Below are 72,089 nucleotides of genomic sequence, written 5' to 3'. Positions count from 1 at the left end.
GTCAGTCAAAAGCCGTCTTTCAATTAACATCGATATTTATACATTAGTTATCAAAATGCAATGACAACAATCGTACAAGAGAAAAATTCAATAGCGTCTTAGTCGATCTCAATCTTTGGTGCGCCCAATCAGGGGCTATTATATCACCTCATAAAAGCAAACACCTACCCTACATATATGTAAAAAAAGAAATTGTCCAACTTTTGACATTTATTTATTATCATTCAAAATTCAGAATGTAAACTCATTAACTATTTTAGGCATTACTTTTGATAATAAATATAGTTTTAAGGATCATTGTTTATCTAATAAGAACAAACTAGCTACCAGACTCAATATAATAAGGTTCTTATAGTCTTATAGCTAAATAAATAGCTTTACACATATTAATACACTTATTCTCGTAACTCGTAGCATTATTCTATCCAAAATTGATTATGGGTAGGCAGTCTATGGGAAATGCGTCAAATCAACATCGTAGGATTTCATCTAGATGGATCAAAATCTGATACTGGAACTGGACTTGCAATCGTTTCGGAAGCAGGAAATATTCTATACAGTGCAAGATTACCTAACTACTTCTCAATTTTTTCCACTGAGGCGTACGCCATCCTGAAAGCGACCGAAATAGCAAATACAATACCGAAAAACATTGTTATTTGCTCTGATAGCCTTTCTACACTGAAGGCAATCAACAGAATCCAAAACTGTTCTTTAACCATTACCAATATCCGTAACAATATTCTCAAGAACAAACACAAAATTATGCTACTTTGGGTTCCAGGACACTCATGAATCAAAGGAAACGAGTTCGCAGACACTGCTTCCAAAACCGCTTGAGAACAATCGCATATTCTTTCTATCCCTCCGACAAAAAATGACTTCCTCAACGTGATTAATACTCACTGGGATAGTATAAGAATTGAAGAATGGAAAACATACGTTCACCACTATTCGTTCATCAACCCAAAGGGTAAGCCTACAGAAACGACAACCATCATGAACTAATGCTTTCTCCGCTTATCTCCTCAAAAAGGAAAATCCTCCAATCTGTCAATCTGCCAATGTCTGTCTGTCTGTCTGCCAATCCAATCACATCCTATCAATAAAACATCTTACATCCGAATGCTGTAAAGTTAATTACCTATATATGTTCATTACTTTTTAATAAATAATTAATAGACCTTCTGGCAACAATTACAATCGAAAACATTAAAAACGTTTATAAACTACTACTTATGTATACTCAATCTAGACTCTATAATCTGAATAAAACTTTGTAAATCCATATGCACAGGGCTATCAAAGACTGGTTACCTTCAATCGTTGGTCTTAGGGCCTTTGACAGCCCTATGCAATAATTTCCAGCCTAAAGTCTCTGGTAGCTAGTGCTGTAAATGCTTATATTATAATGTAAATTTATTTTATATTTTAATAAATAATAATAATTAATTAATAATAATAATTAATTAATAAATAATAATAACAATAATAATAATAATAATAATAATAATAATAATAATAATAATAATAATAATAACAATAATAATAATAATAATAATAATAATAATAATAATAATAATAATAATAATAATAATAATAATAATAATAATAATAATAATAATAATAATAATAATAATAATAATAATAATAATAATAATAATAATAATAATAATAATAATAATAATAATAATAATAATAATAATAATAATAATAATAATAATAATAATAATAATAATAATAATAATAATAATAATAATAATAATAATAATAATAATAATAATAATAATAATAATAATAATAATAATAATAATAATAATAATAATAATGATAATAATAATAATAATAATAATAATAATAATAATAATAATAATAATAATAATAATAATAATAATATTTCTTATAAGATAAAATTAGTTTGAAGCCAATATTTAAAATTTTTGAAAAGATATTTGAGTCGAAAATCAATTTTTACCAACTTTTATAAATTTTTTTTTAGGTTTTTATTTTTTTGTAAAAAAATTTGTCAATTCGATTTTTCTCAAAATTTTACTGAATGTTGACAACAATATTTTTTGAAATATAAAAGTAAATTAAAGCCAATATCTCAAAGTTTTGAAAAGAAATTTGAGTCGAAAATCAATTTTTAACAACTTTTAATAATTTTTTTTTTAGGTTTTTATTTTTTGTAAAAAAAACTGTTAATTCGATTTTTCTCAACATTTTATCAGATGTCAAAAACATTATTCTTCGTTTGGAGATGAAAAAAATATTTTTTATAAGATAAAATAAGTTTGAAGCCTAAATTTCAAGTTTTTGAAAAGATATTTGAATCGATATTCAATTTTTACCAACTTTGAGTAATGTTTTTTTTTATTTTTTGTCAAAAACATTATTCTTCGTTTGGAGATGAGATCATATTTTAATCGTAAAATTTTGGAGGTGACAAATTTTTTTTCAGTTTTTTTTTATTTATAAAAAAACCGCAAATCTTTCTAAAAATCTTTTATTTCAACTCTAGGGACCTTGAAACGTCGAGAAATGTCAAAATTTTTAATTTGACAAATCGGACCCATTACAATAACTTCCTATGGGAAGTTAAAAAACTTTCATACAAAAATAATAGCCAAGTTACTGTAATACTACTAATCAAAACAATGCTTTTATGCATATAATGAAAAGTCGCAAGGTATTCCATCAACACTCGACACATACTCATATCATATTATTATACATTATATCTATGGAGTCTGGTCAAAACGGCATAAGTCCATTTTTGTCAAATTTGAGTTAAGTATACAGAACTGTAAGAAAAAAAGTCTACTTTCGTTTGGTCTTAACAGTGTAAGTCCATCTAAAACGATTGAAAAGATATTCGATGGTCCTAATCGCACTTAAATTTCTTATTTAAAATTGTGTTTGGTCAAAACGGCTTAACTTCACTTATATTGTTTTAACCAAACAAAAATTTTCTGTTTTCTAAATAACAATGTGGTCAAAACAACATAACTCCAACTAAATCTTCTTCGCTTTTTTGTCGTTACATAAAATACTGGCGGTTCTGTAACACACGGTTTATTTTCAAAAATTAATCATAGTAGGTAGGCAGTTTTGCTTCGCGATTTGCGTGGAAAACATGATTAGTTTTGTTTCATTGAAGAGTAGGTAACGTCTTGTGGTGCAGTCAATCATTTTTTTCAGAGTGAAATATTTTATTGTGAAGTGCAATTAAAAAAAATTATAAAAAGAACAAAAATGCATAGCAGAGCCAAAATGCTTGTAGAATTAGCTCGATCGGGTAAGTAATATTTATAAAAATTAATTTTGTAATAACGAATTAATAGAGAGGAGTTATGTATGTATGTATATTTTCTCTAAAAATGTTTCCTTTTTAATAAAATTATAGCACATCGACATCCCCATCAGAACTGGAACAAAACAATAAGGACGTCTTCAGCAGGTAAGGGGTGAAGATTTTAAATTTAAAGGAAGGATTTGTAAAAGGTTTTTTTTTTTTTAAGATTCATCATCAGTGCCAGACATCCAATCGGAATTGATGGAATTACTTGATTTTTCTGATGATAGCGTGGCGGATTCAAATTTTTTACCGCAATCAGAAGCAGTTGGTGAGATTCACAATGAGGAAGATCTTTAATCGCAAAATGATAATGACACAGTAAATCAAGAGGAAACAAGTAACGTGGAACGTAAACCATGGAAACGATCTATTCGACGCCAACGTAAACTAAATCGAAACACAGGTAAATCATATACTACTGCCAAAAATATTGCTAAGCGTGCACGAGTATCAAGAATGTTGGGAGATTGTCGCAACGGTTGTAATAAAATTGTAATACCTAGCATACAACAAAATATTTTCGATGACTATTGGTCCCTTGGCTCTCATGATGCAAGATCATCCTTTGTTGGAAATTTAATTAACCAAGATAGTAAGAAACGCAGTCGCTCAACTCCAACATCAAATCCTAAAAACAGAACATGGTCTTTTTTTTATGCAAAAACTGTTTCAAGGCAACTCTCGATGAAACTGACTCCTTCATAAGAACTGTGCTGCAAAAGAAACTATCATCTGTTACTGGAATTGTGCATGCAGATCAACGCGGTTGCCACACTCCACCGAATAAGACCTCAGATGATGTGATTGAGTCAGTTAAGGATCACATAAAGTCCTTTCCTTCATATGAGAGCCACTACACACGAAGGACAAACGATAATCTTATTTTACCAGCAAATTTATCTCTGGCAAAAATGTTCGCCTTGTATAAAGACACAGAACAAGAAAAATATGTATCAAGGACAATTTACGAGAGAGAATTTCATAAAATGAAATTTACTTTTAAAAGACCCAAACAGGATACATGTAACACCTGTGATACCTTACAAATGAAAATTAAGGTTGCATTGGAAGAAAAGAGTGATGAATTAGACCATCTTAAAATGTTGCTGGAAAGCCATCATGAGGAGGCAGATATGGCATATTAAATGAAAAAAAGAGACAAGATTGAAGCTCAAGAAGACCGAACGAAGGCTTGTTTTGTCTTCGATTTGCAACAATGCCTTCCAACACCAAGCTTGTCTACATCAGTTGCCTTTTATAAACGGCAGCTTTGGACATTTAATCTTACCATACATGACCTGTCAGATGGAACATCGAAAAATTATATGTGGCATGAAGGAATTGCAGGAAGAGGGGCGAATGAAATAGCTTCGTGTCGTTTTCTGCATCTTAAAAATCTTCCAACAACAATCAAATCAGTTAAGTTTTATTCAGACACGTGTGGAGGGCAAAATAAAAACACAATAGTTGTTGCAATGTTTCTACTGTCCATGCAAACATCCACAATTGGAATAGAGATAGCTGAGCATAAATTTTTAGTTCCTGGTCACACGCATATGGAATGCGATATTGATCACGCTATCATCGAAAAAAAAAGAAATATGCTAACTCCGAAATATACCATCCTTATGATTGGTTTCAGCTTGTGAAATCATGTGGGAAAAAGCAAAAATTCTTGGTTCATGAATTGAAGCCGGAAGAAGTTTGGAATTTTTCAAACTTATTGAAAGCTAAAGCGGGGTTTGTTGTCCGCAAAAAAGACGAAGACGGGAATATGTTTGGTTTCCAAACAATCAAATGGATAAGATATTTGAAATCAGATCCAGGAATAATGTTTTTTAAGACAACATTAAATGAAGAAACGGATTTTCGACGTGTTAGTTTCAAACGAAGAGGAAAAAATTCGTCGAACTTTGTTTTGGAAAATGTGGTACCGCCACCGATATCTGAAGAAAAAAAAAAGACATAATTTCCCTTTTACCACTAATTCCAACAATTTTCCATGATTTCTATAAAAAATTGAAGTCAAAGGAGACGGTAGAAGACAAAGACTATGATCTAGTTGATTCATCTGATGAAGGAAATTAGTTGTATCAACAAAAACACTATTATTTACCTTAGAATTCCTATTTTATGTTTTTTAAACTATATTCAAGCTTTGTAATTACTTTGTTGTTGTTTTTGCTATTATTTTTATTGCTGTGAAATAAATTTATTTGTTAAAAAAGTATCTAAGTCTACAAAATTTATTTCAATACAGGAAATTATCTCCACCAATTTAAAATGAAATGAACAATCCGCTTGGTCAAAACAACATATCTCCCTTAAAACATATGTACAAACATAGATTTGAAATAAAAACATTATATTCATATAAATATCATCATTCCTAGATATATTGCATCAAAATATTTCTGAAATAACAACAACGGGATTTAGAAAAAAAATTTGAACTTTTAAACGCGTTTTTCTCAAAACTAAGATTTTGGACTTATGTTGTTTTGACCAGACTCCATAGATATATTGTAAGGTATTTTTAAATGCAGACGTTTTGCTTTTTATTTTTGACTTGTAGGAATGATTTAAATTCATAATCGATAAGGGATACTTTCTAAAAGAAATCATTGGTTTGAAATCAATAATATTAGCTATTTATCACAATACCATGAGTTGTTCTATAAATATATAAATTAGGTTGCGCAACAGTCCATGAAGAAACAGGGCCTAGTGACTTACAACTCTCAACCATTCCTGTGTCGAGTAATGTTGTCAGAGATGGAAGCGACCTACAGTTTGTATGCCGAATCCGAACAGCTAATTTTGAGAAAGCACTTTTCTTGACAAGAATTATTCTTGGAGGATTTTGTCAATTAATCGCAAGAGGCAGTACCCGTGAAAACCTTTTTTTTATTAAGGTGGCACAGGCAGGGAGTTGTTCTATTTCATTATTTTTTTTCATTTATTATTAAACTTACTGTAAATCAAAATTTGTGGGGTACTGTGTTGTCTCCGTGCGTGGGTAACTAATGTAACCTTGTGTATACAAACGCTCAGCTATTGTCATAGCTTGGAATGGCCCAATACCTAAGCCTGAACTAGCTGCCCTCATCAGTTCGACTGTATTTAATGCTTGAGGTCGTCCTTTGAACTGTTCCTTGGACGATACACTTTCTACTCTGGAAAAAAAATTATTAAAATTGTAAATGCAATACACTAGCCTAGGTTTTACTCACAATGCCTCTTTCATTTCCTTTACTTTGCTCAATAACATTGAAGCAACCTCTTTCTTGAATACTCTTCCTCTTGTCCAATCAAGCTCAACTTCAGGAGTTCCAGCGTGTAACTTTAAGTACCAAAAAGCTTCCGGCTTGAATGTTTGAATGTCATCATGTCGCTTAACGCAGAATCCAAGGGTTGGCGTTTGACAAGGCCCATAAGATATAAGCGATGCATCTAAATCACCATATCTTCCTTGAAAAAACTTTGTTTGGAACCTAGTAAAAGCACACCCTATGCGCAAATCCAATTCTTGACGGGCGTCAACCGATTTCGCTTCATTTGCATTGGGGTGGCCTAAAGTTGCCATAGCGTTTTTAATGTCTTTTTCGGTAATGGCAGAAAAGTGTGCTCGGTAAGTAACACTGCGACTATAAACATTTTTAATGGAACGAGAAACAGCATCCATTACTTCGAAGCAAATGTTTTCACCCTCTTTATCACAATCCAGCCATAACACGAGGTAGTCACATCCCTTTGCTTCCTGGGCAAGGAATGCTGGCATTCTAAGTTTAGAATTAGCTTCTTTTTTTTCAGTAGGACAGGAGAATAACTCGACTGGGTCAACTTTATCCCATGAATTGTATTTGCCAACAAAATCTAGGGACATAACGTGTCCGCAAACCGATGTCATCTTGAAACGAACATTTTCCGTGCGAAAGTGCCCATCCCATTCATAAGTTGAACAAGAGTTATAAGAACCTTCACAAAAAATCATGATTCAAATAAATAATTGTAATTATGAAAAAATTGACTTTGTTACAGGCCGGCAATGTGATAAGTAAGTTTGTATTTAAGATGGGAATACCTTTTTTGGATGAAGACTTTCCATTGCTGAGAATAGTGGCTAGCGAAGCAGCTAGAGAGGGTTTTTCTGCAACCATTAAAACACTTTTCATGTTTATTTCGATTATTGTAATCTGTACAATTGTTGATTAATATACTTCTTTTTCGTTTAAAACAGATTGCACTTCATGTGATCAGAATCTGTGTAAACAGAAAACACTTTATTAGCTGTCAACGGTGCCCTGTCATCTTCCACGGCTTGTATGAAACTCGATAAAATCGAGTATCGAAATACAGATGAGGACCAAAAACACTCTAGTAAAGATATAAATCCTCGGTAGCCATATTGGTTTGCGTACAAGCTAAACCGGAAATCTAACTCATAGGGCCATACCAATAATAAATCGCTAAACACACGTTTAGGTATCGTTGAGTTAAATTTTAACAGCGAGTTAATTTTCGTGTATACTAATAACCAAAATAAACACGTCTTTTACTAATTAGCCTTCTATTACAATATCTACTACATTCTCTGTCAACAAGACAGCATTGAATTGACATAAGAAAAATTTGCAAACATAAACAATAACATTTGATTAAAATTAAGTTTGAAATGGATTCGGACGATACAATAATAGAAGATTATTTTTATTTGGAGGGGTGCACCTCCTCTAAGGTTAATGGTAGCATAACTGGTGGGGTGTTTCCCCACCAGTTTCCTTCTGAGACCGACTGAAAGCACTTATTTTGCTCCTTGCTTGCGTTTTCAGCCGATTCCATTGTTCCCTTATTTGCTTTGTTGTAAAGCAATAGCCAGTGGCATTGAACATTTCTTGAATGCTCTGCCAAGCTTCAAATTTGGCTTTGAGAGTCTTCCCATCATTCATTTTACTCTCCACTGTTATTGAAAAGGGCTTTACTGCTTCAACCAGCAACTCCTTCATTGCTGGTGTCCAGTTAAAGGACCGACTTCGCTTCGTTGCCATAACAATTTACTCTGAAATAAATTGAAATGTTACTTACATATATATTTAAATAAAGAAATTAATCTATTTGTTTATTTTAATTACCTTTTTTTAATTTTGTTTATTTTTATGAACACACGGTCACGGCCAAAAATAAATTTGAAACAGATAAAAGAAAAACGAAAAATTTCTTTTGCTACCTGTCGGAATGACAGCACAAACATGACGTTTACACTTAATCACGAAGTTAAACGCGCGTTTCTCTACTCTAAATTTTAGAGTGACGTTTAGCGTTAAGCTGACTATTAAATTGATTATTGGTATGGTTCATTATTTAGAGTCCACTTAAATATTTAAGTCGTCACTAAATTTGATTATTGGTAAGGCCCATAAACTTATTTAAGTATGCGTATGATTTTCCCTATAATTTTATGAAATTATACCTAAAAACTTAGTAGTTGATTGTATTGATGCGTGAAAACACGTACATTTTTCTTCTTGATTTGTGCACATTACATATCTTCATATAGAATGTTTTTGGATGTAAGCATACACAAATTTTATTTTCCCCCTTATTAGACACAATATTAAAACATTTTTGTTTACTTTGACATTTTTTATATAAAAGTGCATTGCTATAAGGAAAAAACAAAAACAAATTCATCGACCTTCATATGAAAGCTTAGTATATGAAAACATGTACAAGGAAATTGTGTAGACTTCTTGGGTGGAAAACTAAATAGCTATCTCGCTACTATTTTTCTCTCGCTCCCGCTGAATTTCTCCACTATCGATACTAACAATGGCCCGGCATTTGGTCGCCCTAAAAGTTGTTGCTCATGATAGTACAACAGCTTTGTATATGAAAAATTTTGGTTAACCCTAAATATCTCACGAACCAATAACGCTAGGGACTTGAATTAAATTTTATATTACATATGGTAACGTGATACCAACTTAGTATATTTTCCGAAAAAATCCAATTAACGGTTTTTTTATAAATCAAAAAAACTGAAAAAAAATATTTGTCACCTCGAATACTTTACCAATAAAAAATGATTTTATATATAAAATAAATTTGCTCAACGAAGAATTACATTTTTGGCATCTAGCTTTGTATATATAATTGAATAGTACTATCATGAAGAAGAAACGCTCGACCTGACATCTTCTTACGACTTCCTAAACAATTTGTTCCACATGTTTTGCATGTGGAATGTATTGGGGTGGGAGTAAAAATGAGCGAGAATTCCAACATAAAATAATAAATTTCCAGATTATTAGAAAAAACAGAAGACAGAGAAGAATGTATACAAATTCAGCGAAAGTTCGAGGGAGTCAATGAAAATATATTTTTGTTATAATTTATTATTTATATTTTGTATAATTTGTTATTTTGATTGGTTGATTGGCAATGATAAATCATTTAAAAAAACACACAAGACAAAAAATTGAAGAAAAATTAGAATACAAACTTTTTGTGGTTGCCAATTAGAAAAATTAAGGTTTTCCCTATTTTTTTCTAATCATTTTCAAATTAGACAAATATTTTTAAACCATGCTAACAATAGTGCGAACATTTTTAACTTAACATAGGAAGTTATTGTAATGAGTCCGATTTGTCAAATTCAAAATTTTGACATTTTTCAAGGTCCCTAAAGTCAAAATAAAATATTTTTAGAGAGTTGTCTGTGCGTGTACGTATATACATACGTTCGTGCATCCGTAAGTTCGGGAACTTTTTTCGTCATCCATTGCTCAAGAATCAGTGGAGATATCGACTTCAAATAAATATTTTTATACCGACAGATAATAATGCAGAAAGATGCAAAAAGGGGTCTCAAGAAAATTGCATGGGTGGTTTTTTTGACGTAGTACCCGTGGCATGATGGTTAGTGCGTTGGACTGTCATGCAAGGGGTCTTGGGTTCAATCCCTGCCTGTGCCACCTTAATTTAAAAAAAATTAATTTTCGCGGGTACTGCCTCTTGCGAGGAATTGACAAATCCTTCAAGAGTAATTCTTGTCATGAAAAAGTGCTTTCTCAAACTAGCCGTTCGGATTCGGCATAAAATTGTAGGTCCCTTCCATTCCTGACAACATTACTCGCACACAGGAATGGTTGAGAGTTGTAAGTCACTAGGCCCTGGTTCACAACGGACTGTTGCGCCACCCCATTTGATTTGATTTGATTTTTGGTTTTTTTGACATAGTAATTTGAAAAAAGGGTAAGTATTTTGATTAACCCTAAATATCTCACGACCAAAGAAATATATTTTTGGAAAAATTCCAATTAACGTTTTTTTTGTAAATCAAAAAATCTGAAAAACAAAATATTGTTCGCCTAGAAAATTATACGAACAAAAAATGATCTCCAAAACAATTGTATGTAACAAAAAATAATGTTTTTGACATCTGGTAAAATTATGAGAAAAATTTAATTGACAGTTTTTGTACAAAATATAAAAAAAAAACAATACTGAAAAAATTAAAAATTAAAAACATTGGCTTCAAATAAGTTTTATCTCACAGAAAATATTATTTTCCACATTTACCTAATTTTTATTAAAATTCAACAGTTAAGTAGTTAATCGGACGCTTCCCAGCATGTTTTTTTAATATGTATTGAAAATATGTTCTTGTTCAAATAATAGCTTTACGGTCACTTATTTAAAAAATCTTTCAAATTGATGTGGTCAGAATTAAAATTAACAAAGATTAAGTTCGATATAAAAAAAAATTAAGTTAATTTTAATTAATAATTAATATCTAAATTAAATTCCTTAACATTAGAATGGCAATTCTTGTAACGTGATTACTTAAATAATTAATTGCACCTAACAAACATACAAACCCATTTTAAAAAAGCCATGAAAATCAATAGTTTAAAATAATGAACAAATTGAAATAAATTAAAATTTTATTTCAATTTTGGAGAAAATCTTAATTTTGAATTTAACTACCATTTTTTCATTAAATCAAGTAAGTCTAGAAGGAGACAATAATTTTAAAATTGTTTACTTAAAACGGATTGTCTGTATAATGCCCTTTTTCCTAAGAATGCAAATATCTCTTACACTATATTTAGCCATTTGTCCGTTTTTTGAAACAACCAAAATGAGGGTGAGGAAGAGTGTACGTTCTAAAATTAATTTTGTTACTTTTTTGGTTTGATACATTAATTTAACAAAATTGTTCCCTAGAAACTGCCTTGCATTTTTATCTACGCAATAACCTACCAACCTAAACAAATATTATCGTACTTATTCATGTACGAGTATGTACCTATATAAACTCTGGACCTATCTATATGTATAGGTAAATAGCATACATTTTCAATTTCAACACAGTTGTTTCGCAATGCAAAATATAAAGGAAAAATGTCTGAAGCTACTATTAGATGGTAAACGAAAACGGTCAACGCGTTGACTCTTTGACGTTATTTCTACCCCTGCCATTTAAAACTACACAATAATCATGTTTTATGCTTACATTGTACCAATTTTAACATTCTTTCACACCCTAATATACAAACAAAAAAATAACGTGGGCTTAAATAAATATTATTTTGTCTAATCGTGTGATAGTCACGTCTTAAGCTTTAACGCTGTGAACGTTGACGGTGCGTTGACACAGAATATTTAGATTTAGAGAGTCAACGCATTGACCCTTTAAGTTTATTGTTTAGTTATAGCTTGAGTCGTGGCTTAATTCCAATCACGAAACGATGTAAGACCTTACAATTCTGCTGAATACACACAAACCTACCCTCCTTTATACCTAGTTTTCTACATACCTACCCAACCCAACCACTACCCATATTACAGTAAAAAATACTTACGCTTTATAAAAAGTGTTACAGTGAATAGATTTAGTTCAAATATGCGCCGTTTTGTTTGATAATATGTCATAATAATAAAAGTTCATAATACCGCTCTCGTAGAAGCCTCCGTCCTTATTTGCGAAAAACTCGGACACCCACTTTTCACAAGCCTCTTTTGAGTTTAACTTTATACTACCAAGGGCATTCGCCATGGACAGAAACAGGTGGTAATCACTTGGCGCCATGTCCGGGCTATACGGTAGATGCAATATAAAATCCCATCCGATATTCCCTAGGTTCTGGCAAGTCATCAACGAGTTGTGTGGTCTGACGTTGTCCTGGTGGAACACTACACCATTCCTATTGGCAAATTCTCAACGCTTCTGGTCGATCAAATGCTTCAAGCGGTCCAATCGTTCGTATTAGATGGTAAATAAGGCACCTAGCCATATGGGAGCACATAAACAGAAACACACAGCAAAACCTATCTGGCCGTCAATCCCGTGCCTATCAAAGTTTTATAGGTTATGTCAAGACCTCTTAATTCATGTATAGCATTGCCAGATACGAGCTTTGTAGCTGTAGGTGGAAGAGAGACATTTGCCCAACTTCTATACTATATAAAGATCGACTAAAGTAAAAGTAAGCCTTTCCTTCGAGGTTTTAGATGACTCAAAATATAAGGTAATACCTTATTTACAAAAATAACTTATAATAAATACATACCTACATACACATTTCACAAGAACTATCAAATCAAAATAATTCTCGAAATGCGTCACTGAATGTCTTTTTTTAACGGTAGGTGCCTACCTTCCTATACTTTATACATAAACTCAAGGCTTTAAATTAATTTTTAAAACAAAAAGTTTTGGAAGTTCCTCATCTCATTTCAAAAATGTTTCTTCCCTAGATAAATGTCAAAATTTAAATTTTCTTGAATCATGAAGTAAGAGGTAGGTTTATTATCTTTTTTAATTGTGTAAAAATTAAACATCCATCAACATCTATATATATAAAAATCAATGCCACTTTTCGTTGTAATTTTATAACTCAACAATGCCTTTACCGATTTGGCTAATTTTGGTCTTAAATTATTCGTGAAAGTCCAGAGAAGGTTTGTACGTAGAGAAAATTAAAAAAAAAATTGAAAAGGTGTAAAATCAACATCTTTCTATACTCCTTTATACAAACAATTTGTTATGAAATTTGAAATCCCGATTTGTTGATTACCTTGGAAATTTATAACGAAGCTTTAATAATAAATTGTAAATATGTGTCTAACAATTGTAAATAAAGCATTAGCAAAATTGGATATGACCGCACCAAATCGTGAGATACATGATTTTTTGATCGCATCGCGAATTACAACGTGAGAAGGAGTTCAAATATAACCAAATTAAATATTCAACGAAAACATGTATGACACAAACATGCAAGCCGTTTTCAATAATACACGTGGATTATATTTCTTGGATGCACCTCCTGGTACAGCAAAACTTTCGTTGTATCATTGATACGGAACAGAAAATTACATTGGCACTTCCATCTTTAGGAATTGCTGCTACATTATTAGAAGGTGGTCGTACCGCACTCTCTGCATTAAAATTGCCATTGAATGTATGGGCGATTGAAACTCCAACCTGCTTTTTCGAGTAATTCTGCTATGGCAGAATGGCGAATAAAAAATCAATAGAAGAATTTGATCAAACAATGCAAGATTTACGCGCTAATTAACAGATGTTTTGGTGGTGCTCTGATATTGTTGTCAGGGAACTTTCGTCAAACATTGCATGTCATTCTTCGATCGACTCCTAGACATGAAATAAACGCCTGTTTGAAGTCATCAGTTCTTTGGAGATATGTATGAAAATTGACACTGAACAATAATATGCGTATTCACCTACATAATGATGCATCTGCCTATGAGTAATTAAAACAATAGTTAGAAATTGGTGGTGGCAAAATACCAATCGACAAAACCAACGGATTGATCACAACCGAACAATTTTTGCACAATTGCGCAAATTGATTGAATGTGTTTTTCCGAATATTCTTAAGAATTAGGCTCAAGATTGTCAGTGAAAAAGTTATTGCCAAATTTGATTGAAGCTACATTCTTAACTGGTAAATCAAAAGGATCCCTATGATTCCAACTGAAATGACATTTGAATTCAAAAGATTACAATATCCTGTGCGTTATCATTTGCGATGTTCATAAATAAGGCCCTAAGGCAAACACTTCACGTTTGTGGTGTCAATTTGGAGGAACCATGTTTTTCACATGGCCAACTTTATGTTGCCTCTTCCAAAATTGGTTCACCCAACTGTTTATTTATTTATGCTCAAAATGGAAAAACTAAAACTATTGTTTATTCAACTGTTTTAGACTAACCCATATAGACAAAACATAGTAATAGTACCTAATTCTTTTTTTTTAGTTTTTAATCTTTGCTGATAAATATAATTTGGGTCATTTTGACTTTCAAATAGCTAGCAATTTAAAATATTTTTTGTTTGAATAAATGAACTTAATAATCATTTTTTTTTATTATTACTATGCCTTATACGTAGCGAAGCACGTACCGAGCAGCTAGTTTTATATAATTATAATTTAGAAATGATTTTGGAAAGTCTGTTTGTTAAAATAATCACATTTCTGTAAGGTAGATAGGTGACTTCATTTTTTAAAATTATGGCATAAAAACTGGAAAACTTACATATTTAATTGTAAAACTAAATTTGCTTAAAATATAAATCTCAGCAAAAAATACATAATTCACCTGCTTTTTTCTTATCATCTTGTATAGGAAGACTACCGTTTTGCGTATTTTACCAAAATATCAAAACAAAGCAAAACTGGCATTTATCAAAGACATTCCATATATACATAAAAAAGAGTGTCTTTGACACTTTGTTATATGAAAAACCAATATGTTTTCCTTATTCACTCAGACTCGTTAATTCAGCATAGTCTTTTTCAATTTTCGTCTGTTTCGAATTATGACATGCGTAAATCTCCGACTGTAAATACATTTCTTTCTGCCATTCTCCCACCATGAGAAGAATATAGTTTTCATAAGTAGGTACTATGATTTTCATATAAACCAATACCTCTATTTGCGTTTTTTTCGAAGTTGCGTCGATGCTGAAATAGTACTAGTTTATATTGTGCGTCGTTAGATTTTCAAATGGGTCGCAGTCTTAATTTTTTTATAAGTACAAATTTTTTTTAAATTTTTTTAAAAGATGGCCGTGACTTTTGATTCAAATTACCCGCCATACCATCAAAACTCGGGGATTCCCTCTCTATTCTAAGCTGTTCAGCAAACATTAGACCGCTATTTTGATTTGATAAAGAAAGTAGATTAACGACAGTAAATGTAGACCCATCAGAATTAGGCAATGGTTTTTTTTATATAAATTGATTGACTATTTTATTTAGCTTCAATTGGATTAACTGTTTTTTGTCGTTTTTATGAATGTAATAGAATTCAAGATTATTTTCGCTTTTAAAATATTTACTTTGTTGAATTTTCTTTTTAAAAAGAATTATTTTCGTAGGTAACTCTGGAACCTATCTTCAATCCTATACAAAATCATAATTCGCTTTGAGTCGTGTTCTTTTGGAACGTAACCACGACGCAAAGTGAGGCCTTGGCAAATATTTCACTCGCATTTTGTACTTAACTAATTAAGTTACGAACTCGTAGAAAGGACTTATCACCTGGATAGTTTTAAGATCTTTGACATGTTCAAACATACATAATTCTTAAGTGAATTAAAATAAAAAGATAATGTAATCTGATAAAAAATTCCATCGTTAACTTATTACTTTTTGTTAATATCACACCTAATCCATTTTACTTTCACAGCAAATACACAGTGACTTTACAATGTGGCTTACAAAAAATCCAATTATTATTTGCAAATTATTTGGTTTGGCTCCCTTCTCTGAAAAAAGAACAGTACAACTAATACTTATCATTTACTCGTACCTCTTATCGTTGACGCTAGTTATTACTTACATATTTACTTTTAGTCTCGAAATTGAAGACAATGGTCGTGTTTTATCGAACGTTGCGAGTTCTATTTTGTTTGCATCACAGGTTCTTGCTCATTTGGTTAACCTTATTGAATCTTCAAATAAACAATTAAGTCAAACACAATTTTTTGTTAAAATAAAAGAATTTGATGATTTATTTCGCCTTGAATTGCATTACAGGGTGAATACTCAAAATATAGAAAAAAAATTGATTCGGAAGTATTTTGTAGTCGCTATTATAATTATTTTCTGCTATTTGGTTAACATGTATTCAGTTTCAACACATTTATATTTCTATGGAGGTTTTGCGTCAGTTGCAACTCTTAGAATACGTTTTGTTCAAGAAGAAGTTTACTTAGAATTGTTAAATGCTCGCTTTGACATCCTTTCAACAAAACTTCAACAAATTATCATCTCAAAAGATGGCAAAAATTGTGGTTTTCTCGATATGAATTATGAATTAATTGGGCACCCAAAGAAGTTAATGTTATTGAAAGAATCTTTCACAAAGTTATACGAAGCTGTGGAGTATTTTAACAATAGTTTCGGACTATCTTTGCTTTTCTCCATCAGCAGTTATTTTCTTGATTTTACCTGCAACAGTTATTGGCTTCTTTTGACTATGGATAATAAGCGACCGTATTACATGCTTTGTGATTATTCGACAACATTGATTCAACTCTGGTTGCAGTTGAGTATGATATGCCGGACTTGTGATAAATGCTCTGAATATGTGAGTATACTGTATTGTTATATATAGTATAATATAATATGGCGAGAGTACGATAAATCAGGCGACAAAGTTTAATGACGGATTTGTATAGAACAGTTAAAAACAATCATTTTTTATTATGGGAGGGAGGATCTATCTAAGTATGTACGTTAAATGGAAAAAAAATATTAAATAATATTGTTAAGACTTACAACTAAGTTATATACATTTTTTAAAGCCAACACTTTTGTCTTTTAGCTTGTTTTTTAATCAATTCATCTTCTATTCATAGTTTTTGAAAAAAAATTGTTTTAAACTCAAAATGTATGCGTAATTTTTAGAAACTTTAAGATTATCTACTATTGTTTTTGTAGAATTTATTGCACTTATTTGTTTTTGATCAAAAACTAAAAAATAGATGATTTTATGTCTTCTATTTCTTGAGAAAAATGAAAATTACAAACAAAATATTTTAATGTAATGTAATGTAATGTAATGTAATGTAATGTAATGTAATGTAATGTAATGTAATGTAATGTAATGTAATGTAATGTAATGTAATGTAATGTAATGTAATGTAATGTAATGTAATGTAATGTAATGTAATGTAATGTAATGTAATGTAATGTAATGTAATGTAATGTAATGTAATGTAATGTAATGTAATGTAATGTAATGTAATGTAATGTAATGTAATGTAATGTAATGTAATGTAATGTAATGTAATGTAATGTAATGTAATGTAATGTAATGTAATGTAATGTAATGTAATGTAATGTAATGTAATGTAATGTAATGTAATGTAATGTAATGTAATGTAATGTAATGTTATAATGTAATGTAATTGTTTTGGAACCAAAATTGCAAGACCAACTGCAGCAAACAACACCCTATGTATAAAACAAATTTTTTTGTCATTATAAGAATAACTTTGTAAAACAGTGAAGATTTACATATTTTCTCATTTTACATTCACTCAATTGTCATTTATAATTTGCACTCAAGAGTCTAACGCTAATTTTTATTATTTCATACAAGTCATTCGTGATTCAAAGCTTGAGCATTAAGCATGTAACCTTTTTTCCAATTCCTCACCTTAAAACATATACACAGTAAAGTACAGTTAAACAATTACACAGTTAAATTAAATTAAAATCAAACACCTTATTATACACATTTATACACTAATTAAATACACATTACAATTAAATAAAAAGTTTAAATTTGTATTAAAATCAAAGGACACCACCAATCCTTCCTACTTCCTTCTATTCCCTAACATAATGGTCCTTCGTCGTCAGATGCGTGAATCAGCGTGCACATAATTTCATTAATGGGTTCAGGAGGTTGTTACCAGGATCGAATATTGGCCTGTGACTTGTATAAAAAACATTCAGGTGATATAATTACCTTTGATTTGTGAGTATCACTTATTAAGAAAAGTGTATTTATTCAAGCATAATATGAAAGGGTGCTTGATTCTTATTATGCATATATGTATGTACATGTTATAAAATGATAGATTTGGCATTGTCTTATAATTGAAAAGAGATAACCGGTTTAAAAGAACAGTTGAACATCTGATTACGTAATTACGGTACAAACGGTCTAACGGAACGAGTGAACAGTAATTCTTTCTCTAAGCCAATCTTTAAATTTCTTTCTGCATTGCGACTCACTATATAAGGAAATCTGTAAATATTTTACAAAAATGAACAAAATTATCGCTAAACGTGGTAGGGCTAAAGGGTGCATTACGAATGCATCATCGTATATAGACAATATCGATACTACAACGACCCTTTCCACGTTAGAATTTCGCCTGAATAAACTCGAAGAATCGTGGCAAGAATTCGTTAGCTTACAAAACGATTTGTTAGACCATATAGACACGGAAGGGTACGTAGATCGCGAATCAGAGTATGCTGAGTATGAGGAAAAATATTTTCGTACACATGTGGCTGTTGCAAACGCTATTTTTGAACTTAAGAAAGAACATAACAAGTTGACCCCCTCACAAAGTACAGCTCAAGAAAACAATCGCGGGGCTCCTATAAACGCGGCTTCTATATCTACTCAATACACACCACAGGATGTCCCTGAGGAACATACAGATTTTCCAATTCGACGTGCATTGAATCTGATTCAGCTACCTAAAATCACAATTGAACCGTTTTCTGGTGATTATAAAGACTGGCCAACTTTCCGCGACATGGAACCGTTGATTCAAATATTACTTTATCACCTGTTCAAAAGCTACATTTTCAGAAATCATTCCTTCGTGGACGCGCCGCGGATTTAATCAGTCATGTTAAATGTTCTGAAGCAAATTACGTTGAGACATGGGATAGGTTGGAAAGACGTTATGACCAAAGACATTTAATCATTAAATCTTTCATTGATTCATTTATCTCACTTCCGAACTGTTTCAACGGAAATATCGAATCGCTTAATAAAATCGCAGACGGAGCGGAAGAAGTTGTAAGAGGTCTTAACGCACTTGATTGTAACAATAGGGACCCTTGGCTCATTTATATGTTGCATGAAAAGTTAGACTTTGAAACCAAAAAGGCATGGGCTGCAGAAACAGGTTCAAGGGATGATAAAACGATAAATGAATTTTTGGAGTTTCTGCAATTTCGATGTCGATGTTTAGAAACTAGCCAACCAACTACACGTCCCAGCCAAACTCGTAGTGTAAAGTCATCTAAGGCAGTTTTATCACATGTCGTTGAAAATCGTTCAGTATGTCTTAAGTGTAAAAAGGATCATTTACTTTCACAATGCCCAGAGTTTAAAGCTTTGACAGTAGCTGCACGTCGTGAATTTACTAAAAATTCTTCTTTATGTTTTAATTGTTTGAGACAAGGGCATTCGTCTAGGAGATGTCGTTCTAACTTCCGTTGTAATTTGTGCAATGCTAGGCATCATAATTTAGTACGTTCTTCCGAAAATACACCTTAGAGGCCTTCAGATCAATCTGTTCCGAATTCTACTGAATCGAATCAGAATTCTGACCAAACTGTCATTGCAAATCATTCTATTGCGTCTTCACATCGTACCACAACTATTTTACCTACAGCTGTTGCTTGGGTTAAGGACAAATCTGGGAATTATTACAATGTTCGTATGCTTCTCGATTCGGGATCGCAAGCATCATTTGTAACCGAAGGAGCAGTTCATCGGTTAGGGCTTCCTCGTAAACGGTCTTGCATTCCAATAATTGGAATAGGTTCTGCCTCTGCAGGTCAGACAAACGGACTGGTATCTCTTAATTTGCTCTCGCATTATAGTGCTGAATGTATCAACGTTGATTGTTTTGTGTTGCCAAAATTGACTTCAAACTTACTTGTCGTTTCAATGAATCATATTCCTCAAAATTTCGTAGGCATTGAGCTGGCTGATCCAACCTACTATAAACCAGGCCCTATCGACATTTTAATAGGTGCTGATAAATTTTTTGATGTGATTAAGAGAGGATCAAAGCATATTTTGAATTCGAACTTGGTGTCGATTCCAACCATTTTTGGTTGTGTCATAGCTGGAGGAATACTGAAATTATCTGATGATAGCGTACAAGTTAATTCGCTTTGCACCAGGATAGACCATGAAAAGGTATTTGACCTGGAACGTTTTTGGAAAGTTGAGGAAATCTCAGTTGAAACTCCTTTGTCTGTGGAAGAACAATTGGCTGAAGATTTGTTCGTTAAGAACACAACTCGTCGTTTGGACGTTAGATACGAAGTTTTTCTACCCTTTAAGACTTCGATGGCTCTCGAGTTTGGTAATTCACTTGGAACTGCAATAAGTCGATTTTATTCGGTTGAGAAAAGGTTCCAAAATAATGATGATTTAAAATCACAGTACTGTGGTTTAATAAATGAGTACTTAGCTCTAGGCCATATGGAAGAAATTCCATCTAACGAACTGAAAACAGATAAAAATGCGTATTATATTCCACATGCTATTTTCAAAGATGAAAGCACAACAACGAAAATTAGAATCGTCTTCGATGCATCCGCTAGATCAAATAATTCTATTTCATTAAATGATTCTCTTCTCGTTGGACCCACCATACAGCGTGACCTATTTTCGATTTGTCTTCGCTATCGGCTGCATCTATACGTTGTATCCGGAGATATAGAGAAAATGTATAGGCAGATTTGGATTACAAAAGACCACACAGATTTTCAACGGATTGTTTGGTGGAATAGTCCCACGGAACCGTTGAAACATTATCGCTTACTCACTGTAACCTACGGTACAGCCTCAGCTCCATTTTCCGCTGTTCGTGTTTTGAAGCAATTCACCCTGGATTCCGCTACAACTTATCCTGTTGCATCGAAATCCTTGCAAAATGATTTTTATGTTGACGACGTTGTAACAGGAACTGATAATATCGATGATATATTTGCTCTGCAATCTGAGTTGGTAGCGTTATTGGGCTCCGCAGGATTTAACCTTCGCAAATGGACAACCAACTGTCAACCTCTTCTTTTAAGGTTACCGGAAGATCAACGCGAGCTCTCTCCAGTGGATTTTGAGAACTCGACCTCGGTGAAAATTCTTGGTTTGCAGTGGTGCCCATCAAGAGATTGCTTCTCTTATAAAGTAAAGCTGAGTGATAGTACTGCCTGTACGAAACGTCGTATACTTTCGGACGCATCGTGTTTGTTTGATCCACTCGGTTTTTTAGCGCCTGTTATCGTTGGAGTTAAGATTATTTTCCAAGAGTTGTGGAGAAGAAAATTGGCATGGGATGACGAGGTACCCCAGGACTTGGCTCTTCAATGGACTACCATACGAGATGAACTTCCCACTCTTGAATCATTGTCTATTCCAAGGTTGATGGTAAAAAATAAATTGAATTGGGAGCTGCACGGCTTTTGCGATGCGTCATTGGATGCATACGCTGCGAGTGTTTACTGTCGAAGTATTTCGTCAGATGGTATGATTTCTGTAGAACTTGTAGCTGCCAAATCAAAGGTTGCTCCAATCAAGGTTTTATCTTTACCTCGGCTCGAGTTATGTGGGGCTGTATTACTGACTCGTCTTATAAACAAAATAAAGTTATCTTTGCAGGAACCTAATATTAAGACATTCGCGTGGAATATCCCCATCATCTCTGGCTTCAGCCAACCTATGGTGGAATGGACCTGTCTGGCTGAGTAAGGAAGTAGATCAGTGGCCCGTATCAAACTTGAAGGAAAATATAAATAATGAACTACTAGAAGAAAGAAAAGTATCTCTGACACAGGTATTTGTATCTAATATCTATCAATCTAACTTTGTAGAATCACTAATACAAAACGCATCGAATTGGTTTCGTTTGATCCGCGTTGTTGCCTATGCCATTCGTTTCATAGATAACTATCCATTAAAAATCGAAGAAGATCGTAATTTAAATCCCTTGTCAACCGAAGAATTGAACCACGTTAAAACTAAATTGATCAAGTGCGCGCAGATGACATTATTTCGCAAAGAAATTGAACTTTTAAAAGCAGGGAAAGATCTTCCTCCCAAAAATAGACTTCGTTCTTTGAGCCCATTTATTGACGGTTGCGGCGTACTTCGAGTCGGTGGTCGCTTAGAAAACTCGGAACTTTCATACGCGGAAAAACACCCCATTATATTGTCCAATTCACATCACATTTCGAAACTTATAGTGAATTTTCTCCATGAAAAACATTTGCATCCTGGCGTATCGCTCTTATTTGCACTAACTAAACAAAATTACTACATACTAAGATGTAGAAATCTCGCGCGTAAAATTGTACATGATTGCATAAGATGTTTCCGCGAACGTTTGGCTACAACCCGGCAACTTATGGGAGATCTTCCGGTCGAGCGTATTCGGTATTCGAGGCCGTTTAGCAAAGTTGGATGTGACTACGAAGGTCCAATGACGGTGCGTTCAAATCGAGGAAGAAACCCCAAGTTTACGAAGTGCTTCATAGCTCTGTTCGTGTGTTTTGTAACCAAAGCTATTCACATTGAGCTTGTGGGAGATTTGTCGTCAACTGCATTTTTACTCGCATTGGATCGTTTTGTCGCGCGTCGTGGTAAGCCTTATGAAATTTGGAGCGACAACGGCACAAATTTTCGTGGTGCTAAACGCCTGCTAGACGAAATGCATAAATTACTTTGGGACCAACATCACAATACTATTGTCGCTGATCATCTTGCTAACGACGGCATAAATTGGAAATTTATACCACCATCCGCACCTCATTTTGGAGGTTTGTGGGAAGCTGGTGTTAAATCAGTCAAACTGCATTTAAAACGGGTCATAGGTGAATCAAAACTCACTTTTGAAGAGTTGTATACTCTATTATCCAAAATAGAGTCATTACTTAACTCACGCCCTATGTGGGCAACAGCTGATTCCGATACAATAGCTCTTAGTCCTGCACATTTTTTGATAGGAGAACGCTATACAAGTGTTCCTCAACCATCTGTTCCTAATTCCATTATTCCTATGACAACTAATTGGTCTCTCTTACAGACAATGCTACAAGGTTTTTGGAGTCGCTGGCATCGGGAATATTTAACTTCACTGCAGCAGCAACCAAAATGGCAAACAACAAGGCCTAATCTTCTAATTGATGAAGGAACCAAATTTACCACCATCCAAATGGGTCATCGGGAGAATAATAAAAACACACCCTGGAGACGACGAAAGGATCAGAGTTGTGACCGTGAAAACCAAATTTGGAGAATACCTCAGACCAGTCGTTAAGGTGTCACCACTGCCTTTTTCTGAAAGACTCTAATCTTTCAGGGGGGGCTGTATGTTTTGGAACCAAAATTGCAAGACCAACTGCAGCAAACAACACCCTATGTATAAAACATATGTTTTTGTCATTATAAGAATAACTTTGTAAAACAGATAAGATTTACATATTTACTCATTTTACATTCACTCAATTGTCATTTATAATTTGCACTCAAGAGTCTAACGCTAGTTTTTATTATTTCATACAAGTCATTCGTGATTCAAAGCTTGAGCATTAAGCATGTAACCTTTTTTCCATTTCCTCACCTTAAAACATATACACAGTAAAGTACAGTTAAACAATTACACAGTTAAATTAAATTAAAATCAAACACCTTATTATACACATTTATACACTAATTAAATACACATTACAATTAAATAAAAAGTTTAAATTTGTATTAAAATCAAAGGACACCAATCCTTCCTACTTCCTTCTATTCCCTAACAGTAATGTATTGTAATATAATGTAATGTAATGTAATGTAATTTAATGTAATGTAATGTAATGTAATGTAATGTAATGTAATGTAATGTAATGTAATGTAATGTAATGTAATGTAATGTAATGTAATGTAATGTAATGTAATGTAATGTAATGTAATGTAATGTAATGTAATGTAATGTAATGTAATGTAATGTAATGTAATGTAATGTAATGTAATGTAATGTAATGTAATGTAATGTAATGTAATGTAATGTAATGTAATGTAATGTAATGTAATGTAATGTAATGTAATGTAATGTAATGTAATGTAATGTAATGTAATGTAATGTAATGTAATGTAATGTAATGTAATGTAATGTAATGTAATGTAATGTAATGTAATGTAATGTAATGTAATGTAATGTAATGTAATGTAATGTAATGTAATGTAATGTAATGTAATGTAATGTAATGTAATGTAATGTAATGTAATGTAATGTAATGTAATGTAATGTAATGTAATGTAATGTAATGTAATGTAACGTAATGTAATGTAATGTAATGTAATGTAATATAATCAGCTTTTTTTATTTCGATATGCAGGTTGACGGTGCTAGTTCCAATAATATTCACTATTTTTGTTGTGACCTGTTTCTCGCTTTAGTCAGGAAAATTAAACATTAACCTAGAAAATGTTCTGCAAAGCTTTAATATTCACTCTATACATAAATGTAAGGCCATTTTTAAATCTTATTTTCCTGAACTAATTACGTAATTAAAACGAACTATTTGCTATTAATGCTTTTATCAGTTTTATTTAAATCTTGAACAATGTATGTTTCAAAAATATTTCTTTTAAAAGTATAAAAATGTATCTTAATAAAATATGTACGGAAATCTTAACTAAGCCTTAATCATTTCTATTAATTAATAAATATTTTAAGTTATAAACAATAAAAAAAAGTATATAGGGGTTCTAAATTAAAATGTAGTGTATTATCTAAGTTATTTTTTTAAAAATCTTATATGTATGTAATATTTCTGCAAGCTAAAAACTACTATCAATTATTTTACATTTTCAGGGCATCCGGACAAAGAACCTTTTACAAAAATTGTTTAGAGTCTTAAAACATGGCAAGGCAAAGGCGTCCTTAGAACAATTTTTTCTACATGTATATCTAAGACCGATATCAATTCATGCTACTTACTTTTTTAAAATAAATTTGGTTCTATTGGGAGCGGTTTGATATTACTTAATATTTTTGTTATCTGCATTTAATTTCGAGCTAATCATTTTTTTACAGATTTTGTCATCGATAATTTCCAGTTTAGTTATACTTATACAATTTTTGGTTATAGAGGATGAAATGTTTAAGATTCAAGTCAATTAATGTCTGCATTATAATAAAGAAATTATTTTTACAATAAACTCTTGAGTCTTGATGTTGCACATTTTTTGTTGGGTTTTCAGCAAAGAAATAAGTGCACTTTCAAAGAAAAACAGGACCATTAAAAGAAATTAGAAAATTAATACGTAATAAAGACATTTTGTAATTTGGATTTTTTGAATAAGAGGTTTAAGAATGATTTGGTAATTAAAATTAAGTTCAGATTTAAATAACTTGGCAATTGTTTTTTCTCCCGAAAAATTTTGAATAAAAAATCTCGATTCCCAAACTTTTTGGTTTGATTTTATATTTGCTTCTTTAATTTGTAAAAGAATTCTTTCATTCTTTTTTTTTAGTATTTTATATAAAGGGTTTTTCAATATGAGCGGGTATTGGTTGTATTTTGATGTCGTCGCGTTTGCTGTGTGGCACGTCCTGCTGAAACCACATGTCACCTATGTAGATCCACATGGTTCAATTTGTGCCATAAGAAATTAGTCACCATTGTTATATGTAGCGCCCGCTGTTGACGGTGACCACCTTAACAACATCGTTTTCAAAATCCACAAAATCCGACCCAAAATCCACACCAAACTGTAACTTTTTGATAATGCTTTATACGGCAATTTTGCTTGTTAACACAGCAATTCATCCAAAATGTGCGTCGTCACTAAAGATGATTTTTCGGCCAAAAGAGTCCTCCCCTAAACGATTCGAAGCCCAGACAGCGAACAAACAGCGTTGTCTACGGTCATGAACTTTGAGTTCCTGGGTAAGTTGGATCTTGTACGGGTGTATGCTCAAGTCCCAATACAAAATTCGCCAAGTTGAAGTCTGCGAAAGCCCGAGTTCTTGTGCACGGCGAGGAATAGACTGCCTTGGGTTCTGCTGTACACTTTCATTTACCACGACGATGTTCTCGGCCGATCTAGCGTACAAACGGGTGCTGGCTGATTATTCACTGGATCGGTCGTCTCAAATTTGGCCACCAAAAGTTGAAGAGTCGGCTGTGGAAGGCCACCACGCTACATTATGTATAGAAAATTTTACGTGAAAATTGTATGCACTTAATGTGCATCAAAAATGTGACAGTAATAAGGTTAAGGTTAAGTAAGGAGCTGAATCTCAGATATAACACAATATGTGTTTATGCTATAAAATAAATAAAGTGGGGCAACAGTCCATTTGGTGCTAGGGTCTTACTTACTTACTTACTTAAAGTGGCGCCACAATCCTGTGTGAACTATGGCCTCACTCAACAAACTTCTCCATCTAGCTCGGTCTCTAGCTGTCTACAGTTTCGCGCTCCAAGTTGGGTGAGGTCACTTTCCACTTGTGCGCCCCACCTGATGCCTCTTCCTCAATACTCACAAAAGCCCTATAGACATCACGCTGAGGTCTTCCCATTATGTGAATGTCAATAACATATGCTGGTAATTAGACAGACTTTTGAAAGATAGTGCCTTTAGTGTGAACGTGGGAGCTATGTACTATTCTTTCAAGAACGATGTTAAAGAAATCACATGATAACGCATGTTTAAAGCCTTTTTTGACATCGAAATGTTCTGTTAAGTTGTTTTCTTTAGGGAGCAGTGTGAATTCTTCATGTTCATCCTGCACAAATGGACACTTTTGACAAGGATGCCAAACTAGACTTAACTCTCTACAGCTTGTCCCTGTAAATGCTGTCATATGCGGCCTTGAAATCGATGAAAAGATGGTGGGTGTCAATTTTATGTTCTTGGGTTTTTTCCAGAATTTGCCGTATTGTGAATATTTGATCGACTGCGGACTTTGCTGGTCTAAAACCACACTGATAAGAATCTATCAGATTGTTGACGATGTGCTTTAGACGATTCAAATATTACGGCACAGAAGATTTTGTAAGCAATGTGTTGCGTGGCAGGAGGAGGTGTGGAGGTGGGTGAAGTGGAAGGGTAGGATAAGGATAAGGTTGGAAAAAGAGATAGGAAGATTTGGAATAGGTTAGGTGGGATTGTTGAGCTCCGGGGGACGCGGCCTGCTTGCGGTGCACGGCGTCAGCTCGTCAGACGGGGGGGATCTTGCCCCGAAACTCAACCTCGCCTGCCATTGAGGCCATTACCCACTCTACCTTTAGGTTTCCGCGGCCAGTTTTGGATACCCCGAACCAACATCATCACACTCAAATAGTGGGAAACCACGTAAGTATTAGTACACTTCCAACAGAATAGGGGTATCAGTGTCCCAAGAACTAAGGGTGTGTTCCACGGTCGAAATCGGAGAGACCTGTAACACCGAACCACATGAAACCAGAACATTTAAAAAAATCCATACACATAATGACAAAGTAACCACAAAACGTATGGATACGAATCACCTAACCACTGCAATGACATGCATTAACCGTCAGTACTGAAAACTAAACACGGACATAAAACAAAGTTTCATTCACATGCAACTTAACAATTCAACCAACTTAAACGACAATACACCAAACCCAGATCTCCTCAGGAACGCACCCATTGCTTTCCCATGGAATTTTTCTCCACTGAGGAATGGAGAGTTTCCATGGAGACTAACAATGAGGCAAGTGACAGCTGCATCACTTGACAGCTGCATCACTTAGCATTACACTTATAAAACATAAACAACATTTGGGTAAGTACGAAATTTATGTGATTATTATTTAACTATTCTTTTTTATATTATTATTTTAGAATTGAGGATGCGGTTCCTGAAAAGGCGTCCGCAACAAACGTTAAGTAGACTGATGCCTCTATAATTGGTGCAGTTTAGAGGGTCTCCTTTTTTTAGGAGAGGTGTTTCCACTAAGGCACCTTTACTTTCATCCAGACGGCAGCGGATGAATTCCCAAGATAAAATCAGGTGTGGAGTCTACAGTTCCAGTTAGGTTAAACTACTTAGTGAACACCTTTTAGGGCTACTACTGCATATTCGAAGCCCAGACATGTAAGGAGCGAATTAAGGACAACGAACTTCGGATATGCACTTGGAAAGCTAGGTCTCTTTATAGACCACGTGCAGCCAAAGGATTAGCGGGGGATAGATTGCTACATAGCACTCATCACCGCCGTCCAGGAAAAACGATGGGATGGGCCGGACATCAAGGCTAAATTCGGCAACATCAGACTAATATGCGCAAATGCCCACACAGAAGAGAAGGATGATAACACTAAGAATATGTTGTTCGAGCTCTTGCACAAAATATATGAGCAGGATCCTAGCTACGATAGTAAAATTGTCCTAGGCGTATTTAATGACAAGCTAGGAAATAAAGACATCTTTGGTGGAATAATTGGAAAAAATAGCCTACACGAAACACTTACGACAGCCAGGTTGACCATATTGTTACGGTAAATTGTACCGCAACAAAAACAGCATTTGGCTGTTTTATTTTAATAGTATAACAACATTAACATATCAATTTTATTTAATTTTATTTAACGTCACGTTTGTAATTTAATTTACCTAATGTTTGGTACAAAATTCACACTTCGATCCTCGCGCGTAATATTAGTAGTAATAGGAAAATGTTTAGAAGAGACTTCTTCTCAATTTTTGTTTTTCTTTTATTTTTCTCGAAAAAAGAGAATTGTTGAGAAGGGGTCTAAACTCCTCCATTACGTTTCGGCAAGTTTTGGAAACTCATCCAACAACTTGTCAAAACCATGGCTGTGTGTGTGAAAATGGAGTTTCGCTGAGAATCAACAACGGCGGCTTTATAGCTTTATGGCTTTTTAATTTCAATCCAAATAAATGTTTGAAATGTATATTTAATAAAATAAAATTGACCAAACACATACCAAAGATTTACTAGTGCTGAATTTGGTTTACCTAAACTATTTGCGAACGCAACATGCGCTGCAACTGGTTAAGTATAACTCAACTCAATATTTTGTAAAACAACAAAACAGAAAATTTTTTCTGCTGCTGCAGTTTGCTAAGAGCATCTCCGTATTTTTTGTATAGACAATGCTACGAGAAGCATACTTGTGAAGTTCCATTGTCAACTTTAGCTAGTTCAGATTCCTCAATAAATTAGGATTATCATAATTTAAGCAGTTCAATAATTGCAAGACAAAATTTTAGTTTTATTTGTTGCAGAAATATTCCTGAAAATTTCTTTTTGAGGGACTATGTTAGAGTGAGAATTTTGTTTGTAGTTAAATTTTGAATTGCAAATTTGAGGGAACCATGTTTTTTATAAAATAAGTTGCTTTGTATACAGCATCTTTAAGGAATAGTAATAGCCAATATGATTACTAACAATACCAACTAAATGTTTAAGTAACTTTTTTCATTCCAGTATGGGGCAACCGAACACCAAATAGAAATAAAATCGATGAACGCGCCAAAATGCATACTTCTTGACAAAATAATTTTCTTCTATGCTTACGCACAAAATTACGAATTTCGAAGCATTTGAACATTTCTAGACATTTTGCAATGTTAACAATTAAATATGCTATGAAATAATTGGCTGATAGTATTGCTATTTTTTTCTAAGTTGATGAAGGTTAGCTGAAGCGGAAATTTCTTTAAAGAACATACCTAAAATATTATTGGTTTTCTCAAAAATATTTTTCTACACAAACCTCTGCTTTATATCTGAAAACTATTGTTTATGTTCTGTATTTATAAAATTCAATCGATAAAAGTATTTATTAGATCAAGAAAAATAAAAACGTGCGTAAAACTCATTAATTTTTTTCATTATTAGCAGCACTTTTACTAAACATGTCCTTCAAACAATAATAAGTAAACTTGAACTTTGGTAACTAAACATTTTTAATGAATGAATGAAAATTATATTTTGAGTTAAAGTGTGGGAATTCACTAAAAAAAAACTTCTCTACGTCAACATTTAACATTCATGTCGATTACATGATCTATTGAATGAGTTGTACATGAATTCAGAACGATTTTAAGACGTTTTTATTTTGTGACATATGTCAACATTTGCATTTTATTTGCACTACATTTATATAATCGTTCTGATTATTTTTTCAAACATTGGTGTTCCTTTGATGCAAAGTTTTTTTTAATAGCAAATACATGTATGCTTCCATCAATCAAGAATGTTATGGATAAGGTATTTTTCGATTATAACTCTTTTTTTTAATTTTACTATTTACTAATTAAAATGGAATTGAAAGATAGTTGCAAGCTGAAATCATATATAATAAGTATACTTGGATTAATTAAATTGATACAGATTTTCATTACTTGCAAAAAATATATTTAATTAGAATTCAATAAATTGCGCTCGCACCCTTAACTTGATGTTTCTTCGAACGCATCTTTGATACAATAATCAAAGGTGAATTCTGAAATTTTAAGAATTTCGTGGTGATTATTGTAAGTTAATGAATTAATTATAATAAACTGATATTAATCATTTTGGATTTCACATTTCAAAATGGACGTTATGTCAAAATTACAAATAGAAGAGTGTTAACAAATGGGTTTGGAGGGTAAAAGGTACGAAAGATTCCCATCTTTATATGGTCTATGGCATAATGCATTGTCTGGTGTCTGCTACCAAATAAAATACTTTTTTCTATTTGTTTTCACTTGCAATTCCAATGCAAAGTTTAATTATTGTTTAAAGTTCGATAGAGTTACATATATAAAATCTTGCAATGAATGAAAATGATTAAGTTTGTTGATATCTAATCAAAGATTTACTTAATAGCTCTTAATTGAGTACAAACTTAAAGAAAAACATATTGTGCTACAACGGCGGAATTGTTTATATTATATATTTTTGAATTACAGGTACCGATTGTAGATTGTGTGCATTGCCAAATGACTGCTCTTACACAGCCTAAGCGTTTAGCAGCATTTGACTTCGACAACACTGTGATTTTTGGCAATACCGACACAGTTGTTCGTGATTTAATCAAATGCAAAATACCACCTGAAGTGCAAGAGCTCATAAAAACAGAAGGTTGGACTCGTTATATGGAAGAGATTTTTCGGATTTTGCATACAAACAAAATTACAAAAGAGAAAATACTACAAACAATACGAGAGATTCCTGAGGTTCCAGGTTTTGTTAAGCTTATAAAAACTCTTCATAAAGCCAATTTTGATTTGATAATAATAAGTGACTCCAATAGTGAGTTTATAAGAGAATGGACACAAAGTCATGGCATTAGTGAGATATTTACCCAAATCTTTACCAACCCAGCTAATTTTGTAGATAATGATTTATTGACCATTAAGCCCTTTCACCACCAAACAACATGTAAACTCAGTGCTGAGAACCTATGCAAAGGAAAAATTCTTTCAAATTTTATTGCTAAGCGAGAAGTTGCTGATTTTATTAAGTACGAGAATGTTATTTATGTCGGAGATGGTACAAACGATATTTGTCCGGTAATGAGACTTAGAGAAAAAGATGTTGGATGTGCCAGAAAAGGCTATGGAATGAAACGTATATTAGAAAAGAATAAGAACTCTAAACTGAGTCCAAAATCCCGCATAATATATTGGGAAAATGGATTTGACTTAATGGAACAGTTGCGAGAATACTTAAATCAGTAAAATGTATATTGTTAAAGCTAAGTTTACTTAATAGTTTAAAACATTTATATTGTTTATAATAAATATATATGCTTAAATACTTTGTTTGTTTAAAAAAAAAAAACTCGTCGGTAGATCATTTCGTTAGCGTGGAATAATGCACACTAAAAATTGTATTTGTGAAACTGTTTCACAACATACAATTTATACAATAGGCAATTTTTAACCTCACGCTCACCACACGTGAGAGCGCAAAATTTGTGTTCCTTTTTTCAATCATCGCCAGCTCGGGGTACATTTATGAGCTAAGAATAAAATGACTGTGGTATCGGAATTAAAAGATGAGAGCGGATATATTTTACTTATACTTTTCGTGTAAAATAAATAAATACAAAAATTAATATCAACGCCCAAGGTTCTCTCTTTGCAGATAATAAACAAATATTTGTTGTTTATTTTGTAACAAATTTTATATTTCAGTTAAATATGCCAAGTGTCTAAAGTTTGCTCAGAAATAGTTGTAAATTGGAAGACCTATTCAGTTTGAAATAGTTTTTGATCTAATAAGAATTTTTATAACTTAACAGTTTTTTTTGCTTCAATAAAAGGCAGAATCAAACAAATTAAAGATCGTGTCTTAACACTTACTTAGGGTGGTGCTACAGTCCTGTGTGAACTAGGACCTTAACAACTATTGTTTTTATTTAAAAGCTATACTAATTCTTTCGATTTGTATGACTTTGCTAACGCTAGAGTTCAAACAAATTAAAATTAAAAGTAATATATTGCGTACCAATAGTACCACAGGGACAGGCCTTGTTAACGTAAGAGATAAAGCAATATGATTGAATGAATTTCAAAATCTTAAATGTGTATATTAATTGAAAAATTTTGAAACGAAATTAACTCATTTTCAAAAATAATAATAATAAAAAAATATATGTATTCAATGTAAGGTAATGTAGTGAAAAGAAAACTAAGTCTTATAATATTTTTTATTCATTTACAGATTTTTTCTTTTTGATAAAAGATTTATTACTTTTGTTAACTTGGTAGATATTAGAGTGCTTAATAATAAGTACAAAATCATACTTCATTAGAATCGTCGGCAAAAAATGTTTGTAACAAAACAATCAACCAATTAATAAATGGGTAGATTACTTTTCTTTTAAACATGAATTATTATACAGTTCATGTGTCTGATCGATCGTGTAAGCCTCTGTATTGTGCAATTCATTTCTTGTATTAAATCGTTAGATTTGATGTTTTTCATATTCACTTTATTTGTTTTTTTTTTTTATTTGTATTTACATACGCCATCGTCAATGCAAGTCTCTGTTTTTGCAAACTTTACTATGCCCATCTTCCCAATGAGCTTTCTGACACTCTTCCGAGCAGTACGAAGCTTTGAAACAGCAAAGAAGTATTGCCTCATTGAAACACCAATAGCACTATGAACAAACAATATTTACTTTAATCTATAAATTTGGTGTAACATTTTTACTTACCCATTGTTTTCTTTTAATAGTTTCCATGTTGCGTTCCATTCTAGCGATATCTTCTTTAAAGCTCTTTATTTGACTGCAAAGGTCTGCCTGCTTCTTTTTTTTCTCTTTTATAATTTTGAGAGCTTCATCGAGCTCTTTTTGTAGCTAGGAAAGAAAAATTAAACAATCTGTTTAATGTATATGTTCGAACTACCTTCTGCACTTCCAAAGATGTAAGGATTTCTTCATTAGATAATGTTTGGGTAGAACTTTTTGAAGTTGACGAATTTTCGTGTCTTCTAAAATAATAAGAATAATATAATTATTAGTTGTTTTAATATTTTGCACGAAAACTGCGCGGTAAAGAAATTAAGTTAAAATAATGAATTACTTGTAATATTTGTTTTAATAAAATCCTTATTATTATTATTAACTTACACTAAACTATAGTACATTTTTAGTTCCCTAACTATTTACTTTTTTGGGGGCTGAATTGTTTTCATTCTTATCAAAAACCCATTTGCTTCTTAACGAAGAAAGTAAACAAACACCTATACTTGATAACGGATGTTAAAATAAAGGCATGTCCCTTTTCGTCTCAATGCTTTAAGCTCTTAGATTATTAGTTTTAATTATTTGTAATGCACTCATAAGAGATGCAGTGACGAGCAAAAATTGTCAAATGTATAGAAATGGGCGATAGTATTTTTTTGGTCGTGCTAATTATTAACTTATTTCCCTAACTACATATAAGAGAAAGATGAATATTTTAAATTAACAAACCAATTAAAATTCAATTTCTTTTTTAAGTTTTGTATTTATTTCATAAATGATACATTTTTATAAAAAGAATGTATTTAAACATACATTAAAATTAAGGATAAATGTACATTTAAGATGCAATTTTAAACAAACAATTAACAACTTTTGTTCGTCACTGTATAACCACAGTTATACGACTTACATTTATGAGATGCATATAGGACTGATTCATACATTTTAAAAGCCTATAACTTGTAAAACTAGGTATCTTTATAATTGGAATTTATTAAAAACGATTAGTTTTAATATTTCAGCTTTTAAGATTAATGTTTAGAGATCGTTTGTCTCTTCTTCTCTCTTTTTAATAGGTAGAAATTGTAAAGAAATTTTTAATGGATTTCCGTCTTTATTCTCTAATTTTGAAACATCTTATTAAATCATGATTGAGTTCCTTTTGTAAAGCTAATTTAAAAGCTATATCTAGGTCTTTTCTAAGCTCATCATAAAAAAACTGGCTAAGTCTAGACTATAACATATATACATACATATACAAACAACGTACAGATGTACATTATTATTATATACATACGTATAAACGATTGTTCCCTAAAAAATAAGGTACAAATTTTGAATACATACATATTTAATTAAGAAACACATTTTAAAAAATCATCTTAAAATTAAATCTTTATAATTATGTTGTACGAAATCTTTTCTTTTTTTACTAAGATTATTGAACACTGGATTTAAAACGTTCAAGGTGCTTGCTCTCTCTAAGCAGATCGCATATAAGATCGATAATAGGTGTCATAACCGGATACTGTCTAATAGGAAAGCGCGCCACGAGACTAGGCGTATTCTCAAATGACTTTTGCAGAAGCTGTATGGACGAGGAAGAGGAAGAAACGGTTGTTCATCTTCTCTGCACAGGCCCTGCTCTAGCTCGAAAACGCAAGAATTACCTAGGAGAATTCTTCTTTAACGATCTAAACGAATCATATCGGTATAATCAGCCTCTTACGTTTCGTAAGGGACTCAAGCTGGTTCCATTGAGCTTAGGAGGAAGCCTCAAGATTCATGTGGTATCACAATGGGGCATCAAACTGGTCTAAGTGTGTCCGTTTCCATCTTGGACAGCCACTATAAGCTAACCTAAGATTATTGAATTGGTCACTTGGGTAAGAATGGAGATGTAACAATTAAAAGTGATCGGAAAATCAATATGTATTAACAAAAATTACGTTAGTCTATTTACTCAGTGAAGAGCTTTTCTTGGCGTCTTCGAAAGTGTAATTACGATTTATTCTTTACTCTCACAAACCTACAAAACATTTATCAGCATACTTTTCAGGTTGTTCCCAACCCTGATTAAAAGGAAACATTTTTGTGAATTGTCTGAAACAATATGCCCTTAAAGTCTTTTCATATACACACAAATCTTTAAACTCGGAATTGAAATTTGTATCTCTTTCTAAAAGTTTTTTGAAAGATTATATGTCTTGCCTTAAAAAAAATTTTAACATCAACTCACCTTTTTCTAGACGTACTTTGGGTAACTATCATTGATTGTTTATCAATATCTTGTTCCGCCTGCGTTGAAGTTTGTGCAAAATCTAAACGACGTTGTCTTTGTGGATTGGCTCCCAATAAGACACTCTCCAAAATCGCCTGCACTTGTGCTCTATCTGCTCGAAAAGAGAATTGACTTGGCGGATAGTGCAATAGTAGTTGATGATGTTTAAGTTCTTCCATAGCTGTTTTCAATGCATGTCCTTTATGGAGTTTCAGTTGTTTAGGATCAGTATCAATTGATCGAATGTTTTTAACATCCACTAAAGCTCGTGAATGATCTCCACCAAAAAATCTTACATCATACTTATTATTTGGTAAAACCCGAATTACTTTTGCTGGCCAAAATGGGAAACCAGGATGTTTTGCAAAAACCAATTCATGACGTTGCACACATGGCTTGCAAAACCAACCTTTTGATTTTTTTTGGTTAGAGTAGCGGTAACAATCAGGACATCGACCGATCTCTGCTAAATCATGAGTTATATCACGAACTAGCCATTTAGTTGAATCCATTTCAGTTGAATCTTAAAAAATTATTTGTGTAAAAAAATGTAAGTACATTTCTTAAAAAATTTAAACATAATCTTGACAGGTTAAAAAATCACTTTGAACAGTCGGAAATGTTTAAAAATTTGAAAATCAAAACAAAAAACGCTGAATAAAAAAAAAATATATCAAAACAAAAAACGCTGATTAAAAAAAAATATCTGCGTCATGAAAAATATTACGGGATCAATTAAAAAAATGAGTCCAATACTCAAGATGGTCAGTATTTACAGTTTTCATTAAAAGTGACAATTTTTTTTAAATTTATTAAAAATAATAGATTAGGTGGCGAAACAGTCCGTTGAGAACTAGGGCCTAGTGACTTACAACGCTCAACCATTCCTGTGTGCGAGTAATATTGTCGGGGATGGAGAGAACCTACAATTTAAAGCCGAATTCGAACGGCTAATTTAAGAAAGCACTTTTCATGACAAGAATTACTCTCGGAGGATTTGTCAAATCCTCCCATGAAAAAGCTTTTTTTAGATGGCACAGACAGAGGTCGAACCCAAAACCTTTGGCATGACAGTCCAACGCACTAACCATCATACCAAGGGATCACATTTATCTTATGTTTTTATTTAAAAACAAAAAGTATTTCATAAGGTTTAATTAAAGAGAGAAGATGAATTACTCAAATTACTTATTTTTGTGGCAAAAATTATTGAAAGTGAAATTAATATCCCATTTGTTTTTCAAAATTTCTTTGTTTAGACTTTATATAAATATATAAATGAATAGCGCTAAATTACTTACCGCCGAATAAAACACCTATATTGTGCTGCAGATCAAGTATGTCGATAAGAATTTCCATTAAGTACTTGTATTGACGGGATTCAATTTTTTGAGAAATGTTTTTAGGAGCAGTTGGTATCCGGAGTAAGACTTTTTGAAGAACTTCAAGTTCGCTGTCTTTCGAAACCAATAAATCAAGATAAGCAATTGTTTCTGGTGTTATCTTAAAAGCCAACATAATAAATAGATAAAAAATAATAGTAAATATATTTGTTTAGTAGTATGAATGCATTGATTATGTAATAGTTCTTTATATAAACCCAAAAATTCGTTACAGAAGTAAGGCATTTACACAGAGAAGTCTAATTCTATTCAGAGTAACCGCCATATCTACCACTTTGTTTAATACCATTTCAGTACAATTAATTGGATAATAACAGCAGCCGATGTACATATTGACTACTAAAATTAATGTTTGAAAATCTTGTGTTATTGCTTTTGTTTAAACACAATACAGCAAAAAGATGTATTATTTCTTTGAATTATTTGTCTTTGTAATAAAAAAGATTCTGTGTAAAAACAACAATTTTACGCCACGCGATACAACGGTTTATATTTTTAGTGTAGAAACAATGTTAGTTGGTACTGGATTAGATGCGGAGAGCAAGCCAAAAAGTCATTTAACGCTTTTTTATCGTGAACATGTCTTCCTTGTTTTTAATGCTAAGTATTTTTTACGGATCGACTGGTTCAAGAGTTACGTCTCAAAAATATTTACTAAACATTGTGGAAGAAAGTTGACATTCATGCTACCCAAAATGGGTAGCATGAGTAAAAGAAACGATTTGGTTTTAGAGTGCTTCTGTACTTTTTTTACAATAAGCACACACTTAAGGGGATTTTACTACCCTTATTATGCAGAGGTAGTGTGAGCACTAGGAAGAGGAGAGAGGATTTAAAAGGAGATGTCGGTGCACATTTGTTTTTAATTCCTGAATATTGCAATGACTAGGAAAGACAGAGTGTGGTGAGGTATTCCACATTCGTGTAGTACGTCTAAGTAACGAATCTCTGTATTTGACAGTACGGCCGATGTTGGACTCGAGGGTATAGTGTTGAGCATCCTTAGAAGCGCGAGTATTACGATTGAACTGTTTAAGGGGAGGAATGCAGCTGGCTATTTCACTAGAGTATAAACCGTTACACTATCGGTAAAAGAGGGTGAGACAAGAAACCAAGCCAAGAGGCTTAAGTAAGTTGCAGGAGCACCAGCCCAGAGATGGGAGTTATAATCAACAGATAACAGCCAGATTAGAAGGTGTGAAACATTTCGTGCATCGCCTAAGTAAACCTAAACACCTTGCGGCATTTTTGGCGTCATCGCGTATGTGATCGTTCCACAAGAGGTGGTTGGTAATACACATACCGAGAATATCGCGATGTTCAGTCTTCTCGATGCAAGTGCTATCCATGAATAATGGCAAGGGGTGTATATCTCGCTTTAACGATACAAGAGAACATTGGGTTTTCGAAGCATTAAATTCCACGCGGTTTTTTAATCCCCATTGTAGAATGCTGTTTAAGTCGGAATTTATTGAGTTTATCATATTTTGTCGTTGCAGTTCTACATCCGAAGAAGAGGGATGTGAGTCTGAAAACAAATATGAAAAGCTAAGAGTACTATCGTCAGCGAAACAATGTATTGGATTAGAAGTTGCAGACAAGAGATCATTAGTAAAAATGAGAAAAGTGTTGGAGATACTTGTATCGAACGATCCGAAAAGTAATTACTAATCCAATGAAGCAGGGATTCATGAAAACCGAAAGCACGCATTTTCGATAAGAGAGCCTGATACCAAACCCTATCAAATACTTTTGAAATATCTAGTGCAATAATCTTACTTTCACCAAAGTGATGTAAAGATTTGCCCCACTGTTCGATGAGATAAACCATGAGATCATCAGTGGACCTATTGCTTCGAAAGCCGTACTGACGGTCATTAAGAAGCTTTCGATCTTCAAGATATTTCTTGAGGTGATAATTAATCAGCGTTTCCATGACCTTGGAATGAACATTGTCAGAGACCTGAAAGTCATTTGAATAATCGAATGAAACAACTCAAAAACTGTAAACTGAAAGGAAAAACTTTTAAATTTCTTGGAAGAGCGCAAAATCTTACAGATAAAAAAAAACTTGTGCTGTTTTTATGTTCATTGAGAACACTATGAAACTGTAGCCGTAACAAAAATATAGAAATAGAAAAAACAGTTGAAATATACACATATGTATATACAATAAAATTGCATGGAAGATAGTAATTACGTATTGACATAATAGCGACCCTAACACTCCAAAGAAGAAATAAATTAAGGTACCCCAACGAAAAAAACCTCGGAAACATCATGAGTTATAGAACCTTTTTAAAAAGCATAACTAAGCTGACATCATAGATTGTTGCGACAACTTTTTCAAATGAAGACCTGGAGATTGTCTCTTGGAATTGTACCTGTACTCTAAAAAGTATTTACCTAAACATAAGAATTCGATAATAAAATGAGCATTGGAAAAATGAATGAATAAATTTGTCAAAACCCATGATTTGCAAAATCTTGCGATCATCATTTATTTTAAGTTTCTGTCTAATAAACTACAACGGTATTTCAAATATTTCATACATGTAAAGGAATTTTAAACAAACTTGTTAACATAGAGGAACCCGAAAAACACTAAATAACAAGAGAGAACAGTTGAATATATTGGCTAGCATTTGAATAGAATTTGACTACAAAAGATACACCAATCTAATATGTATTGTGCTGCCTTTGAGAAATCATTTTATTATTTTATGTGTAAATACTTACCCATGTGATATTTCGTTGGTAAGTGAAATTGAGCAAATAGCAAAGTTCATCTGATTCTAGATTGGGCGGATTTCGCAATGCTGCACATTTTGACAACCGGCAACAAGTACAAAGTCCAAGCTCCGGATCATCATCCTCCTCGGTTGTGATCACTTCATTTTTTGTATATAAACTCGACCCGTATAATCGCCTACTTCGATTTGGTGGTCGAGTTTCACCCAAACACATAACATCAACCTTAGATTTCATTTCCTCTTTCAAATCAAAATTTCCTTTATTTTCTTCTAATGGAGCGCTCTGTGGGCTGATTAAGTCAATTATTACATTAACATCATTGACTGCAAGATCATTTGTCAAGGACTTAAATTCCGGTTCGGAATAAGAACAATTTGTATCTTGTTCGCAATCAGGACTGAACTCAGGCAGAGGATTTTTTTGCACTTTTGCCGATGGAATTTCGTAGTTAGGTTTCTCAGGATCTTTCCGATAACATTCACCATGAAATGCTCTGGGACACTTTGAACACTGTTCCAAGTTTCCAGGTAAGTGACATTCGAAGCAGTAATGATCGTGTTGAGGTACCTGCAAACGAAACATCAGATGTGAACCAAAGGCAATACCGTTAGAATTTACCGGGATTTCAATCGGTGTCGGCAGACTAAGTGGTCTTCCCTCGACAACTTTAAGACGGGGAGAGCCTCGCCCTTGGTCCACCACAACCGGAATGAGAACTTTATCATTGATACATTGAGTGATCATCCTCGTAGCCGTTTCTGTAAACATGAGCAAGACCCATAATCCAAAGCTAATTGAGTATATAGGAATGACCAATTTTCTTACCATCGTTTACTAAAGCATCGTTTTTCAAGATTTTTACTAATTGATCAAGAGTTAACTGTTCAAATTTTGCAGCCGATATGGCTCTGTACATATACCGAATGCAATAAGGTGGTGCTTTCCTTGTACGACTCATGCCTGGCGCTTAGGTGAAATCTAAATTTACAAAAATCGTCCCAAACGTTTAAACAGTAAACAATGCTTAACTTAAGTTTTGACCTCCATATATACTTAAAAGATAAACGTGTAGAATGATTATTCTTTTTTAATATTTACGACTTTTTTCAGTGGAAAACATAAAATGTTAATCACACGACCGCGACGCGATTTCAGGGAAGTGACAGTTTTGTTTTGTTTTTGATTTTGTGTTGATGCAAATGACAACTGCTGTCAAAAGTACTCTATACATGAAAAAACTCAAAAATACACTATAAATGAATTTATATTGTTTTTGGTATAAATCCTTCGTACGTATCGCCTAAGGCCAAAACCCATTTGTTTATATTGTTGCATTTGTAATGTCGATAAAAACATGTTACATGTGTATTCCAACACCAATTTTTGGCTTGTTTCCACGCATACATAAAATTAATTAAGATTTGTTCGATTTGGCTTGTAGGCAAACCAAGTCAGGCACCATGGATATATATCTTCATATGGAGTTTTTTTATAAAAATCAGTGATTTTGATTTTCATCTTTGGATTTTAGAGAGTGTACACAAGCAAAAACACTCTATATAATATCTATATTAGAGTGTTTTTGTACACAAGGATCTTCATACAAAAACACTGTATGTGGATTGAGTGCTGTACAAGAGCATGAAACGAAGCAAATCCAAAAACACTATCCCTATCAAAAACACTCTAGAGAATTGTATTTTGATTCTATTATTCTTAGACCACGTACCCACTGAGAAACTAAGTTGCCAATAACCTAAGTTGCTCCAAATTCCTGCCTACTGCAACTAACAACTACATTTTCTAGTAGTTGTTGAGTTTGGAATTCTTTACTTTTTTTACATCAGAAAAACCATATTTATCCACTAAATGGCTCAACTTTCCATTACCGCAGCACGAATTTTGACTTGTGGTTTTTTTATTAGATAGATATGTGCAAATAAATAATAACTATAGCAATTCTAGAACGAGGGCACATTTATTTCTATTTTTAATTAATTTTCAAAGTTCACTATTTTACATACAAAACACAAAAAATGTTTAATTTTGACATTTCTTCCCTGTTTTTGGTTCAGTGTTGCAATACTTGTTTTTTTTTGATTTCTTTGATTTAGTGCTCAAATGCAAAAAGTACTTTGCATATACCCAAACTCGCACCCAACCCAAATACTATAGTGAGCCCAAGCAGGGGGTTTGTTTACATAACTAGATGTTAGTACGCCGTGCTATCAATTAAAAAAAAACTTGTTTTAGGCTCGAAAAATGCAATACAAAAAAGTAAGATTGAGTCCGAAAAAGAAAATATTTGTTTCTATGACTTAAAGGTGTTTCTTCTCCTTAATATTAAAAATATGTTCTATTGAGACCCCTACCTAACTGTACAAAATCTGAAAGAAATTCGTGCTGCGGTAATGGAAAGTTGCCCCTCCAATTTTGACATTTTTATCATTCAACTCAATCAACAGATTCTGTAATCGGCATTTATTGTTGTAAACCGGAAATCCTTTGATGCATATAATAACAAAATAGAGTTTTTTTAAAACTAATCGATCGGGAATGCTTTTCTCAAATTTGGATTTGATTTGACAGTTTCATAAACAATTAACGCACATACATCTGTTATAAACATAATATATACATTGTAAACACTATTCTCAATTCGTTCTCACAATCAAGTAAGCTTTGCATTTCTTTTCATAATTTCTGGAATTATGCGATTGAGAATTCTCTAGAAATCGAATCATACAAGTTCAGTTCTCAGAAGTGCTTATTTTTCTAAGAATATGGAAATTCAGTATTCACATGAGCGCGACCAATGAATGACGAATGAATTACAAAATGTGAGTTTATATACGATTGAAGACATATTTCCACACAAATTCTTAACAAAAAGATAGCAATATAGTTTCTATTTGATTTATGATACATACTTTTACTTTTCAATATCATATATTAATACATAAACAAATTTATTCGTAGCGAAAAAAATTGTAGTTATACGAACTGTCAAACTTTATTCGCGTTCCACATTATCCATACTTGCAACGAATAAAATAATCGCGAGTACTTACCTAAAAAAATCATTGTTGTTTTGGTTTCGGTGGTGAATGGTGTTCGGCTGTGGCTCCTTGAAAAAATATGGATAAAAAGGTAATGTAGTATAAAATTAAGGCAACTATCATTAATAATGTGTAATTCCCCTTATGTTTAGGTTTCAGAGTTTCGTAGCTAGATGTCGCACGCTGAGCGCGAAACTCTGAAACCTGAGACATAGAAGCGAGACAAAAGGTTGTTTGGCTCGCTCTCATAAAAATTTGTATTCTAACGTCTTTTTTTCGATTCAACGGACGCGCCCAAGCCAGTCGAATTAGATTTGTAGTCTTTAAATAAGAGTTATATTTTAATAAAGAAATTATATACCACAACGTCAGATGTGGGGTAATACACCAAAAGAAAACTAAATTATTGTGTATATTACCTCTTTTTGCGGATTTAAAGCCAGCTATGACAAAACTCAACAAAGCACAATTGGTTGAAGCACTTCAGAGCGCTGGAGTAGATGTGCCAGACACGGCTTCTCTAGCTCAACTTCGGGCATTGTATGAAAGTACAGTTACAGTGGCACCCCAACAACCTTCTGGTGAGTTAACTGAGAAAACTCCACCTTCTGCTGAGCTAACCGAGGAAACTCCACCTTCTGCATCTCCGAATGGAGAGAATACTTCCGAAACACTGGCCGCTTCTGATAACAGGCACAGTAATACAGCTTCTGATGTCCAAGACTTGGAAGAAGAACAAGAGCTGGCCAGACTTGAGCGTCGGAAAAAAATCCTTGAGCTAAGGAAAGAATTGGACCAGATGGAAGCGCCCACAACATCTTCGGTTGCACCATGGCGTGCAGTGGACTTCTCAGACATCGAAAATGCTGTTCCTGCATTCAACGGTGACGATCCATACAGCATCACTAAATGGATAGTTGACTACGAAGATGTGACCGACTCGCTGGGATGCGATGACCGATGCAAGTACTTGTCTGCACGCCGTCTCATGCAGGGAACTGCGAAAATGCTGTTACGCACGGTCTACGTTGACAACTGGGATTCTTTGAAGCAAATACTTATCAAAGAATTCGACCATAAGATGAGCAGACAGCAGGTCTATCGTCAACTGAGTGAGAGAGTACGTCGTCAGGGCGAGCCACTTCTTCGATATGTCATATGTATGCAAGAACTTGGGTCACATGCTGAAATCGATGAGGCAGAGTTGATCGAATTCATTATCGATGGTTTGAGGGATTCACCAGCAAATGTCTCTATTCTTTTTGCCGCCAAAACTATAGTAGAGCTCAAAAACCTCTTGCCACGATACGAAAAAAGAAGAGTTCCGAGGACTATGGTTGCTAGGGCAACAACTTCTGGAGGAAATATGGTTCCCTCAACTTCAGCATCAAACAACGAGCAGTCCAAGAGATGTTTTAATTGCTCAAAGTATGGGCACATCGCAGCAAAATGTCCAAAGGAGCAACGACCAGCTGGATCCTGTTTCAAATGTGCTGACGAGGGGCACACTTACAAAAACTGCCCTTATATTGTGAAGACCAGAGTTGGAGCCGTGAACCGGGATGCCCTACATGATGACACCAAGGAGCTGACTCAGAGTTTGGATGCTGTTCAGATGGTGAGTGTCGCCTTTATGACAAATAAGAATAAGTGCACAAAATTTATCGATTGTTGTTCTCTTTTGGATACCGGTAGTCCGATTAGTTTCATACGAAAGTCTGTTCTGCCTGAAGAAATTAACGTTCAAGAATCATTAACGTATTCAAGATTTAAAGGATTAGGAAACATTAAACTCTTTACGTACGGTACGATTAATTGTTATATTAATATAAAAGATAATTTAAATCTTGTTTCCCTTATGGTTATTCCAGATGAAGTAACTCCTATACCTTTACTTATTGGTCGTGATCTCCTTGAAATCTTTAATATAAAACTTAACATGAACTGTAATAAAGTTAATATAACTTCTGAGCAGTGTCAAAATGAAATTTGTTCGAATAAAGTTTTTCTTTCTAACCAATTGTATATGTGCACTTATTCTGATGAAAAAACCGAACCTTCAGAGTGTAGTCATTATAAGAACAACATAAATGATGTTTTTGGGAGCAGCGTATTAGCCGGTGAATTAAAGATACAACCTAAAGAACTTAGTGATTGCTTCAAAGACAAGTTGAATACATTTGATCATGATCGGATTAAGCTTAAAGACGATCTTGATGTGAAGAGAGAATACAATAATGTTGAGGTAGATAGTGATTTATTTGGCTGCCATGCTTTTGAGATTATATGGGATAGAAAAGATTATATAGATATTGATTCAAATCTTAGTTTAGACATTTCAAAAACTATTAAAAATATAGTATCTCAAAATTATTTGAATTTTGATAAAACTATGGTTTCACCAAAGGATTTTGAGATGCACATTAGACTTACATCTGATATTCCTGTTTGTTTTGCTCCGCGAAGGCTATCAGTCTCAGAAAAAGGTACTGTGAGTGAAATAATAAAAGACCTATTGGAAAAACGAATTATTCAGCCAAGTAGTTCTCCGTATGCTGCACCAATAGTTTTAGTTAAGAAAAAATCTGGTGAAACCAGAATGTGTATAGACTATCGAGCATTGAACAAACGTACAGTAAGAGATCCTCATCCAATACCATTGATAGACGATTGCATTGAATACCTGGAGGGGAAGAAGGTTATGACCTTATTAGACCTTAAGAGTGGGTTTTACCAGGTAAAGGTAGCAGCAGATTCAACACAATTAACATCTTTCGTAACCCCGAACGGTCAATGGGAATTTCTTAAAATGCCTTTCGGCCTTAAGAATGCGCCCAGTGTTTTTCAGAGATTCATAATTCAAATTTTTCGTGAATTTATAGACAGAGGAGATATAGTTGTCTACCTAGATGATATATTAATTGCTAGTAAAACTATTACTGAACATTTTGAGATACTTACTAAAATTTTATGTTGTGTAGCGAAGAATGGGTTGGAGCTCAACTTGTCAAAATGTCGCTTTGCATATTCGAAACTTGATTACTTAGGGTTTAAAGTAACGGAACATGGCATCCAACCTAGTGATTCCCATATTCGAGCGATTGCTCAATATCCTGTGCCTAAAGACAGAAAGAAATTGCATTCATTTTTAGGACTTTGTTCATACTTTCGCAGGTTTGTCGAATCCTTTTCAAGAATAGCAAGACCTCTTTATAATTTATTAAAAGCTGAAACTCCTTTTAGATTTACTTCCGAATGCGAAGATGTTTTTCAGACTTTAAAGGAACGGTTAACATCTCCACCTGTATTGGCAATCTATAGTCCAAGGAAAGAAACAGAACTGCATTGCGATGCAAGTTCATTAGGGTATGGTGCAGTTCTACTCCAACGACAAGAAGATGATAAATTACATCCGGTAGCATTCTTCTCTAAAAGCACCACTGATCAAGAGGCCAAATACCATAGTTTTGAATTGGAAACTTTAGCCATAATTTCAGCTTTACGTCGGTTCCGTGTTTATTTGCAAGGTATTCCTTTTACAATCGTAACTGATTGCAGTTCTTTAACAATGACACTGAACAAAAAGAATGTTAATCATAGAATTGCTCGATGGGCCTTAGAGCTGGAGGATTATGATTATAAGGTCAAACATCGTAGTGGTGCCAATATGAATCATGTTGATGCCTTAAGCAGATGTAATGTTATATCCGTTATTGACTCTGAGGATGTTGATTTCCAACTCAGAGCAGCCCAAAATCGAGATGTAAAGATTTTGGAAATGAAAAACAAACTATATTTAAAAGATAATAATTCGTTTTTAGTTCAGGATGGTATTGTCTTCAAAAAAAATAAAAATGGTAAACTTCGATTCTATGTCCCATCTGAAATGGAAACTAATGTTATAAGAATGATCCATGAGAAAATTGGGCATTTAGGTGTAACAAAAAGCTCTGATCAAATTGGCCGTCACTATTGGTTTCCGAATGTTCAGGAAAAAGTTGAAAAATACATTAAAAATTGTATCCGTTGCATAATGCACTCAGCACCAGTTCGATCTAATATACGCAATTTGTTCAATATTCCTAAGGAGCCCATTCCATTCCATACAATACACTTGGATCATCTTGGTCCTCTCCCTTCAATAAAGTCAAAGAGAAAACATATATTAGTGGTAATAGATGCATTTACAAAGTTCACTAAATTATACCCAGTTGTATCTACAAGCTCAAAAGAAGTATGTGCAGCACTAAGAAAATATTTTGAGTATTACAGTAGGCCATCAAGAGTAATTACTGATAGGGGAACCTGCTTTACATCACTAGAGTTTAGTTCATTTGTTATAGACCAGAATATAGATCATGTTAAGGTGGCAGTTCATTCGCCACAGGCCAATGGTCAAGTAGAGCGAGTCAATAGGGTATTAACTGGCATGCTTGCTAAGCTTTCGGAACCAATCGAGCACTCAGATTGGGTTGTTACTTTAACACAAATAGAATTCGGACTAAATAACACTATACATCGCGCTATTCAAAATACACCAAGTCAATTGTTATTTGGTATTAACCAAAGGGGAGTAGTAATCGACAAATTAACAGAATTTCTTGATGATAAACAATTAAGTCAACTGGAAAGAAATCTTGAATTGTCAAGAGAAAAGGCTTCAGAAGCAATCACTAAGATTCAGGAATATAATATTAAATATTTTAATGAGCATAATAACCCGGCACGTATATACGATGAGGGTGATTATGTAGTAATAAAAAATGTAGATACAACAACCGGTGTAAATAAGAAATTGGTTCCAAAGTTCAGAGGCCCATACGTTGTTTACAAAATTCTACCTAATGATAGATACGTAATACGCGATATCGAAGGTTGTCAAATCACACAGCTGCCATATGATGGCATTGTCGAGTCTCGAAATATTCGACTTTGGAAGAATCGAGACTCTGAAGGTTCGGTTGATTAAGGGCGACACCTACCATCTCATGATTATAACTTAAGACTTGTTTGTTTAATTTAATCGTGGGCGATCAAATTGTCAGATTGGCCGAGTTGTAGTATAAAATTAAGGCAACTATCATTAATAATGTGTAATTCCCCTTATGTTTAGGTTTCAGAGTTTCGTAGCTAGATGTCGCACGCTGAGCGCGAAACTCTGAAACCTGAGACATAGAAGCGAGACAAAAGGTTGTTTGGCTCGCTCTCATAAAAATTTGTATTCTAACGTCTTTTTTTCGATTCAACGGACGCGCCCAAGCCAGTCGAATTAGATTTGTAGTCTTTAAATAAGAGTTATATTTTAATAAAGAAATTATATACCACAGTAAAGAAAATTTGATTGATAATAAAATTCAAATTAGTATCATATATATATAAAATTATTCCAGGAAACATATTCTCTCTCAATTTTCCGATTTCCATTAAATGGATGCACATGAAATTTATTTTTTGTTTTGTTTATTAACAAGGACACCAATAACTTTTTTAAACAAATATAGCTTCGACCGCATTTTCTCAATTGTTGGTTTCAAAACAAAACACAATAATGATAAACACAAACAAAATAAAACAGTGTCAAAGTCAAAGTTCATTCGCAACGAATTAAAAACTCTCATACGAAAGAAATGTTAAAATCTACGAATGTGAATAGTGCTTTAGATCTGAGAAATATAAACTGGCCAATTATCAAATCGAACATTCCTTATTTGACATTACCCTGTTTGATAGTGAGTGGCGTGCGGCTACCAGCTTGGAATTGATTGTTTTTATTTTTGTTTTGAACGGTTATTAAAATTGAGATAAACCAATTGTCCTGAGTTCCTTTTTTTAACAATGGAAAAACTACAAATAGCATTGTCAGAATTAAAACTTAATTGTAAATGCATCTCTCCTGAAATTCAAGAAACCGAGTGTTTGAGCATTAAGGTTTCAAAATCTATAGAAACTTATCAAGCAAGTATTGTTGAGATACAGAAAAAGACTCAGGAGATTTCGAATTTAAAGCAAGAAGAACAAGATTTGATTACAAAAATTAAAGGCCAAGAAAACGAATTTCATCTTAGTATGGATAAATTAGAAAACTTATACAATGAATATGAAGGACTGTCGGGATTTGGTATGTGGCCCAATAAAATATCAGTTACTATTATTAATTTTTTTTTTTCAGATGAATACAAATTTGGATTCTTTAAAAATATTGATTTCCAAAACCAATTAAAAGTATTTGGAATAACTGTTGACACTGAATTCGTAGAACCAGCTCTTGTTCAAATCAAAGTAGATTTACAATTTTTTCAATTTGTCTACATCTTCTAACTTTGTTTCTTTCGTTACAGATCTTATTTTCGGAAGATAAATTCGTTGTTTTAAACTACAATTTTATTGAAAATAGTTTTGATTTACAGAGATTTGAACCAAAGCACGATCGTTTCGACAAAATGCGAATATTTCTATTGGAGTCTAGAGATATTGGAGGATTTTTGTATAGTGTAAGAAGTATGTTCAGATCCAGAGATTTGTTTAAATAAAAAGTTTTCCCAATATATCTAATCATTTTTAAGTTGGCACAGGCAGGAGCTGATTGAACCCAAGACCTCTAGTGTGACAGTCCTACGCGCTTACCATCATGCCACGGGTACTACCACTTACATTATTATTTTATTTTTATAAAGGTGCAAATGCATCATATAAATTAGGAAAGTCCCTTTTTGTTTGGGAATAAAGCTATTGATTATAAGAAGTAGGATTATACCAAGAGCGGAGCGCGACTTTTTGACGTAAAAGAAAACAAATAGGTAGACTTAGTAATGTTAATAATAAAAAGATTTGTCTGTCGGCACGTAGTAACCACCACTCGCTGATTTCATATATGGTTTCAAATGGTCATTGGGCCTGCAGAAGTCGCGCCCAAAAACGCGTTTTATTTGAAGTTCTTGAACTATAAATTGTACTCATTGGTAAATTCGAATATGTACGTGATAGACTTGTTGGTGGCCGCATTCCCTACTAATTTTAATAATTTATTCAATTTCCTCAAAAACTAAAATGTTTATTGTTATAAATTAACTTGACCGTTTTTTTCTTAAAGCTCACAATCTCAGTGCCAGCAAATTCTAAAAAACCTTGTTTATACTTATATAAATGTAGGATCAAATCATATTGAAAATACAAACGGTTTGTCAAGCATTTGTACACGATTTGGACTTAATTTAGAATTTAAAACTACGTGCCAGGTTTCATGTATTTTATTTTTCTCCAAATCATTACGTAGCTACAATTTTTGAAAATATGAAAGTGGAAACGCAAATCATAAAAGCAAATTTAACTTCATTTTAACTACATATTAAGTTTAATTGATTTGTCTCAAAAAAAAAATTGACGGATTTTAGGTATTCATTGATTCTTTATTGGAATCGATGACTTAGCTGCCTAAATTTGATAATAGTATTTTGTAGAGATATCTAAAACAAGCAATTCTTAATATAGGAGGGGGTCTAAACTTAAATTTTACATTTTTTAATCAAAATTGTGTGTTTGTTTGTTTGTGTGATTGATTGTGTGATTTCAAGTGACTTGAATTCGACAAGAGGAAATCTTAAAAAAAAAGAGGCTGGGATGCGACCCACACTGATAACTTCCCATCCAGTCTGTCGATTTGTCTTGCTTAAAAGTTTGTCTATATGTACTAGTATCAATTTTACAAAATTTGCGTTTTTTTTTTATTTTTTATGAAAAAACGGACTGTTGGATTTTTATATAAAAATGATTGAATATTGAAAACAATATTTTCTGTAAAATAAATAAGTTTGAAGTCAATATCTAAAATTTTTGAAAAGATATTTGAGTCGAAAATCAATTTTTACCAACTTTTGTTAAATTTGTGTAGGTTTTTAATTTTTTGTACAAAAACTATCAAAACTATCGTTTTTTTTTTTCAAAATTTTACTGAATGTTAACAACAATATTTTTTGAAAGATAAAAGTAAATTAAAGCCAATATCTCAAAGTTTTGAAACGATATTTGAGTCGAAAATCAATTTTTAAAAACTTTTATGCATTTTTTTAGGTTTTTTATTTTTTGTAAAAAAACTGTCAATTCGATTTTTCTCAAAATTTTACCGAATGTTGAAAACAATATTTATTATAAGATAAAATTAGTTTGAAGCCAATATTTCAAAGTTTTGAACAGATATTTTAGTCGAAAATCAATTTTTACCAACTCTTAATTTTTTTTTTCGGTTTTTAATTTTTTGTAAAAATACTGTCAATTCGATTTTATTCAAAATTTTACTGAATGATGACAACAATATTTTTTGAAAGATAAAAGTAAATTAAAGCCAATATCTCAAAGTTTTGAAAAGATATATGAGTCGATATTCAATTTTTACCAACTTTTGTTATTTTTTTTTTCGGTTTTTAATTTTTTGTAAAAAAAACTATCAATTAGATTTTTTTTCAAAATCTTATTGCACGTTCAAAACAATAGTTTTTGAAAGATAAAAGTGAATATAAGCCAATATCTCAAAGTTTTGAAAAGATATTTGAGTCGAAAATGAATTTTTACCAACTTTTAATTTTTTTTTTAGGTTTTTATTTTTTGTAAAAAAACTGTCAATTCGACTTTTTTCAAAATTTTATCGAATGTTGAAAACAATATTTGTTATAAGATAAAATAAGTTTTAAGCTTAAATTTCAAGTTTTTGAAAAGATAATTGAATCGATATTCAATTTTTACCAACTTTGAGTAATGTTTTCTTTAGATTTTTATTTTTTATAAAAAAAACTGTCAATTCGATTTTTTTCAAAATTTTATCAGATTTCAAAAACATTATTTTCCGTTGCTCAAAATTGTTTTGGAGATGAAATTATATTTTAGTCGTTAAATTTTGGAGGTGACACATTTTTTTTTTCAGTTTTTTTTGATTTATAAAAAAAACCGTTAGATATATTTTTTTCAAAAAATATACTTCTTTGAGATCACGTTACAGTTTATTATATAAAATTTAATTTAAATCTCTAACGTTTTTGGTTCGTAAGATATTTAGGGTTAACCAAAATGTTCACCTTTTTTTTAAACTGCTATGGTAAAAAAACCACCCACGCAATTTTCTTGAGAGCCCTTTCTGCATCTTTCTGCCTTATTATCTGTACAACAAAATTCATTTGGAGTCGATATCTCTTCTTGTTCTTGAGCTATGGACAACGAAAAAAACGTCGCGAACGTACGTACACAGGCACGCACAGACATCTTTCTAAAAATCTTTTATTTCGACTCTATTGACCTTGAAACATCGAGAAATGTCAAAATTTTCAATTTGAAAAATCGGACCCATTACAATAACTTCCTATGGGAAGTTAAAAAAGTTAATTTTGTAATACATTTGTATTTAAAGAAACGAACACAGCATTTTAAATGATTTTTCAGCACACCAACTGTCATTTTCAAGACAATGCAAATAATAAACACTATTTAATATTTATTATATTAAAAATAAAAAAATTAGAAATTATACAAATTTTGACGATCAACAGAATTGTTTATTGACTAATGCAATATACACATGAATGTCAGCTGATTTATTTTCGAAATTTTAGGAACCTAGCTGATTAAATTTGGGATGTGAAATAGTTTGTTCTTAATTTGTTACTCATGGAGAATTAGAAATATAGTAAGAACGTTTAAAAATCACTTGAAAACTTTACAGGTCGAGGATTGAGAACGGATCTCCAGTTTTTTGTTATATTGGAAAATTTACTAAAACCTTATAAAACATAACCCCTATCGAGGTAACCGATCGTAGAGGAATTATCTGCACCATTTTATCCGTTCCAATTCACACATCGGAGAAAGCTCTGAAACAAATTTGACGGTATGAGTTTACAAATATTTGTTCCCTTATTCGGTCATCAAGAATCGCTTATATCGATGTGAATGCTTGAACATATTTAAAGATGAACATCAGTAGATGGTTTCATAGTGTGTTACATAAATTTGTCAGTGGTCTGTGCTTTTTTTAAAAATATATATAATATTGTCCGGCATCGGCTCTCTTATCGAAAATGTTAGCATTCGGTTGTCATGAATTCCTCCTTCATTGGATTAGTTATTACATTTCAAATTTTTCAATACAAGCATTTATAAATGCAAGAGCTCAAAATAGTTTGATATATGTATAAAGGATTTAAACTTTTCAATGATTTACCAAATAATGTTAAAAAATTAACTAATAAGTTCGAATTTAAAAAAGAAATAATAAGTTTTGTTAAACAATATATTTAAATGTTAAATAATCTATTAAAATGCCAATGCCATTTTAAATAGCATATATCTTTTATATGTACCTATTTATCAAAAATTTATTGTAATTATTAATAGCAAATTTAGCTCAATAAATTGAGAGAAATCTCTCTCTCTCTCTCTCTGTTTCTTTGAGTTGTATTGCATGGATTCAAGTCTGAAAACCACAAAATAAACGCTGGTGTACCCAGGGCTCGGTTCAATCTCCAACACTCTATTTAATTTTTATTAATGATCTCTTGTCTGCAACTTCTAATCTAATGCATTGTTTCGCTGACGATAGTACTCTTAGCTTTTCATATTTGTTTTCAGATTTACATCCCTCTCCTTCGGATGAGGAACAGCAACGGCATAATACGATAAGCTCATAAAACAGCGTAGAATTTAATGCTGTGAAAACAAAATGCTGTCTTGTATCGTTAAAGCGAGATATACTCCCCCTGCCATTATTCATAGATGGCACTTGCATCGAAGAGACTGAACATCTCCACCTTTTGTGAAACGATCACATACGCGATGTCGCCAAAAATGCCGCAAGATGTTTGGATTTTCTAAGGCGATGCAAGAAGTGTTTTATCCCTTCTGACCTGTCTATAGTTTATAAAGCCTATATTCGTCCAAACTTGAGAACGATTCCCATATTTGGGCAGGTGCTCCTATAACCCACTTGAGTCTCTTGGACAGAATTCAAAAGAGAGAAAATGATTGGTGATCATTGTCTTACTGAAACGTTTGCATCTCTCAAGCACCGTCGTAAGTTTTCATGTCTCTCATTATTTAATCGCTACTTTCCCTCGAACAGTTCAACCGTAATACACGTTCTTTCAGGAAAGCTCATCAGTTTACCCTTTATCCCAATTTCAGTCGTACTGTAAAGTACAAAGATTCTTTTTCTAGACGCACTACACGAATGTGAAATGGTTTACCATTTTAGAGTCAATATTTCCCACTCATTATGTCACAATGTGCAACGGTATCTCCTTTCAAATCCTATCCTCCCTTCCTAATTACTCACACTGTGTATAATCATTATATGGTTATTCATATCCCCAAGAGTGCGCGTACAATAAAAAATCTGTTTTTACCAATTTTTTGTAGCATATTTTCTTGATTCTTATTTTTTCTGTATTCCTTACTTCTCGCTAGATATTCGAAAATCAATTTTAAGTAACTCTCTTTAGTATTTTTTTAGGCAAAAAATATGTTTGTTAAAACAAACAGCCACTTCGATTTTTTCAGAAAAAAACTTTCATTAACGTTATTCTCTAATGCATACAATTATTTTAGATATTATATTATTTTTTGTTCGCAAAATATTATAAGTTACAAATATTTTCTTGCAGTATTTTTGATCTATAAAAAACCGTTGATTGAATGTTTGTTGAATTTATACCAATTTGATTTAATTTATTTATTGCCAACAACAGTGAGAGAGATGTAACGTACGGTCGTTCAACGTACGTACATACACACGCATACACAGACATCTCTGAAAACCTCTTATTTAGGTTCTAGGGACTTTGAAACGTCGAGAATTGTTAAAATTTTCAATTCGATAAACACTCTTATTTCCTATTCAGTCCACATTCATAGGACATACCATTTTATAGACGAAATAGGAATTCTTTTATTTGATATCTACACCTACATGTATGGTGTAAAATGTGTGTACAAATGGTTCTTTGCCAAGTAGTTATTTTAATATAATTTTTTTATAAAAGAAGATATAATCTTTAATCTTAACTCAAAGCTGATATTTACTCGTAATAGCATTCGTATTTAATATCATTAGGAAGTCAGAAATAGTTTCTTGCAATATAAGGCTGATATATTTGAATCATCCTTTGGTTTTTTGTAATTGATGTTTAATTTTATTACAATTTAGTTGAGTGTCATGTTTCCACAGAACAAGTTCATTTTACTCTGCAAGTTGTTCTGTTTAGCTCCAATATCAAATAGTTCAAATGTTCAACGTATTTTAAGTGCTTATTGTTTAATTACAGTAATTTGTTTAATTGTAGTAACCGCGTTTAGTTTTTCAATAGACATCTTTGGTGAAGGATTTGTTGTATCTAGTTTAGCAACATCAGCGGTATTCGTTTCAGGAATCGTTGGGCATATCACTGTTGTCTTAGAGTCATTGTTGAAAAAAAAGGAACATGAATATTTCTTTGCCAAACTTTATGAGCTCGAATACATTTTTCGATTTAAACTGGGGCATAGGATTCAAGTTCGGAGCGATCGAAAACATATTTTAAGAAAATATTCCAAATTGTCAGTTGTTATTATCATTTGTTTTGGGGCTTATATAACCATCATCTCTACTCATGATTATCTTGGGTACTTTTGGCTTGCAAGTGTTTCAGTAGTTGTTAACAGGATGAGATTAATACAAGCCTGCGTCTATGTTGACTTTATTAATTTTCGATTTGACAGTATGAATTTGCTTTTAAAACAAGTTTCAAACAGCATCGTCCAACACAATCTGAGAATTCCTGACATAGATTATGAAATAATAGACAACACGGAAAGAATATTTGTATTGAAAACTATCTACACTAGACTGAATAAATTAGTGCTTTGTTTGAATGAAGCTTTTGGTTGGTCAATTGTAACATTAACCGTTTATTATAGCTTGGACATAACGTGCAATTTGTACTGGTTATTTTTGGGATTTGAAGACATTTTAGACAACTTCCATATCTACGAATGTTGCGTTACAATATTCCCGATAGCACTTTTACTCTTTGCCTTAAGCCATACTTGCTGTAAGTGCGAGAAAAAGGTTGTTTAATAATTACTTGAAATCAAATTAAACATATCGATTTTACTATTGTAAGATTTTATGTTTTCAGGGTGATGTTGCTAGGCAACTTGTTCAACAAATATTGGTCTCTTCAACTTTCGATCACACCAACTATTTATTGGATGCATTTTTGCTTCAAATTAATAATCAGCCTATTGTGTTTCATGCTAAACATTTTTTTAATGTAAACGCAAAACTTTTGCCAAACGTAAATAATTATTAACAATGTTTATATTTATGTATATTTTTTATTTAATTTAACGAGTTGTTACAGATTTTATCATCAATGCTGGCGTTCTTGGTTATATTGATACAATTTCAGTTGACCAAAAATGAACTATAATTTGTGTTTTGTCCACTGATTTTTGATAATAAAAACAAATCTCAATAAATCTGCATATTTTTCTTAAAAAATAACGTAAGTATTTTTTTTATTAGAGTAAGAGCTAATTCTGTTTTTTTTTTTTACAAAATACGTCCTTACATCACACCAGCTAAATAATCAAATTTCAGCAGGTACACATGTATATCAATTAACGTCATATACAATCAGAGATAATTTCAATTGATTAATAAAGAATTAATGTATGTACATACATATGTATGCATGTATGTAATAAATTATATTGCTTCAAAACACATTTTTAGGTTATATAATGTTTGTGAAAAGGAAGTAATTCAAAGAAAAATATTGTGGGTGGATTTTGACAATAATTGTTATTTACCTCCTATCTTTTATTAAGTATACATAAATCAAATTTAAAACGACATGCTTGCTATTCTATTATTGAAATGATATCGACAGCGCGATATATGAAGAAAAATCATAGTTCTGCAATAACTTAGTACCTAACGGTTATTTAAGAACCTGAAGGTTAGTTTGTTAAAATGTTTTCTCACAGCAAGTTGAAGTTGATTTTGAAGATACTTGCTTTGGCTCCCAGCTCACAGAAAGAGAGTACACAAAGGGTTCTTAATTCGTTTTCGTTAATAACAATTATAAGCGTTGTTTTAAGTGCCATTTTTGGATTTACTCTTGATGTGTTTGGTGACGGATATATTGTATCAAGCCTTGCCACTTCGGTAGTATTTATTGGCCTGATAGTTGGGCACCTTGCCGCTGTACTTGAGTCGTTGGTAAAACGAGAAAAGCATGATGAATTTTTTGAAAAGCTTTATGAGTTGGATGATTTCTTTCGAGTTAAAGTTGGGTATACAATTCCTGTTGCAAGTCAATCCAAGAAACTTAATGGAAAGTATTCTATAATTACTTTAGTCGTATTTGTGAGTCTGTTAATCTATATTGGCTCAATTCTCACTCATACGTATGAGGGCTTTTTCTGGCATGGAAGCATTTCCGTGATTGTTTCACGAATCAGGTGTATTCAAGCAAGTGTATATGTTGATTTATTCAATCTTCGTTTCCGACACCTCAACAAAGTTTTGAAGCAATTGGCTAGTAGTCTATTGAAACCAAGCAATCAAATACTGGATATTAATTTGTGTGATATTGACAATCCAAAAAGGATTATTGTAATAAAATCGATTTACAGAAAGTTGTACGATTTAGTTACCTATCTAAATGACGCTTTCGGGTGGTCAATTTTAACGTTCACTGTCTACTTTTGCTTGGATTTTACTTGCAACTGTTATTGGCTTATTTTGGCATGGGATGATTACTTACCATCATATCACAACCATGAGTGTTTCTTCACTGTCTGCCCCATTGTATTGCTGATGACTTCTTATTGTTACATTTGTTCCGAGTGCATGCGAATGGTATAATATTTAAACCTAATTTTGATATTTATATTTTCAATCAATACTTCCAGAGTGATAATACAAAGCTGTTGGTTCAAAAGATGCTGGTTACAAGTAATAATGATCACACAAACGACTTATTGAATGCTTTTTTAATGCAAATTAACAATCAGCCAATTTTTATCCATGCCAAGATGTTTTTTCGAGTAAATTTGAAATTGTTGACGAGTGTTAGTTAAAGTTTTTGGATGCTTTAAAAAATCTATTGAAATATAACTCATTAAAATATTTTCATTTTAGATCTCTACATCAGTTCTTGGATATTTAGTTATTTTAATACAATTCCGATTTACAGAAAATGAACTTTGATGGATAGGTACTTATACACTTTTCTGATAAAATATTGTTTTTAATCTGTATACCTATTTTATTAATATTCCATGCACGTTACTTAAAAATAAAGAATTTTTTAAAAAAAATCTATTTTGTTTGCAGTATAGACAGTTGCAGAAAATTATGCGAATCTGCAGGTGTACTGCATTGAATTTATAATTTTCGTATAAATACAATATAATATAAAACTAAATTGAAAAATTAACCTTACAAGTGTCAATGCCTAAATTGGAAAGGTATAAGCCTAATATGTGAGGTATCATGATTAAATGGTAGTAATTTGGACAGAATGGAAGTGTTTCTTGTGTGGAGAATTATTAACATTAATTGCTTCTGTACGACTTTTCGATTCATATATGTACATATATTGTAGTCCAGACCATTTTACTTTTTTCGGTTTTAATCTTCCACATAAGTTTGATATCGGAGGGCATTTTAATTAGCATGTCTCGGAATTTAGCAACAAAAAAAGTCTCAAAAATTGATATCTTATTAGAACATAGGTATAGCCCATTTGATTCTAGTACACGACAACTTACCAATGGAATTCGTAGATAGTGTGAGGTTTAGTTGCAAATACTGAGGCAATCAAAATTATTAACGAATAGCTAATCAAGAAAAAAATCCCTTTAAAAACAAAAGAGTCCCTTTTAAAGTGAAGGGAATTTTTTTAGCTATTATCTTTTTGGCAACACTGGTTTAAAAAGCTGAAGCAAGTTTCGTGTTTTGTTTTACTGTCAAAAATCTTCAGTTTGGTCTATAATTGAACCATGAATCGTCTTACAAACAAACAATGCTTGCAAATTATTGAATTAAAATATTGAAAATTGGACTAAGCGAATGGACCACTTGAGGCGCAGTCAACATTTGCATGAAATAATCTTCAAAAATTAAATTCTTTAGACCGTACTATTGATTCAAATAAGGATTTCATGCATTTTTCTCAATTGTATGTGTTTTTTTTTTAACTTTCCTATAGCTTTTAAAAATTTACCCTTTATAAATATATACATATACATATAAAACGGACAAACTAAAGGAATTATATCAAACTAAATTTTTAGTATTAAAATGATAAAATATATTTTTTTTTAATTTACGAGTAATATCAAATATAAAGACAATTTTCAGGAACACCCTATTGAATTGAAAAACAAATATACTAAAAAATATATTATATTCACTACCTACCGTAAAAAATACTCTTGCAGTACTTTTTTGTGTTGTTATTGTTTCTCTTATACTTTTTGTATTTTTTGCAAAGCATCACCGTAAAAGCTTTCCTCTTCAAGTTTAGTATACATACACACATAGGTATAATGTCAAAACGTTTTTGCTACTGTCTCCCTCGATCTCCTACTACATTTGCATATGTTTTTCTCTATTTCTACACCTTAAGGTTCATGTTTGAACAAGCGTCAGTTGTGGAAGAATTAAAGAGAAATAGGCATTGGTACACTTAAAGGTGACGTGGTTGACAATATCGATGGCAACGTCTTAAATCGTAAATTTGTTTCGTTACCATCCATACCCGTTTCCATCAACGTTGAAAACTCAAACGATGTAAGACTGGGCGAGAGGGCCATAACCTCAACATTAAGTTTTGGTTTCACCACCATAAACGACTCAAATATAGTAGAGAGCCTTTTATCATCCCATATTTTTAAAAGTTATTTTGCCGATTCTCTTAGGTACATTTTTACAACAAGTGAATATCCTCCTCAATGGAAACTTGCAAAAGTCATCCCTATCCCAAAAAATTCACAAATGGATGATTTTAGGCCCATATCCATTTTGTCTTACATCTCAAAAGTTTTTGAAAAATTGGTACAAAGACAAATGAATGCGTATTTAAGTCGTACGACTTAACCAATCTGGTTTCCGTAAGAGGCATAGCTGTATTACCTCGCTCATAAATGTGACAGAAGATTTGCGACAATCGATGGATGAAGACAAAATCTCGTTTCTAGTTTTACTAGACTTTTCCAATGCATTCGATTCCGTAGACTTCTCTGTTCTGTGCAACAAACTTCAAAATGAGTTTAGTTTCTCATCCAATGCTGTAGATTTAATCAAATCTTACTTGAGTGAAAGAAAACAAGCAGTTGATATAAATAACAATTTATCTGAGTTTTTGTCAACTACTAGGGGAGTTCCACAAGGGTGAATTTTGGGTCCACTCTTGTTTTCATTGTACATTAACGCACTTCCTAGTATTGTAAAGTACTGTAAAATCTGTATGTACGCCGACAATGTGCAGTTGTACCTAAGTTAAAGAGTCGGTCTCATTGAACATCATGTTGTAGCTTATATAAACTAAGATCTGGAGAGTATTTCACGTTGGTCTCAATCTCATGGTTTCCTATTAAACCCTTTGAAATCAAACTGTCTCATTATTTCACGGAAACCATTAGACTTATCCTACTTTCCATTGGTATTCCTTAACAATACTCCAATTATATACTCTGAGACAGCTAGAAATCTGGGTCTTGTTTTTAATCGCTGCTTGACGTGGGATAATCATATAAACTCAGTAATAGGAAAAAATAATGGTGCTTTACGTTCCCTTAAAGCCTCTCAATCTTTTACCCCTATCAAAACTCGAATCAGCGTTACCGCCAAAAAATAAATTTTCGTGCCTCGGTTTTTGAAAAAACGTGCCATTTATGCAATTTTCGTGCCATACGAAAATTAAACTCAAGTTGTTCTTTAAAAATAAATATTAATTGAATACTATTACTATTTAAAAAAAATCACTTCCTCGATTCGTGCATGAGTAGGTATTATTATTTAAAATATGTATAAATAATATAAAAATATAAGGACGTAATAAAGCTTTGTTATAATAAGTTAAATAAATATATTATATGAAGGTTAATATTTTGACAATTATTAGGCCTAATAATTTCATTTTATGACATTATAGCATTAATTGTTTTCTATGACAATATGTTTTCGTTGTTTGTTTTAATATTATTTAGCCTTAAAAACACTCGTTTTGCTGATGCACTTCCGTGAGGCAAACATAAATTTGGAAATATTAATTATATTTTTTAATTTATACAACTTAAGCCTAAACGTGTTTGAATCTTCAAGAAAAACGCGAGCCCAAACATTTTTCTTATAACCTCTTTCTCGCACTATAGTAGATGAGAAAATTCTGATATCAAAATATTGAAGTGTGGCAAAATACTTTTTATGTTTGAATTATTTTTTAAACGCATTTATAACATTAACATTAAATTATGTTTTCTTTCAAATTCTCGTAAAAGTTTTTTATAGAATATTTGACAATCTTTTAAAACATTGAATTTTTCGTTAGCTTCTAAAATCCCAAAAAACTATCATCTATTGGCTTACAGATTTCGGTTTCATAGCAAATATCATCTTTGTTTTTTGAAGAATTAACATAATCTTCTTTTAAAAAATTTTTTTAGGAAAAATTGGTGAAAAATAGTTATATCTGAAATTAATAAATTAATAAATAAGTTTGTCTGTAGAAGGTAGAACTTAATCCAAAAACTTGAAATATGATTTTATTATGTTATCATTTAGTAGGTCAGGAGTCTTTTTGACTTTTCACTGTTTTCTTCTTTTGCAGCAAGTAGAAAAAAATGAGAAAAAACCATCCAATTTTTTAACAAAAATTTAATGCCACAAATGAAAACCAGAGAGTTGAAATCATTTTTGGAATTTTGCTTTGTTTAATATTGAAATATTCTTTAAAAACTGCCATTTTACTTTGCCGTTTAGGACTGTTTTTAAAAAAACTATATACACATTTGGCTAATTCATGTATTTCTTTCGGAAGAGTAGAGCACGCATTTGAAATACGTATTTGCAACAAATGTGAAGTGCAACTGCTTGAGCAAATATTAAACTCCCCCTTTTTTACCAATTAAGTTTGATATGGGAATATTATAAGTTTCTAAAAAATTAAGTATGGTTCTTGATAAAGTGTTCTTTTAATGAATATTGACACTGCATTTGCACTATGATGTATGTAAAAAGATTGACATAATAAAACGTGCCATATTTAAACTTTTCGTGTCACCGTGCCACGAGAAAATTTCCGTGTCAAAATGGCACGATCGTGCCACATTGGCAACGCTGACTCGAATTATGCTGGTGAAAACATTAATAGTGCCAATTCTTATTTATGGGTGTGAAATATATAGTTCTTGCAGTTTTGAAAGCAAGCGTAAATTAAATGTAGCTTTCAACAGCGCAGTTCGTTATATCTATGGTTTACGAAGATATGAGCATGTTTCAGCGTTTTCAGTTAAGCTTTTCAACATGACATTTAACAGTTTAATGGAGCACTCTATTTTTGTTTTCTGACATTTTATTAACGAAATTAGAAATCATCTATCGTCTTTAAATGTTTGAGCATTAATTATGATTAAATTTAAAGTAATTAGTTTTCTTCTTATTTTTCTTTGTTTGTCTTTGTTATAGAATAAATTGAAACTACTTTGAATTATCTTTTATAGTACTAATAAAAATACTTATTTGTAATAATAGCTTTTCACTAGCTTATAAGATAATTGTATCTTACTGTTTAAGCAAACGTCGCAGATGTCGCTTCGATCGTTCTTCTTAATGAGAGTACTATAGTAAATATATATACAATGTCAGTTTTCAGTTTTTGTTCAGGTTTTATTTTTATCGATGATTAAGTCAGTTTTAAGCTTTAATTTTGCAGTCAGTTTGTTGATAGAGAACCAATGTACATTTTTGTCTTGAAAAAAGCATATTGAACATCAGTTTATTATAATTAATTCACTAATTTACAGTAATCACTACGAAATTCTGTAAATTTCATAATTAATTCAAACCTGTATCAATTGAATTAATCCAAGCATATTTATAGTTTGATTTAAGCTTGCAACTATTTTTCAATTCCATTTTTATTAACAAATATTAAATTTAAAATAAAGAGTTATAATAGAAAAATACCTCATCCATAAAATTCTTGATTGATGGAAGCATACATGTATTTGCTATCAAAAAAAATTATGCATCAAAGGAACACCAATATTAAAAAAAAACATCATAACTATTATAGCGAACTTGTTGAATAAATGCAGAGCAAATGAAATTGAAATTTTGACGTTTATCACAAAATGAAAACGTCAAAAAATCGTTCTGAACTCATGCATAACTCATTCAATAGATCATGTAATCGACATGATTGTTTATTGTTGACGTTAAGAACTTTCTTTTAGTGAATTCCCACAGTTTAACGCAAAAAAAAAATTTCATTAATTTCTTAAAAATTATAAGTAACCAAAGTTCAAGTTTAGTTGTTATTGTTTGAAGGGTATATTTAGTAAAAATGCTGCTTATAATGAAAACAAATTAATGAGTTTTACGTTTATGTTTTTGTTTTTCTTAATAAAATAAATATGACCGTAGATTACATTTTATAAATGCAGAACATAAAAGAAAATATAAATAAACAATAGTTTTCAGATATAAAGCATAGGTAAGTGCAGAAAAATATTTTTCAGAAAGCCAATAATGTTTTAGGTATGTTCTTTAATGAAATTTCCGCTTCGGATAACCTTAATAAACTTTTTAGAAAACAATTTGGCTTTAATAGCAACCAATTATTTTATAGCATATTTAATTGTTCACATTGCAAAATGTCTAAAAATCTTCATATGCGACAAAATTCGTAATTTTATGCGTAAACATGGAAGATAACATATACTGGAATAAAAAAAGTTACTTAAATCTATTTATTGCACTCATTTAGTTGGTATTGTGTGTAACCTTATTGCCTATTTCTATTCATTAAAGATGCTTTACACAAAGCAACTTATTTTTAAAACATGGTTCCCTCAAATCTGTATTCTAAAATCTAACTACAAACAAAATTCTAACTCTAACATAGTCCCTTAAAAAGAAATTTTCAGGAATATTTCTGCAACAAATAAAACTAAAATTTGGTCTTACAATTTTCGAACTGCTTAAATGATGAAAATACTAATCTAATTGAGGAATCTGAACTAGCTAAAGTTGGCAAAGGAACTTCACAAGTACGTTTCTCGTAGCATTGTCTATACAAAAAAATACGGAGATAGCCGCCTATTGTTTCCACCGCAAAAAAAAGCTCAAGTTATAGCTGAAAGAAGTGTCTGTTTTGTTGTTTTACAAAGTGTTGAGTTACACTTTTGTCCATTTCCAATTTTACTTAACCAGTTGCAGCGCATATTGAATAATTTAAGTAAACAAAATACAGCACTAATAAATCATTAAATATGTATTTGGTTAATTCTATTTTATTTAATATGCATTTACAACATTTATTTGGATTGAAATTAAAAAGCTATACAAATCTTCCAAATTAAGACCATGTCAGCACTTCAGATTCTGTTGGTTAGGAAACATTCAAAATGAAGCATTTAGATGGGCCTGAGGTCTGAAATTAAGCATTTTGATGGGCCTGAAGACTAAATGTGTGAATGGGTTTGGTTTTTGCATCATTTCATGGACACTTTCTCACATTTAGTCCTCAGTAGCTTATAGGCAAACCGAAATGTCAGTCTAACATTCATATCTTGTTGAATGAAGTATTTTTGATCATCACCACTCTACCCACAATTTGATGGCATGGTCGAACAATTTAACGGAACCCTGAAGGAACATCTTTCCAATTGATTGGAATTGACACATTCCACTGTTTTTGATGGTGTATCGAAGTGCAAGACATAGATCAACTGGCAATACACCATTGTTGCCTGGCAAGAGGAGGTGTGGAGGTGGGTGAAGTGGAAGGGTAGGATAAGGATGAGGTAGGAAAAAGAGTGTTGCGAGCCCCTGACTGCTAAAATTCCCTATATGATATCGATCGAGGTTAAAGAGCTGGCATGCTTGCGACGCTCGGCTAAGCTCGCCGCTATAGGGGGATCTTGCTCTCACCTCGAACAGAGCCAGCAACAAAAACATAAAACGTGCCTACAAAAATGACAACACAAATACCACCACCACACAATTATATACCCGCTTATTTAGTATCACTGGTCTTCACTCACTTGACTTGACCGCAGATGTCATGCGGCTCGTCCACGCCCTCCCTTCCGTGGGTCTGTTTAAACATCCTCATCGGACCACCCTGTGACTATATCCTTCTATTTAGTCATCAGCCCATGTCTCCTCTTGGTTCAGGCTCACCTCTTCCCACCCCCTGAAACTTTTACCTTACCACATCATGTCTTCAGGCCGACTCAAGAAAAGACATAAATTGGCGTGATGCACATTTGTTTATTAAATAAAAATTTAATAATGAAAAAAAAACAAATCTCTATTAATAAATACATTTAAAAAAAAATTAAATAAATGAAATAAATAATAAATTAAAACAAAGTAATAAATAAGCAAACGATAAGTTAATCAATAACACCAAGAAAACAAATATGAAAATTAAACGTCACTTGGATTCTAATTTAAAACTTTTTCAATTTTTCAAAACTTCAACTAAAATAGTAGTAGTACAGTAGTCGGGTTCGATCCCGTCGCCAAAAATTATTTATTACTTTTCGTTTGGGTGTACTACTTTTTTGGACTCCACTGTAAATTAAATTTTGCCTAAGACCAACTCGGTTCGCTCCCTAACAGCCCTACCCTAATCGAGCTCGGTTAAAGTAGCCTACTGTCGGAACTTTAATTCTGCCTCAACGGCAACGCGACGACGCGACAGTGTACGACTCGACCCAGTGTACCTCTTTTTACTTTTTTTGTTTTATGTACATTTTTTTTATAGTTGGACAACCTATTTAATTAATTTCTTCACATGAAATGAATCAATAACAAAACTACAAATAACTAATTACTAATCACGCCAAAAAATGATAAATCTTAAAATTATAAATGTCTGCTTCTTGCTGACTTCAAATATGTTTCTACTCCTGTACCTATGTAATATAGAAGACTTTTTCATAATATGTAAGATCGTATTTAATTTCTATTCTTACAGACTCCTGTACGGCCTCTTTGTTTGGCTTGACCGTTTTGACCGCTTCCTACCGATCAACGGTTATGCTATGGTGACTAGCCGTTGCCTTCTTCACCGAATCTCGGGCCTTTAAATTTCCCGAACTAAATTTTTCGATTTAGGTTTCTTTAAACGTATCTTCTGTTTTATCCTTTTATTCTCGAGATTCTACCATCCACAGCCTGGACCCTGTCCGTCGATTCGGAGCTCGAGTATGGATCTTTGGAAGCTAGTTATATAAATACCGCACTCATTTCTCTATTTAAACTAATATATACAAAAACTGGTGCGACTTACCGTCGTAACTTTTATTCTTTTGCTTCCGTTTTTATTTTACTTCCGTTCTATGTATAACTGGGCTACCGGATACTTCACCATTTGTTTGAATTTATATTCCATACCACTATATAATATGTTCTTATATAAACTTTACTTTTTTTAATTTCTTTTGATTTTATGCCACACGGTTAAAAGAGGCTGCACTTCTTCACTCTTACTTTCTTTTTGCCGTCGTCGTCAGTGGCTTCCAACTTGGCTACCGATTCGGAAAAGCTTTTAATTTTTCCCAGTTTTCTTTTCTTTTCTCACCCTACTCTAAACTCCTGGAGAAAGCTGGCTCCTTTCTCCGAACTACTCTCCTAATTCTCTCTGAGCTAAAAAATAATCGTTTCCCTTTTTGGCCTCATGCCAGCCTTGACTTTTCGCCTCAACTTCTCCTGTGGTGAATCTAGCCCTTCGCGCATTCCAGAATGGACTTCCAATAGAACCCACTTCTGTCCTGTCAGTTTCGTATCCCCCACCTGCAGCTTGTCGTCGTTTGTTGTTATTTATTTGAGTTAAATTTTTCGTTCGCCTTCTCGTCTCCAGTATCGTTTAACGTGGATTTTCGTCTTAAAGGTTATTTGTTTGAAGTTTTATCGTATCTGTTCTTTGGTGTTCTGTCGATTTGTCTGTTTGTTCCTTTCAGGATATTTTATTTGGTAGCTGGGATATTTGCTATCATCATTCCTTTCGCTGTGGATTGTGACAGCTTGTTGATGTCGGGCACCGGGTGTTCCAGAACGTATTTATTTCATAATATTCTGTTAATGTTATTATTGTTATAATTTATTTTTATTTTTGTGTAGCACTGCCTATACCCGAGATCGCAACAAAACACCTTGGGGCGGAGTAGTTTAGCTCGATGCGGGACAGGTGGCAACGATCTCGGCTTCGGACGTGGGGAAGAAATCCACCCATATAGCCGGGCAATAGGTCGTATGCCTTATCCTTGACCTAGTCAACAACTTTTGGAATCGCTCACGATTTTCCGACTCCTAGACAACTGTATCCACCGGAATCAAATATCTTGCTCAATTATATATAATATATTTGTTTGTCCGTTTTTGTTTTTTCTATAGAACATAGGTAGGTACAGACTATCAAGACACGATAAAAATTCATCTTACGAAGACACTGTAATAAATAATAACACTCAAGCAAAGACGAAGGTAAGTAGAATAACAAGTTAAATCTAATATTGCACGAAGTGAGGTTGGTTTTACATGATGATCAGGTAACTAAGCTAATATTGCACTAGGGAAGGTTGATTTTATATGATAATCAGGTAACATTGTGAGATATAACGACGGTTAGCCAAGCTAATATTGCACTAGAGGTTCATAGCCATAACTACATCTTAAAGCAGGTACTCGTATCACAGATTTATTGTTTTAGGTCTTTCGTGTGGAAAACTCCTATCCTTTTCCTAGACAAGTTTTCAATTTCATACATATTTTTCCCTACGCTTTGAACTATCCGGCATTTTATAAATTTCGGGCAAAGTTTTGCCGATAGATACTTAGATGAATCGCTTAGTACGAAATTCCATCGATACACTTCCTGCCCGGGTGAAAAATGGACATTCCGGGTTCGAGTGTTATACGATTTAGCTGCCTTTTCATTTGCTTTACTCAGATTAAGTCTTATTCGTTCTCTAATGCATTGGAGACGTTGCTGATGCGGTATTATATGCATTTTTCCGTCGTTTAAAGCGTTTAGCTGTCGGCTTAACTCATAATGGTTTCCATGGGTCATCATGTTAATACCAAATAGCGCGAAGTACGGCGTTACTCCAGTCGATGAATGCACTGAGCTTCTGAGAGCGCAAGCAATGTCGCTCAAGTGCGAATCCCACTCACGCTGGTATGACCGTATAGCCGCTAAAAGTGTCCGGTTTACTCGTTCGGAAGCGTTGGATCGCGGAGAATAATTTGCAGTTTTGAAATGTCGTACTCCGAATCCGGCTAGAAAGTTTTGGAATTCTTTCGCGCTAAACTGCTTTCCATTATCACAGTGAATGACTTGGGGCACACCAAACGCATTAAAAATTTCGTTTTTCAAAAACTTAACTACGCTCATACAATTCGCTGAACGCAATGGCTTCAAAAATACATACTTTAATAGATGGTCCAACGCTACAAAAACATAAGCATTTCCGCTTTTCGACCTCGGGTACGGACCTAAAAAATCGATATAAATCTTCTGAAAAGGAATGTCAGCTACGTAACTGCTGCTTATAGGTGGGCGTAAAATTTGGTTTGAGGGCTTACTTTGTTTACACACGTCACACTGCGAGATATAAAGTTTTATCTATATAGTCATGTTTGGCCAGTAGAAAAACTGCCTGATTCGGTGCAGTGTTTTTGCGATACCGCCGTGAGCTGCCCGCGGAGGCTCTTGTGCTACTTTAATAGCCGTCTCAGTTAAACCTGATGGTAGCCATAACAGCCAGTTATGATCAACGATAACTCCATCGTTGTCGGTTGGTAACGCGCGCTTATACACGAAGTTATCTTCGTCTTTTAAATCCGGCAGTTGATTGGTATTGTCTTCGATTGTTTTAATCAAATTCCGGTATTCTTCAGAACAAAACTCTTCCGAATAGAGATCTACCATCGGTTCTACATCCGTCAACTCCATGCTTTCAATATATGCAAGAGAAAGTGTGTCTGGCACGACGTTCAAAGATCCCTTCCGGTGTTCTATATCGATGGTAAATGCCTGGAGGTCTAGACTCCACCTAGCCAACCGGCCACTGAGGTCCTTCATCGTCATCAGCCACTTAAGACTCGAGTGGTCGGTGATGATTGTAAAGTCCATCCCCTCAATATAAGGACGAAACTTCTTCACTGCGGAAACGGCTGCCATGCATTCCTTCTCGGTCACACTATAATTCTTTTGACACGCATTCAACTTTTGCGAGTGGTAACCCAAAGGACATTCCTCACCATCATCGTTCTTTTGGAACAGGACTGCTCCGATCGCCGTGTCTGACGCGTCACATTGTACATAAAATCTTAGCGAGAAGTCCGGTCGTGACAACACTGGTGCTGAGTTTAACGCTTCCTTCAACGCTGCAAAAGATGTCATCGCTTCTTCAGTCATTTGGACCTTTCCTTTTTTCTTTTTGAGTGTATCGTTCAGAGGATAAACCGTCTATACCACCCCGCTAAACCTAGTAGCCGGCGGACCTGCCTCGGATACTTCGCTACGGGAAAATCCCTTACCGCCTCCAACTTAGCTGGATCCGTCTTCACCTTTTCACAACCAACGATGAAACCCAGGTATTTAAGCTCTTTAAAGTCAGGCCAGCCTTCCTCAGGCATTCAGCTACTTCCTCTAGCAAGGCGATGTGGGTCTCGAAATCCGGAGATACCACAAGCAAATCATCCAGATAGACGAACACGCGCTCTCTGAGACGTGCAGGAAACACCTTATCCATTAAACGGCATAACCTTTGGGCTGCATTACACAGTCCAAAAGGCATGACCGTAAAATGGTATAAGGGTCTTCCCGGAACCGCAAAAGCCGTTTTCTCCCTACTCTGACTTAGCAGACTGTTGATGTGAGGCATCGGGTATGCATCCTTTTTCGTTAAAGCGTTTACCTTCCGGGAATCTAAACAAAATCGATGCTTTATCGACCCATCTTCCGCTTGTTTCTTAATGAGCACCACTGGAGAACACCAGGGGCTTTCGCTTTCCTCTATTACTCCGAGGCTCAACATTCTGTCCACTTCCTGGTATAGCAGGTTCTGTACCGCTGGAGAGACCGGGTAGTGGCGTTGCTTTACAGGGACTGCGGTATCTATGACGCGCTTAAACATTTCGGTTTTCCCGAGTCCATGACGATCAAAATCCAAAAAACTTCCCCTAACCTTCTCTAACCTAATTCGTTGTTTCGGCGACAGTTGATGGCTGTTAGATGACTCGCCGATCGATTCTGATGCGGATATTGAACTAACTATCATGGGCGCGATCTGAAACGCTTTCCAGAAGTCGACGCCAAGGCACAATTCTTGGTCTAAGTTCGGTACCAAGAAGAATGTCATTTCGCGACTTTGTCCTTGATACTGTACCGGAACCCGAATTTTACCTATAATGCTTTGATTCTTACCATCCACCGTTTTAACACCGGCTTTATAATTTGTCATCGGAACGTTTAAGGTTTTGATAAAATTTTCGCACCCTTTTCCTAAAATACTTATACTAGCCCCACTGTCCAGCAGACCTAATGCTTCAATGTTTTTAATTGCCACTTTGGCATACGGCCTGGGGTCGGTGCTAACACTTACCCTCGTTGCCAAAATATTTTTCTTATTTTCTTTTCTACATTTATATCTCTCGCGTGTTTTTAAAATTCGATGGCTCACTTTACTTTTATCTCCTCTAAATATTCTTTCTCGTGCTAGTTTATATTCTTGAATCCAAACTCGTAACGGTTTTAATTCTCTTAGTTTTGGACTTACATTTATATTTAATTCGCTTTCTCCTCTTCTCTGCAGAATTCTTACCTTATTTGTTTTATAATTAGTGGTATCTGATACGTTATTTATTAAATCGTTAGAGTCTAGTTCTTCCCTAGACTTTCTTGGGAAATTAGAGGTGAACCCGCTCCCGCTCCTCACCACGTTTTCCTGATGGCACTTCTTGCATTTCGGCGTTATGACACCTTCACATCCACATCTGTAACACAATATATTTCTGACAGTAGACGGGCAATCTCTAAAAGAATTTCCCAGCGAATGGCAATTCCAGCACGTCAGGTTCTTCGGTTCTACAAAATCACGATTTCTGGGCCGAGTTCCTTACTGCTGAAATGCCGCTATAGTTTCTTCCTGATTCATCGCGTCTTCATCAGCGAACGCTAATTCATTGGCTTTGTACCGTCCCACTGGTGGTCTCTGTTGCTTTCCTGCTTGTCTGGCCCAGGAAATGCTTCTTCTGCGTCCTTACAGGCCACCCTTAGTTGGTCCATCGTAAACAGTAACTGGGGATACACCAATCGTCTGATGCGCTCGTTTAAGTTTCTCTTTAGCACTCGTACAAGGCGACATTGGCATCCTGAGCTGTGACTTCAGCTTATTTATGGCCGTCAGAAAATCTTCACTGGACTCCCAAGCTCCTTGTCGACGATCCATGATGTCATGCATGATTTCCAGGTCTGACTTCGGATTCCGATAGCGCATAAGCATGGCATCCCGAAGGTAAGGCCAGCTAGCACCACGACAGGTTTGCTGAAACTGCCAATACCAGTCATACGCTGCTCCGGACAGCAACAGGTGGAAATCTTTTAAAATCTGCGATCAGGAACAGTCATAGTGATGCTGCAACGTCTCAATACGAAATATGAACTCTTCCACAGTAAGACACTCTGCTTTTCCGTTG

General features: G+C 33.1%; 6 protein-coding genes and 1 long non-coding RNA gene across 16 annotated transcripts in view; 5 read left to right on the top strand and 2 right to left on the bottom strand.

Annotated features, from left to right (window-relative positions):
• The window catches only part of LOC129946184 (DNA topoisomerase 3-beta), a 17,475-nt gene extending 9,819 nt beyond the window's left edge, over nucleotides 1-7,656 (bottom strand). Inside the window, exons 1-3 of the mRNA XM_056056270.1 lie at nucleotides 7,443-7,656; nucleotides 6,592-7,336; nucleotides 6,334-6,534 (exon numbers count right to left, since the gene is read on the bottom strand). Coding sequence (XP_055912245.1) covers nucleotides 6,334-6,534; nucleotides 6,592-7,336; nucleotides 7,443-7,533 — 1,037 coding nt within the window. The 5' untranslated portion in view covers nucleotides 7,534-7,656. The remainder of the gene's footprint in view (nucleotides 1-6,333; nucleotides 6,535-6,591; nucleotides 7,337-7,442) is intronic.
• An 8,354-nt stretch (nucleotides 7,657-16,010) lies between these two features.
• On the top strand, nucleotides 16,011-25,806 carry LOC129946667 (putative gustatory receptor 39b). The gene is made up of 3 exons (XM_056056927.1): nucleotides 16,011-16,985; nucleotides 25,249-25,407; nucleotides 25,471-25,806. The coding sequence occupies exons 1-3, from the start codon at nucleotides 16,104-16,106 to the stop codon at nucleotides 25,555-25,557; spliced, it is 1,128 nt and encodes a 375-aa protein (XP_055912902.1). The 5' UTR covers nucleotides 16,011-16,103; the 3' UTR covers nucleotides 25,558-25,806.
• Nucleotides 25,807-31,067: 5,261 nt separating this feature from the next.
• LOC129945693 (pyridoxal phosphate phosphatase PHOSPHO2-like) lies at nucleotides 31,068-32,185 on the top strand. Of its 2 annotated transcripts, none has more exons than XM_056055552.1 (2): nucleotides 31,068-31,217; nucleotides 31,336-32,185. In XM_056055552.1, the coding sequence occupies exon 2, from the start codon at nucleotides 31,366-31,368 to the stop codon at nucleotides 32,104-32,106; it is 741 nt and encodes a 246-aa protein (XP_055911527.1). In that variant the 5' UTR covers nucleotides 31,068-31,217; nucleotides 31,336-31,365; the 3' UTR covers nucleotides 32,107-32,185. The 2 variants fall into 2 exon arrangements, with proteins under 2 accessions (XP_055911527.1, XP_055911524.1); XM_056055549.1 differs by having other exon boundaries at nucleotides 31,068-31,263.
• Nucleotides 32,186-33,062: 877 nt separating this feature from the next.
• Nucleotides 33,063-41,708, bottom strand: LOC129945692 (zinc finger MYND domain-containing protein 11). 2 transcript variants are annotated; one of them, XM_056055548.1, is made up of 9 exons: nucleotides 41,110-41,708; nucleotides 40,890-41,042; nucleotides 40,683-40,822; nucleotides 40,050-40,631; nucleotides 37,209-37,410; nucleotides 35,866-36,430; nucleotides 33,787-33,871; nucleotides 33,594-33,737; nucleotides 33,063-33,536 (listed from the first exon to the last, which is right to left on the bottom strand). In XM_056055548.1, exons 2-9 carry the CDS (start codon nucleotides 41,020-41,022, stop codon nucleotides 33,408-33,410), a joined length of 1,980 nt encoding a protein of 659 aa, XP_055911523.1. In that variant the 5' UTR covers nucleotides 41,023-41,042; nucleotides 41,110-41,708; the 3' UTR covers nucleotides 33,063-33,407. The 2 variants fall into 2 exon arrangements, with proteins under 2 accessions (XP_055911523.1, XP_055911522.1); XM_056055547.1 differs by having other exon boundaries at nucleotides 40,890-41,708.
• Nucleotides 41,709-48,836: 7,128 nt separating this feature from the next.
• On the top strand, nucleotides 48,837-56,620 carry LOC129944313 (putative gustatory receptor 39b). 8 transcript variants are annotated; one of them, XR_008781417.1, is made up of 5 exons: nucleotides 48,837-49,241; nucleotides 49,293-49,402; nucleotides 49,462-49,621; nucleotides 49,696-49,760; nucleotides 56,278-56,417. XR_008781417.1 is itself a non-coding variant. In XM_056053661.1 (4 exons), the coding sequence occupies exons 1-4, from the start codon at nucleotides 48,959-48,961 to the stop codon at nucleotides 56,280-56,282; spliced, it is 558 nt and encodes a 185-aa protein (XP_055909636.1). In that variant the 5' UTR covers nucleotides 48,837-48,958; the 3' UTR covers nucleotides 56,283-56,418. The 8 variants fall into 8 exon arrangements, 4 of the variants coding, with proteins under 4 accessions (XP_055909636.1, XP_055909635.1, XP_055909634.1 ...); XR_008781415.1 differs by having other exon boundaries at nucleotides 49,687-49,760; XR_008781418.1 differs by lacking the exon at nucleotides 56,278-56,417 and adding an exon at nucleotides 56,057-56,189.
• A 133-nt stretch (nucleotides 56,621-56,753) lies between these two features.
• On the top strand, nucleotides 56,754-58,228 carry LOC129944314 (putative gustatory receptor 39b). The gene is made up of 2 exons (XM_056053662.1): nucleotides 56,754-58,007; nucleotides 58,061-58,228. Exons 1-2 carry the CDS (start codon nucleotides 57,117-57,119, stop codon nucleotides 58,226-58,228), a joined length of 1,059 nt encoding a protein of 352 aa, XP_055909637.1. The 5' UTR covers nucleotides 56,754-57,116.
• An 8,642-nt stretch (nucleotides 58,229-66,870) lies between these two features.
• LOC129947978 (uncharacterized) lies at nucleotides 66,871-67,757 on the top strand. The gene is made up of 2 exons (XR_008781805.1): nucleotides 66,871-67,444; nucleotides 67,509-67,757. It is a non-coding gene; the product is annotated as an uncharacterized LOC129947978 (long non-coding RNA).
• The last annotated feature ends 4,332 nt before the right edge of the window (nucleotides 67,758-72,089 follow it).

This window comes from Eupeodes corollae, chromosome 2 (genome assembly GCF_945859685.1).
Source record: "Eupeodes corollae chromosome 2, idEupCoro1.1, whole genome shotgun sequence".
Taxonomy (NCBI): domain Eukaryota; kingdom Metazoa; phylum Arthropoda; class Insecta; order Diptera; family Syrphidae; genus Eupeodes; species Eupeodes corollae.
This window is presented reverse-complemented; position numbering and strand designations above follow the sequence as displayed.

Bases quoted from the DNA above. Each gene is read 5' to 3' on its own strand.
- LOC129945692 (XM_056055547.1), bottom strand. From the start codon at position 41,022: ATGAGTCGTACAAGGAAAGCACCACCTTATTGCATTCGGTATATGTAC. The intron at 36,431-37,208 runs GTAAGTAATTTA...TAATTTTTTAAG, and splicing joins TATAGGTGTTTTATTCGGCG to ATTCAACTGAAATGGATTCA. The intron at 33,738-33,786 runs GTAGTTCGAACA...TTTCTTTCCTAG, and splicing joins CATCTTTGGAAGTGCAGAAG to CTACAAAAAGAGCTCGATGA.
- LOC129945693 (XM_056055552.1), top strand. From the start codon at position 31,366: ATGACTGCTCTTACACAGCCTAAGCGTTTAGCAGCATTTGACTTCGAC.
- LOC129946667 (XM_056056927.1), top strand. From the start codon at position 16,104: ATGTGGCTTACAAAAAATCCAATTATTATTTGCAAATTATTTGGTTTG. The intron at 16,986-25,248 runs GTGAGTATACTG...TTACATTTTCAG, and splicing joins GTGATAAATGCTCTGAATAT to GGCATCCGGACAAAGAACCT. The intron at 25,408-25,470 runs GTTTGATATTAC...ATTTTTTTACAG, and splicing joins ATTTGGTTCTATTGGGAGCG to ATTTTGTCATCGATAATTTC.
- LOC129944313 (XM_056053658.1), top strand. From the start codon at position 55,317: ATGTTTCCACAGAACAAGTTCATTTTACTCTGCAAGTTGTTCTGTTTA. The intron at 56,208-56,277 runs GTTGTTTAATAA...TTATGTTTTCAG, and splicing joins GCTGTAAGTGCGAGAAAAAG to GGTGATGTTGCTAGGCAACT. The intron at 56,437-56,502 runs GTAAATAATTAT...GAGTTGTTACAG, and splicing joins ACGCAAAACTTTTGCCAAAC to ATTTTATCATCAATGCTGGC.
- LOC129944314 (XM_056053662.1), top strand. From the start codon at position 57,117: ATGTTTTCTCACAGCAAGTTGAAGTTGATTTTGAAGATACTTGCTTTG. The intron at 58,008-58,060 runs GTATAATATTTA...CAATACTTCCAG, and splicing joins GTTCCGAGTGCATGCGAATG to AGTGATAATACAAAGCTGTT.